General features: G+C 40.8%; 3 protein-coding genes across 4 annotated transcripts; all 3 read left to right on the top strand.

The window, feature by feature from the left end:
* Nucleotides 1-83: 83 nt before the first annotated feature.
* Nucleotides 84-7,859, top strand: LOC127571738 (receptor-transporting protein 3-like). The gene is made up of 3 exons (XM_052018398.1): nt 84-219; nt 5,441-5,626; nt 7,405-7,859. Exons 2-3 carry the CDS (start codon nt 5,454-5,456, stop codon nt 7,730-7,732), a joined length of 501 nt encoding a protein of 166 aa, XP_051874358.1. The 5' UTR covers nt 84-219; nt 5,441-5,453; the 3' UTR covers nt 7,733-7,859.
* Nucleotides 7,860-12,887: 5,028 nt separating this feature from the next.
* Nucleotides 12,888-26,708, top strand: mul1a (mitochondrial E3 ubiquitin protein ligase 1a). Of its 2 annotated transcripts, none has more exons than XM_052018875.1 (5): nt 12,888-13,237; nt 16,711-16,858; nt 18,221-18,308; nt 20,007-20,127; nt 20,949-26,708. In XM_052018875.1, the coding sequence occupies exons 2-5, from the start codon at nt 16,742-16,744 to the stop codon at nt 21,670-21,672; spliced, it is 1,050 nt and encodes a 349-aa protein (XP_051874835.1). In that variant the 5' UTR covers nt 12,888-13,237; nt 16,711-16,741; the 3' UTR covers nt 21,673-26,708. The 2 variants fall into 2 exon arrangements, with proteins under 2 accessions (XP_051874835.1, XP_051874834.1); XM_052018874.1 differs by having other exon boundaries at nt 12,889-13,237; nt 16,707-16,858.
* A 19,798-nt stretch (nt 26,709-46,506) lies between these two features.
* Nucleotides 46,507-49,448, top strand: camk2n1a (calcium/calmodulin-dependent protein kinase II inhibitor 1a). Its single transcript, XM_052018323.1, has 2 exons — nt 46,507-46,978; nt 48,244-49,448. The coding sequence occupies exons 1-2, from the start codon at nt 46,810-46,812 to the stop codon at nt 48,312-48,314; spliced, it is 240 nt and encodes a 79-aa protein (XP_051874283.1). The 5' UTR covers nt 46,507-46,809; the 3' UTR covers nt 48,315-49,448.
* Nucleotides 49,449-72,089: the final 22,641 nt, after the last annotated feature.

Below are 72,089 nucleotides of genomic sequence, written 5' to 3'. Positions count from 1 at the left end.
ATCGAATTAAACTATGGCTCAGACTTTATTGTCATGTGATTTCTTGGAAATTACGCAAGCAAAGTGAAACTTACTCCAGCACTCTGGCTTTCCGAATGTGTTTCAACAAGTGAATAACTCTTCTCCAGAACAAAACAGTTCAATCCATCATTTAGCAAAGGCAATTTCTTTACAGATTTATTTGACTCACTCTGCCGGAAGAAACATTGGCAGTGAAGGGTAAGGACATTTGTTCTCTTATAATTTTCCAGATGTGATCTTTTTACTTTCATTTCTCTATCTAATGAGAAATATTTCTAGAGAAACAAAGGACAGCAGATACTGGAATATCTAGATGAAAAATATTATGATGCTGGAGGAACTCAGCAGGCCAGGCAGCATCCGTGGAGAAAAGCAGACGGTCAATGTTTTAGGTCAGGACCCTTCTTCAGGACTGAAGATAAGAAAAGGGGAAGCCCAATATACAGTATAGGAGGGAAAAGCAGAGTAGTGATAGGTGGACAGAAGAGGGGAGGCAGGCTGGACACAATGTGGTGATAGGTAGATGCAGGTAAGAGATAGTGATAGGCAGGTAGGCAGGTGTGGGGGAGGAGGAGAGAGCAGATCCACTGGGGGATGGGTCAAAGGTAAGGAGGGAAAAAAGGGGTAGAAAAAAGAGAGGCTAGGAAAGGGAAGAAAAGAAGAGGCATGGTTGGGGGGGGGGGTTGTGGGGATTACTTAAAGTGGGAGAATTCCATGTTCAGTGTAATATTTCTGTCATTTTGTTACATAGAAAATGAATGCCTAGAAATCGAAACAATTTGCATTCTTTGCCAATCACATATAAAAGCTATTTTATACCTATTCCAACATAATAGCGCACATTTTCAATGGGAAATTGGATTAATGATGTCCAAGTGATATTCATTTTAGTGGGCTGATATTTTTCTGGCATTATTCATGCACAAGATGATATCATCAATGTGCATGATGCTCATCTCTGCCTTACTGACAGAAATGGGAGCAATAATGTGCGAAGTATAATCTTCATTTGTTGCTCCTTGTAAGGCGAGGAGCAAAGTCTTCAACAAGTCGGTGAGCAAATGTAAATTAAAGGGTCTCAACTAGGACATCGATATTTTGCTGTATGCACATCTCAAACTCAGGTTCAATGGCTCAACATTTTTGATATAACATTGCTGAGTCTCCTTTTCCTCATTAATGCTGCAATCCTTCCCGACATAATGACCCCATTCCTTGAATGAGCAAGAGGCCACTGTAACATGGGAATTAGATCAGTATGCATGATGGCTGGGACGGGGGTGGTGTTGGTGGCCAGACAAAGAGATGATTCACAGTCTCCTCTCCCTCCAGTTTCCCACCACCTTCCCTCCCTCCAGCCTCTTCTACTGCTGTTCCATGTCTGCCAACGTTCCGATCAGCTTCACAATGTTCTTGGAGACAATGATGTAGCTGCTGGGATCTCTGCAGGCAGCTGCTATCATAAACAGCACATTCTGCATTCATCAGCCTGGCAATATGTTACATGTGCTTTACAACTATTTAGTGACTTTTTTCTTCAGGTCACCCAATAAACCATGCACACTACATGCAGCAGCCATTTGGTGCACAGAATAAGGGTGAAATCCATATTCCAGATAGTGGACTCTTGGCCATGGATGCCATCAGGTTTGCCAACTTGGAGAGAGGTGGCACAGGCACTAGAAACTAACTCTCTCAAACTCCAGGGCTTGTTAGCGGACATTGCGAATGCCAGCAAAGGGTACCCCTTTCTGAACTGTCATGAAGCAATACCACCACAAAATGACATGCCACTTACATAGAACACTACAGCACAGTACAAGCCCTTCGGTCCACAATGTTATGCCGACACCTTATCCTGCTCTAAGATCTATCTAACCCTTCCCTCCCACATAGCCCCCTATTTTTCTAACATTCATGTGTCTATCTAAGAGTCTCTTAAATGTCCCTAATGTATCTGCCCCCACAACCTCTGCTGGCAGTGCATTCCACGCATCCACCACTCTGTGTAAAAAAACTTACCCCTGATATCCCCCTTATACCTTCCTCCAATCACCTTAAAATTACGTCCCCTCGTGTTAGCCATTGTCACCCTGGGAAAAAGTCTCTGACCGTCCACTCAGTCTATGCCTCTTATCATCTTGTACACCTCTATCAAGTCACCTCTCATCCTCCTTCTCTCCAAAGAGAAAAGCCCTAGCTCGCTCAACCTATCAACAGTCTTGTTAAAGTGGCAATGATTCAGCATACTGAACTATGGTTGTGTCGGCTGAAATATTCAAAGCAGAAACTGGCAGATGTGGATAAATGTATTGAAAGATAGGCAAATTAATAAAGTTGAAGTACAGTTAAGCCATGGGACATACTTGAGTGTCTGAATGCCGACACATGATCCTGTTTCAAGCCCATATCCACAAGATCTACCTTTAAATAAAGATGAAGTATCTCTTTAGAACTAGACAACCCATTCATGGCTGTTGCAGTCTCAGTTCTGCACTTCCACAGGTGCAGTTGTGAAAAAGATGTACAGTGAACATATTTAATTAATCTAAATGGGCCAACTCAATTGAAAGCAGCAGGTGTGACCTTACACACACCAACACAGTGCACAATTCATTTCTTATCGGGACATTTTAACTGCCTAACCATTTGGTCTCAGTGCAACCAGCAATTTTAAAATTGACGCTGTTGACTTAACTGAAGAAACACCCTCAAAAGTGTACCTGGTAAATCTTATTTCTTTTGTTCATAAATCCCCAATAAATATCAACATATGTAATTTAGATTTTGCATTCATATTGCTCAAGGATGTTACTTGTGGCTTCCAAAATGTTCATGAAGACTATGGACTGATCTTATTGTGAAATTTTCTGGTTGGTGCTGAGATAGTGGTGAAAAATGCCAGAAAAGTAAAAGCATGGACAGGAATGGGCAAAAAACAAAAGATGTTTGTGATTACATGAAGAAAAAATTTAATCAAAGAAATAATTAAGGTAAAGCCTGAGATAGTCTGTAATTGTTATTATTATGGCTTTCATCTTGATTGTAGAGACCCAAAAAATTGCATCTCTCAAATTAAGTTTCTCTTAATAACAGAAAATGTCTGAATTTACTAAACCAAAGAACACAGCCTGAACTTAACTAAATGTGAAACTGAAAAATTCAATCGCTATTTATATTCCACAATACCAGATTACAAAATTGATAAATCTGGTTATTCATGCTATGTTGGCGCCAGAAGAGTGGCGACACTTGCGGGCTGCCCCCAGCACATTCTCAGTAATGCAAAAAGATGCATTTCACTGTGTGTTTTGATGTACATATGACTAATAAATAAATATCTTATGTAACTTGAGGCAATTACACTTTTACATTTAAGGTCAAATTTGTTTTGTAGAGTTATGTAGTCTAATGTTGGATGAAGATTGCCAATACCATTTCAAGTAGGAAATTTACAACCAGGTGAAGATGGAGCCTTTATCCCATTGACCTGGTTTGGCTTGGAGCTGAGGTTCCTAGGTATAAACAAATATTACGCTCACCAACTTGAGCAGTCAAGACTTTAAAAGAGATCAGATAAAACTTTAGGCAGGATGTCTTAGATCTATTATCTCTTAGAAAAGAGATGAGGACGAGTTTCTTTAGCCAGAGGGTGGTGAATCTGTGGAATTCATTGCCACAGGCGGCTGTGGAAGCCAAGTCATTGGGTATGTTTAAAGCAGAGTTCTTGATTAGTAAGGGTGTCAAAGGTTACGGGGAGAAGGCAGGAGAATGGGGGTGAGAGGGAAAAATAAATCAGACATGATCAAATGGGGGAGCAGACTCAATGGGCTGAATGGCCTAATTCTTCTCCTGTGTCTTGTGGTCTAATATAACTTTGGGTCCCACTATACAAATACAATATTGAATAAGATCTTATGACATAAAATTCATATGTCATCATGCTGAAATAAAAGCCTACAGTAGAGAAGAAATTGCCTGTGCTATGTAATTAATTTGAATGAGTGTTTCAATTTTAATTTGCCCATTGGGTTTTGGGACTAATTTATTTTTTGCTTCTTCCATTGAATCCAGCAGTAACTTTTGGGGAAGCCCACCAAAACAGTCATTCATTCTTCTGCCCCTGTAGGATCATTGACATAAGGTGGGAAGTTGATCCTCCAAGAGAAACAATACCATGAGACAGAACTTTCTTCACTCCTCAGTTGAGCCTGTCGTAATTTCAAAGGCAGTTACACCATATAATGATGTGTACTTACCTCATGAATGCAGGGGGAGATCTTTTTGAGTTGATTCAAGTCTTAGGAACAACCTAGACGCATGAAGATCCAAAGGAAAAATATTCTTTGGGTTACTATCACCTTCTTATAAAGTTCAGAGAAGGCAGGGTAGGGGGAGGGATAATGGTAGTCTCAAATATTTTGAGGTCGGGTAGGGAAGAAGGGAGCATTGAGGATATCCCTTCCCTCAGTTCTAGCAATGTTAGGCCAGATTCCATGACTACCTACACCAGGTTGCTGTCTGCTACATGCACTTGGAAGTGAAGATAGAAGCAGCAAACAAGGAGTCCACCTGTTGACTCTACACACTTGGGCAGGTTCAGTAGTTAAATTCACTGCAGATGTGGTCTCCAACTGCTTAGCTAACATCCCAAAGATCTTCAGTACCCCGTTTCTTTTCTCATTCATTTTTTAATGACTTATTTCACACCCCTGGGGTAAATTTATTGGCCCTTTGTTCCAAGCAGGGAATTGAACTTGCACTTGCATGGATGTAGATTCATAGAGTTATACAGCATAGAAACAGGTCCTTCAGTTCAACTCATCTATGCCAACTAAGATGCCTACCTACGCTAGTCCCATTTGCCTGCAATGTGGCCTACATCCTAAACATTTCCTGTCCAAATGATCTTAAGAATTGTAGTTGTACCTGCCTCTACCACCTCCTCTGACAGCTCGTTCTTTTACCCATCACCCTCCATGTGAAAAACTTCCTCTCAGAGCCCCTTTAAATCTTTCCCCTCTCACCTTAAACCGAGACCTTCTAGTTTTAGACTCCTCTATCCTGGGAAATAGACTGTGACTACCTACCCTATCCATGCCTCTCATAATTTTAATCACCCTCTATAAGGTCACCCCTCAGCCTCCTTTGCTTCAGGGAGAAAAGTCCAGCTTATTCAATTTCTCCTTACAACTCAAGACTTCCAGTCCCAGCAACATCCTTGTGAGTCCCTTCTGCCCCCTCTCCAGCTTAATCGCAGCTGGAGAGGGATGTGACAACAGCAAAAGCACTGCAGCTCCTATTTTATGACAAAACAGCTCTCCACTGGAAGTGCAGGATTGGTTCATTTAAGAGCCCACCTTTCGCTTATGCATCTCATGTGTACACATGATTTTTTTCCCCTCTTTTTAAATATTAGCATACAGTAGAGAATGTCACAAGTTCCTGGAACAAACCCTTGGATCACCCACTTCACCACCTGTATAGAAGAAGAGAGATTTCATGAAAGGTGGACATTGAATTTCAATTATAATCTCCAAGCGGAACTGACTGTTCAGAAAAGAGCAGAAGGTTGGAAGATATATAAAACATCATCATTTGGCAAGTAAGGCAATACATATTTGGGAGCTAAATGTACAACTGAAATGGGGTATTTTATGGAAAAAATGTTCGGCATAAAATTGTTGCCCTAGGTATAAAGCAAATGGGAATGAGACAAAATATTCTCCCTGATGGCTGAGGTTCACAATAGGAGTCCTTGGAATGTGTTATGGATACTTTTTTGAATGCATACAAATGGTTCCCTATCATCCACATAATAAAATATCAGATGTGAAATGTCCTACAAAAATAATGAAACATTGACGTAACATGTAAGATATATAAGCTCATTCCTTTGGATGGGTCCTTTAATATTTTTACAGTGTGGATAGTGTAACATAGGAATATAGGAACAGGAGTAGGCCGTCCAGTTACTTGAGGCTTGTCCCATCATTCATGAAGATTATGGCTGATCTGTGACCTAATTCCATATATCCATCTACACATTATTTCCCCCAGTAGCTTTGATTAACAAAAATCTACCAATCTCAAATTTTAAAATAACAATTGACGTTGCATCAATTGCCATTTGCAGAGGGGAGTTCCAAGTTCCTACTAACTTTAATATTTATGTGTTCCCTAACTTCATTCTTAAAAGACCTGGCTTTAAGTGTTATGTTTAGACTCTGATTCTCCAGCCAGCAAAAACAGCTCCTCTCATTTCCCCTTAAAACGTGGAAATCTTTGATCAAATCACCACTTAACAATCCAGTTCATATGGAATCTAACCCAAGTCTGTGCGATATCTCCCCCCAACTTAACTCTTTTGAGCTCAATAGTTCATCACTCACGAAATTAGCAAAATTGTCACAAATCTTATCTGTGGCGATATACAAGTCCTAACTCTCAAACACGGAGTCATTTGCACTGAGGGCAAGAGAAATTTGTAATTGTGATGTTGAATGATGCAGCTTCTCAGTGATTTTCACGTGCAACCTAGAGATACATAAAACCTTTGTACATTGATCTCGTCGAGGACAGTCAATGAATCTTGCTCTGAGCCATTTTCACCTCAAGACTGGTGCCAGCTCAGATTGTATTTGAGGTATTTACATGGACGACACTTCTTTCTGCTGCCCTCCTTCAGCATCCTGCATAAGCTGTTTTGGGAGGTGGCGGTCTATTATTTCTATGACATGTCTAGTTCACCCAAGTTGTGTTTTGATTTCCTTGCAGCTGCATGTGCTTGCATACTTGAGGATCTGAGTGGTGATCATTCTATCCTGCCAGCAAATACTCATTATTGAGCAGAGGAAGCTGCTTAATGTGCACTTCCTCCAATCCCACATATCCTCCCTGAGCTGTGGTGTCCACACTAAGCAGGGTCTTCTAAATGCAGCATAGACAAGTCCTTGTATAGTAAAAGCAGGACTTGCATTTGTTTGACTATAATTAATATCATTGTCTAGTGTATCTACGTTTTCACATGTTTATGGGTTAATCTAATGTTAATATGTGGTGAATATATATGGAAGACAGCATGCTTAAATTCATATATAAACAGAAAATCCTGGAAATACCCATTACTGATGAAAGCTTATCAATCTGAAACGCTAACTCTGTTTTTTTCTCTTCACAGATGCTGCCTGACCTACTGAGTGTTTCTAGCATTTTCTGGTCTCATTTTAAATTTCCAGCATCATTTTTTTCTTGATGCTTAAGTGCATGTCACACAGATGTGAGCTTGTATTATGAAATTGTTCTAATTACAGTAGATGAATTTCAAATGTGAAATTTCACATTTTTCAACAACATTAACTACCCTCCTCTTATCTTCAACAGATTTACCTGTAATGTTTGTTCAAATTCATGGTCTTCAGCTCGTGCGATTATTTTGTTTCATTACCGACTGACAAAGAAGAGTGGATTAGTTTTGCTTCGCCCCTTCCGACAGCAATGCCGAGAATGCATGAACCCCCGTCTGCATAAACCACAGGTTGATTCCACCCAAATGAACCAAGTGTTTGACAGGCTTATTTCAAAAATCCTCAAAAATTGCTACAAGTTCCCTGATGTAGACGACAAAGTTAGAGACCTGATACCACGGAAAACTAAACCTCATGAAACAGCATACTGTGAAGCCTGCCGCCTGGGCATCTGCAGTTTCTAAATTAATGAAGCTAGTAAAATCATAACTGCAAGTAAGCTTGGGGTAAAAATTCTGCTTTTTATAATTAGCCAAAATATAATCAGGTATACTGTTCAATTTGATAATAAAAGGAACATTTGTATAAGTACCAACACAAGATCTTCCAAATGCACCACAACCATTAGCATAGTAAAAAAATAACCACTTTTTCCCTACAGTCTTTGCTGCATTTAGGATGGTAATATTAAACAATCTAAAAAAAAATTTCAGTAAAAAATACTGTTAGTAAGAATGGTCCAGGCAACAAACTGAATCTTATTTACATCAGAGAGTGGGCAGGCAATGGATTCTCACTGAACTGCAGCACACATTGGATCTTGGTCCAGTCCAATGTATCAGTACTTATACTTAATTTTAATTTCATTACTTGTTCATCCTTCACCACCTCCGAAACTGAGAGGATTACTAAGCCATTTTGAGGTCAATTAAGAGTCGACCACATGGTGGGACCTGTCAGAGGCCAATTTTGTACAGTCTGGCAGAGGCCCTTTGCTTGGCAGATGTTGACTGCAAGGCACGTCCTCTCGTATGCTTCAGTAAGTTAATGATGACTTGAAGCTCAGCCTCTGAGCTTGCACAAATCACCTAAGCACTGCAGCTCACTGCTGAGTTTGGAGCAATCTTGGTTCTGGAGTGGAGACAAAATAGGTTGATCAGTTTCCCATTACTCCCCGGAAAACGTGTACTATTTTCAATATCTCAGGAGCTGACTTGGGAAATGGACATTTGAAGATCAAGGTCTCAAACCTGGCACAAAACTCAAGGCCTATGAGGCAGCAGTGATCCCTATTCTCCTTTATGTTTCTGAGATTTGGACTGCCTACAGTGCACACCTCAAGGTTGCCCCCACTTCAGTAGTCAAGCTGCATTATGCAGGTGACTTTTGCATTTGTGCACAGAGGCTGAGCCCAAGTGACTGCCAATTTGTTCACAGAAGTAATACTACCAATATAGTCTCAGCAAAATCCTCCAAATCCTCTGGCAAGATAAGCAAACTAACCAGCATCATCTCCCAAGCCAACACTGGCATAGTGAAGCCCAAATTATACTCAATCAGCTCCACTAGGCAGGCCAAGTCATTCACACAACCAACACTAGACTCCTGATACAGACACCCTAATTTGAGCTTCAGGTTACCAGGTGGACACAGTAAAGTCTCCTTGAAAAAAATGCAAATTACCCACTAGCTCCTGGGAATCCTTGGCCCAAGGCGACTCAAAGTGAGGTTCACTTTGGAAGGGAGAATGAAAAAGAACTTATTATTTAAAAGGAGGGGGAAACCAATTGCTGTAATACAAAAGGATCTGGTGGTCCTTGTCATGACACACAATGGTTCTGCATGCGAGTACAGCAAGTAATTAGAAAGGCTATTGGAATATTGCCCTTTATTGTATTGGAGTATAAAAGTAGGTAAATTTTAATGCAACTTTACAGGGTACAGGTGAAAGACTAGACTTGGTGTACTAGATACAGTTCCTGTCTCCATATTTAAACAAGGATATACTTCCACAGGAAGAAGTTCAGAGAAGGCTCACCAGGTTGCTTCCTGGGATAAAGAAGTGGTTGAATGAAGAAAGGTTGGTTAAATCGGTCTATATACTGTGGTATATAGAACAATGAGCAGTAATCTATTGAAGCATACAAGTTCTGAGAGGATGTTTCCCCCAGTGGGGTTATCTAGAACCAGGGGGCACAGCTTCAGAATAAGAAATCATCCATTTAAAATGGAGATGAGAAATTTCTTCTCTCAGATGGCTGAGACTCTTTGCAATTTTCTACCTCAGGGAGCTGTGGAGGTAGTCATTGAATATATTCAACGCAGAGAGTGACAGCATTTAGATTACAGGGTAGTCAAGGGGCATGGGGAGAGCATCGGAAAGTAGAGTTGAGACAAGTTTGGATCAGTCATGATCTTACTGGATGGCAAAGCAGCTTGAGGAAACAATTGGCCTACTCTTGCTCCCATTTCTTATGTTTTTATATAGGTCAATAATAATTGAGCTGGAGAAAAGCATTCACACCCTAATTGAACATAAAAACATACAGCACAGGAACAGGCCTTTCAGCCCACCATGTCTGTGCCAACCACGTCAATCTAAACTAATCCCATCTGCCTGCACATGATCCATTTCCTTCTATTCTCTGCCTGTTCATGTGTATGACTAAATGTCTCTTTAATGTTGCTATTGTATTTGCTTCTCCCAGCTCCCCTGGCAGCGCAATCCAGGCACCTACCACTCTGAGGAAAAGACTTAACTATATAGTCTTTTTAGTGGACAGTGAATAGCAAATGGAATTTAACTCAGACAAGTGTGAAGGTTACTTTTCAGCCTAATCATAATCCCAGAACTGAAGTGGAAGCAATCCCAATCCCGAGGGACCACCTCAGATAAAGGGGGGACCAGAGTCACATGTAAAAAAAATCAGTGAAGGATGGCAGATTGCCTTCAGTGAAGGAAATAGTGAAGCAGATGATTTTAACATCAATCCAGGAGTCTTGGTATTTTTAATCTTTTTCTTAAAACTACTTTAATAACCCCAAAATCCACAGTAAATACTGCCACCTGATCCTCAACTTATACAGCACAGAACATAGAACAGTACAGCACAGGAACAGACCCTTCAGCCCACAATGTTGTACTGAACTAATTAAACGACTAATTGTTGCCCTTTGACAAAATTCCTTTGAAACAGCCTCTGAACGCCCTTCTACCTACACGATGTCAATATCCCTCCATTCTCTGCACATTCATGTGCCTATCTAAGAGCCTCTTAAATGCCTCTATCATATCGGCCTCCACCACCACCCCTGGCAGCGCATTCCAGGCACCCACCACTCTCTGTGTAAAAAACTTGCCCCATATATCTCCTTTCAACTTAAATGCATACATGCCCTCTAGTATTAGATATTTTGACCCTGGGAAAACATTACTGGCTCTCTATTCTATCTATGCCTTTCATAATTTTATAAACTTCTATCAGGTCTCCCCTTAGCCTCCACTGCTCCAGAGAAGAAAACCCAAGTTTGCCCAACCTCTCCTTATAACACATGCCTTCTAATCCAGGCAGCATCTTGGTAAACCTCTTCTGCACCCTCTCCAATTCCTGTATATCTTTCCTATAGTGGGACGACTAAAGTTGAATGCAATACTACAGATGTGACCTAACCAGTTTTGTAAAGCTGTAATGTAACTTCCTGACTCTTGAATTCAGTTCCTCAACTAAGAATTATCTTGAGGTCTTTAAGGAGAGTTGTAAACTTATAAGCAGATTTGAAGCTAACATTGGCATCTTTTCAAGTAAAACCAGAAAATTCTGAAAATACTCTGGTCTAGCAGCATCTGCTCAAACAGAAACAGAGTTACCATTTCAGGATTGATGATTATTGCCGAACCTGCTGAGCATTTTTGTTTTTTATTCAGATTGATAGCATCTACTGTTTTTGCCTTTTTGAAGTGATGGTCCATTAATATCACCTCTCACTGAAGTTGAGTCAGAACAATATCATTACGTGATTGAAACAATACTTTGCTCAAAACAGAATTGAAACAATACAATCACAAATGTGATTCAGCTGTTAAAGTTCAATGCCTGCTTCATCACTGATCAAAAAGTAGACAACATTCCCAAATAAAAAGGCTTCAAAATAAATGGATGAAAGAAGAAGAATCTTTTTATTACTCAATCTGTATTTCAAAAAGTGGGCTTATCCCATCCAAAACTAATTTGATATCATTCTAAACAGTGTTATTCAAACAAAATACTTAAGATACTCAGCAGCTCACGTTCCAAGTGTTTTAGATACAAAGCTGGAGGATATAGTTAATAGTACACATTCTCATTTCATATTTCTGGCATCTTCAACATTTTGTTTTAGATGAAGCTATTTGATCTTACTAAAATGTAGAATAAATTGAGGCTTAATTAAGATCATGCCCAGCAGAATCTAAACTGAAGAACAGTGCTTCCCTTGAGACCCCTACAACCCCAAAGGAAATACAGTACTTTATTACAGAAAATAGGAAATGCAGAATCTTTATCATTTCAATACAACTTCCTGTTGCTTTGTGCTGTCATCCCTTTGTCAACTCATTCCTCACATTTGCTTCTAAGAATCCTGCCCTTTGTTGCTTGCTCCTTTCCCTTTTTCTTTCTGTTTCACAATATTTGCTTATAAAGTTAGCTTTCTAACACTGCTTGGAAAGGAAGTCAAATATTTGAATAAAGACAGCTGAATCTAGAGACCTGAAATAAATCTGAAAGTAAATGTTCATTAGCGTGAAACATTAACACTTACTTTCTCCACCGATGCTGCCTGACCCGCTAAGTATTTTCAGCAACAAACAATCTGCTGGAGGAACTCACATGATTGAGCAGCATCTGTAAGGGGAAAGGAACTGTCTATATTTTGGGTCAAAACCTTGCTTCAGGACCCTTGATGTACGGTCTTCTTTATCTCCATTTTACTAGTCCACTGCAAAGTCTCTTCAAGCTATGCCAACTTTGAAGTTTTTCTCCTCTTCCTCCAGCAGATTGTTTGTGGCTCCAGATTCCACTATCTGCAGCAACCCGCACAAAATGCTGGAGGAACTCAGTAGGTCGGGCAGCATCTACTGAAGGAAATAAACAGTCCTAACAGTTAAATAGACTGATTAGTTCCCTCCAACAGATGCTGCCTGACCCGCTGAGTTCCTCCAATATTTTGTGCGGGTTTCTCCAGATTCCAGCATCTGCAGAGTCTCTCGTGTCTCCACTATCTGCACTCTAGTATTTCCAGCACTTCTGTTTTTAACAAACTCTCCTTAATTTTGGCTTCTAAATCAATCCAAACAAAAAAATATAAAAGAACCACAAGGAAAAAGAACAAACCCAAAAGCAATACGTTGTTGCCTGTAGCTACGTTAATAACTCCAACGCACGACGCCAAGTCGTCACTCGCCGGAGCCGCATGCGCAGAGAGGAGTGGGGGGCGGTATGCTGTGGTGTGCTATGGGAAGCGCTGCCTCAGACCGTGGACTTCAAATCCCAGAATCCCACACGCCAAAGAGCAGGCGCAGTGTCACCCCGAGATGCATTGTGGGTTGTGAGTGGACTACAAGCCCCAGAATTCCGCAGCGCGGTCGCCGTTGTGGCGGCGGATTTGTTGTGTTTGTGTCGGGCAGACTCTCTGGCGACAGGATCGGGATCGGGATCGGGATCGGGACCGTGCCCTGGCGCTGGGGGTTCGCCGTTTGCTCACCACACAGGAGGAGGAGGAGGAGGAAGGATCAGTTCGTCCCACGGCCGAAGAATAGGATTGAGATGCGCGGCGTTACCCGGGCAACCTGACCTTTGGGGACAGGAAGAGCTCGAGGCCGGCCTGGGGTCAGGAGGGGGATGTTTGCGTGAAGGGCCGCGGGGTTAGCCCTTGTTGAAGGGCCACGGTTCGTGGTGCAAGGCGGCACTAAGGCTGGAAGGGCTCAAAGGGTAAACTGTGTTACTCCAGTTTGGGATCTGCAAAGTGGTGGTGGGGTGGTTGCAGCAGGTGGTGGTGTGGTGGTGGTGGTGGTGGTGGTGGTGGGGGGAGGGGGGGTGCGAACAGCTAAGATCCAGGGAGGGATGGTTTTGCTTTGGGAGAAGCTGTGCTAATATAAAGCAGATTTACTCTTCGATGTTTCGATCCATAACTCAACCTGGAAGGAGGCCGCTCAGATCATCGTGATCACGCTGGCCTTCTGGTAGAATTGTTCCATGTATCCGATTCTGCTCTTACCTTCATATCTCCTTCTTAGTTAACCAACTCTCCTTTGGAACCTATGTTCTTTGTTAAACCTATTCTTTACTATACTATACTAACCTATACCTCATCCTTTGTTAAACCTGTACCCACCACATTTTTGGGACGTGTATTCCAGATTGTAATAACTCTGTGTATAAACAGAAATGTTTCCTTGGCTTTTGCTGATCACATCAGATTTAATGATCATTGTTGCTATTTAAGCCTCTGTCATATCTCCACTTTACCGTCCCTGCTCCAAGGAGCAGAACCCCAGCTTCTCCTCTCCAGTCTCCACACATCATTGAAATAAATACCTCTTCCTTAATTCTGGTATTTTTAAAAAATTTTCATTTTGAGAGGGTGAGCTGTGTAATAAAGGAATTGTTACAGGCTCATCATCAACCTGGCTCTGCAGCACATGACAGCAAACCTCTGGTGAGGCCTGTGCTATGCATGGATTTTACTACCTTGTTTTCATAGCCCACGATATTCGGTGAGAATTTATCATAGAACAATACAGCACAATACAGGCCCTTTGGCCCACTATGTTGTGCCGACCATTAAGCCTCGCTTAAGACTATCTAAGCCCTTCCTCCCACATATCCTCCTATTTTAAATTCCTCCATATGCTTATCTAACCATCTCTTGAACTTGACGAGTGTACCTGCCTCCACCACTACCCCAGGCAGCGCATTCCATGCACCAACCACTCTCTGGGTGAAAAACCTCCCTCTGATATCTCCCTTGAACCTCCCACCTGTTACTTTAAAGCCATGCCCTCTTGTATTGAGCAATGGTGCCCTGGGAAAGAGGTGCTGGCTGTCTACTCTATCTATTCCTCTTAATATTTTATACACCTCTATCATGTTTCCCCTCATCCTCCTTCTCTCCAAAGAGTAAAGCCCTAGCTCCCTTAGTCTCTCCTCATAATCCAACTCTCCAAACCAGGCAGCGTCCTGGTAAATCTCCTCTGCACCCTTTCCAACACTTCCACATCCTTCCTATAATGAGGCAACCAGAACTGGACATGGTACTGTAAGTGTGGTCTAACCAGAGTTTTGTAGAGATGCATCATTACCTCATGGCTCTTAAACTCGATCCCCCGACTTACGATAGCTAACATCCCATAAGCTTTTTTGAATTTACATTCAAAGTAATAGCAAGGTAAATGGCACTTGCTATTATAGGTAGTTGATACAGCAATTTCAGATGAGCAACAGGTCCACTGTGAAAAATCTAAAGGTGTAGAGCTGCAAAGACATCATTGTGCACTTGGCCTTTACATTTTTGTAAGTTACTTGCAATCCCTACCTATTAATTGTTTATTAAACTTGCTGCAGAAATCTGAGTATAATTATAAAACACAGGAAATATTAAGAAACTGAGGCTGCATCTGTAGAGAAAGAGTTATCATTTCAGGTCAATGACCTTTCATCAGAACTAGGAAAAGTTGGATGTTGCTGACCTGACTGGTAGTAACTTCTTTGATTCCACTCCTTCCAACCTGTCGTAGGGAATTGATGGCAATAGCTTCTCTACCCATTCCTGCATGATCACCATGGAGTTCCAAGGATTTATCTTTGACCTTCTCATTGTCAACCGCCTGCTGATCCATGGGAAAAACATCCAAATGCGTAGAGTTCCAAATGTACATTGACTTACCTCCATACACTCTCCTTCCCCTTCCTCCACAGTCCCCAACTTTTTATGCTATACGTTTGAGATCCAGTACAGGATGGGCAGAAATTTCCTTAAGCTGAGTGTGGAAAGACAAATAGCCATTGTCTTCAGATACTACAAACTCCATTACCAGCCACATCTTCCTTCTCTTTTCCAGCTAATGTTTAAGGTTAACCAAGATGGTTTGCATCCTTCTCATCTATGTGACCCTGAGGAAAACTTCCCATACCATATAATTTTTGTAATTTGCATTAGTCCAACTTGTATTTCCAACTTCCACTTTCATACCTTTTTGGTAGTTTGCATCCTTCCATATTCACAGTGTGTTTTACTTCTATACCATTGTCCATTTCCACACTGCCCCAGTTCTTCTGTGAAACTTTAATCAATGCCTTTACTATCTCTAGATTTCACTATTCAAATGTCCTGTCTCTTTCTGTAAACTTGAACTCTTCCAAAACTCTGTATACTAATTTCCATCATCCTTTCATCAATCCTGTGCTAAAAGCAAAATATTGGAATTCTGAAATAAAACAAAATGCTGGACATACTCAGTTGTTTTGGTAACATCTGTGCAGAGGAAAATAGTTAAGGTTTCAGGATTAAATTCTTTCATCAAAATTGGAAAAGTTAGAGGTAAAACAAGTTTTATGATGCAAAGAGGGGAAAATAGAGCAAAAGAAGCAAAGTTTATGATTGAGTGGCAGGTAGGAAATAGAACAGGGGTGGTGGAACTGATCCTTTCTGTGTGTACTGGAAGGGTGATCAATCCTGTGCCCACTGACCTAAGTTGTCTCCAATTCTGCTACTGCCTTGATTTAAAAATTCTCCTTGTTTTCAAATCCCATCATGGCCTCTTAACCCTCTTATCTTGTTAACCTCTGCCGTATCTGAGTAACCTTCCAAGATCTCTGCTTTGTCCAATTCTGGTCTTTACACCTGATTTTGAATACTTTCACCTAGACCCTAAGCAAGTCACTTTTTAAACCCCTCTCTCCATCTTTAATACAATGTTTAAACTTTGCTTCAGCATCAAATTTCTTTGAAATTTAATCCTTTTACTACTTTGGAATTGTAAAGTTGCACCACTTCCCTGCATGGGAACAGCATCATTGAAATTCCTTTTTTTTCAACCTTTGCGGCTAAATTAGATATCCACCACCGGCTGCAGTATGTACGAGCTATGTGACATATAGCGACTCCCCCAGTGTTATTCTTTGCTGCACCTTCTGACCCCAGAAGGATGTGCAGCAACTTTGTGAGCACATCCTGATTAGGCCATATCACTTTTGCATTGTTTTCTTTTGTTTCATTATTGTAGAATTTGCTTTCCCTCCCCATTGTGCCAGCGCCACGATGACAATAGCAATTGAATGTAGCTCGTTGCCATATGTTCTGGGTAACCAGAGCCGAACAACAAGTGCAGCCCTGCCTCAGAAGAATAAAACAAAAGCTGCTTTTCAATTTGCTTAAAACATTTTTTTTGTCTTTTTGAAGTTAGACATTGCCTCACTATAGCTCAAAGCTGCAACATGGACAGGATTCCAGTGTCATCCATTGAGCTGATCTGCTTGGGGTCAAGCTTTGCATTTTCTGGGTTGTTTTACTACTTGTACAGAAGGAAAAGAACAACAGTGGAAGTGCTGAAGGTAAGAGGCATTTTATTCCAATTGTTTCCTCACACCTCCATTCCCATTCCAACACGTTCTTGGTGACTGGTAATCCTTTTGCTTTAAAGGAGAGGACATAACTCATTGCAGTACAATTGCGACTAAAAATGTTTCCCTGAATAAGTACTTTCTAAGCATGCCACTTGAGCCACAGTCTGTTTTTGGACTTTGAGAGAATTAGCTGTGGCCTGTTGGGAATAATCGAAGCTTAGAAGCAGAGTTGGTGACCAATGAACTGTCAGTGGTGCATTGTGATTGTGGCAGGCAGTGCTAATCAGAAAATGCAGGGGATATCTAATGCCTGCACCTTAATTTTCTTGGGGGTTCTCTTGCAAGTTAATTTTTATTTACTCTAAAGTAACTGAATATTGCATCTCAGATTCCTGACCAGGATTGAAATTGGAATTCAAGTTTTTTTTGAACGTATTAAACTTTTTTTTATCTTGGGTGAATGTAAAAGACACCATGCTGGGCTTAGAAGCACTAAAACAGATCAAGTAATTATGCATAAATAAAAATAGAAAATACAGACAAAACTCAGTAGGTCAGGCAGTATCTATAGAAAGGGAAACAGTTAATGTTTCAGGTCTGAGACCCCTCATCAGAAGAGAATCCTTCGTCTTTGCTCTCTGGTGGGATTCCCACCTGTCCCTTATTCCAGTATATGCAGTTTTTTTTTATCTTCAGTTATATAATAGTGCATTTCATATTGGTGTAAATTGCTGCCATTTTACTCGAAAATATAATGCATTTAGGAATATCCAGAGCCTTTTGTATTTCCTTCTTTCTTGACTGAAACATTTGACCGCCATTGGCCCAAAGTTTCTGGTGAAAGGTCAGTGGTTTTGCATGAAATTACTAGCTTTTACCTCGGTAACTATTTAGGAAGTGCAAGACTTAGACCACACCTGGTCTATGGTGTACAGATCTGGTATCATTACTAAACAAGAATACACTAGCAAAGGGGAAGGTGCAGCAAAAGGTAACTGAACAGTTTACTGGCAATGGCGGGTTATTGTTCTCTCTCGCTGAAATGTTCTGCACCAATGTTGCAATACAGCAGTTGGTTATCTGGTAAAATTTTTAAAGTAGTAATCTATCAGTCTTGCATGTGTCACACTTCCCTGGAAAAACAAAGCTGGATGATAGTATAATAGAAACTGAATAACTTTTCTATGTTTTGTTTCTCTTGAGTAAGAATGTAGAGGAATGTGGGACAGAGACAGGTGAAGGGACTTTACACAATCCATTTGAAAGGATGGACAAACTCAATGGGCTGAATGGCAGGCTCTGGTTCCTGTGGTTTCCCATTACTTTACTTATTTCTTTGTTTAAAATTAGGAAGCCCCACAATTTCAAATCAACAAGCATTTGGTGGAATTTCTTAATGCCACTCCAGGAAAATGTGTGCAATATGCTGTTGTAGAAGGTGAGTCCAGTTTGATTTTGTATATGATGTTGAGGTTTCCAGCTTGCTGTGAGTTGTGAGACTTGAAGTGTTAATCTAAGGAATGGTAAGCTGTTTCCTTAATGTTACTTGTACACCCTGGCAGCAACAAGTTGAAAATCCATCCAGCTGTTTTTTTTTATTTGGTACCTGTTTAATTACCAAAGACTCCACTTCTTTAATATAAAGGAGAAAAGAGCCATGAATCACCTTGGCAAGGTCATGCCTCTGATTGATTCTGGTCAAAAAAAAATCATCACTAGGACAGTAGAAATTGAGATTTGAGGTTAAAATTATTATTTCTAAGTAGATTTATTTTGTTGAAAATGTAGAACATGTATGAAGATGCTGCTTAATATTCGCATACTTTTCCCTCAATTGGCCCCACAATAGTTCTTAGGTATTTGGGATAAAAGAATTCTGTGTGTCTCTAAAAACCCATTGGGTTTTATTGTTTAACTTTCTTTCTCAAGATGGAAGATGCCTGACTTGGAAATAAGGTCTTAATAATTTTGTCAGATTTAGCTTTAAGAATTCCCAGGGAAGTTATGGTATGCCATGAGGGATGGTAAAGTTAACTCTGTTTTGTCTCAGCATTGCCTTAACATCAGACAGAGAAAAAAAATTATATTATAATGTACCAATATAATTGTATATTTTACATTCACAATATGGAAATGTTTATGACTGATGTTGGCAAGTTCTATGCTATGGGATTGCAACAAACCTATGATGTATGGGAGGATAACAGCTAGTAGAGATGGACAGCTTTCAGGCCATTAGCCTTAGCCTGATTCAAAGGCAGTCCCAGAAGTACAGGGACCACTTGATTTGTCTCGTGTTAGGCTTTAAGGAAAAGTAAATAAAATGAGTTAAGAGTGCCCTTTTTGAGATTAAATATCTTAAGATTCAGAAGATTGGATGGGAAAACCTAATGGTTTTTCCAGTGGGCTTGTTCCTCTGCTGAAAGCATAGGAAATTTGTGAATTGGTTAACTTGAGTATAAATAACAATTGCAGCATTTACTGGATTTTTGGCCAGTTGTAATACTAGTTTTCTGCCACTAGAAAGCATATGTGTACTACTTAGTATAGTTTTGAGATACCATGTGAAGAACCCTATTTGTAGTGACATTTGTTTTTATTGTATACTTTTTTCCCATTTAAAATCAGTTTGGCTATAATGGATATAGGAATACCTGAGAAAATGTGTGCACTGAATTTTACAAGTTGCCATCACCTCTGTTTACAAATGTCATGCAGTGCAGAAACATAGGATTTTACGAAATAGGATAAATGATGCTCTTATTTACCTCTCTTTGCCCACATCACTGCAAAAGCTTTTCCTTCAACTATTTGCTGAAGGAATAAATACTTCATTAGGAGGCCCTGATTAAACAGATTTGTCCATTACTTTTATTAACAACTGTGTGCACTTAAGACTGTGTAGAAAGAATGAAATTGTTATCATTGAACTTGAAATTGCAGCCATATCCAGATCATTCCAGCTGCATGTTTTTATGCGGAAAATGTGAATCACTTAATCTATTCTCTTTAGTGCTGTGATGATCTGGGATTAACTTGAATTTTATGTTAACTATCATTCCTTGTGTGGACCATAACGTACTTGATTTTAAAGTTTATATTTACATCTTCTATTTCAAACCCCACTCCCAAACAGGAATTACTCGACCAGTTGGAGAGAGATTGCGTAGCCATTATCAAGATGACTGCACTGGTGTAATGCAACGGCTTATTTTGAAAGAGCACAAACTGATCTGGAATAACTTGGCTAGGAGTTGGTATGTGTCCATAATAACCTTGTGTTTATTAAATTTTCCTCGATTTCTCTCATTGCTAATGTTTTGACAATTTTATTTTGTTTGAAGGTTTATTTCCAGTACCAGTTTAAATGTTATTGCTTTCTGAGCAAGTTGAAAATTCTCTCCCTGTGATAGCTGTAAAATAAACTGAGAATAGAAAGTCTTTTGACACTCCAACACAGCTGAAGTATTAGTATTGTGGTACTGCTATCCAATCAATAACCTGTGCCTGGTTCGAAAATTAGGAATGCAGCTACTTATTACAATATAAAGTCATACTCTGAATTTCTAGTTATGTGAGAGTTGGAACAATCAGTACTGTCAGTTTTAGGAAACTTATTTTTAGTCTAGAGTGCTTAAGTTTCTAAACTTCTGAAGTAATTGTTACTAGCTGCAATAAGACATGGTGGTCACTGTCAATTATAACTTTGAGACTGACATTCATAACATTTTGTGCTTGAATGTTATTGTGACCATCTGATTTTATATAAAATGTGAAAATATGATTTGAGAAAAGAATAGTGTGCAGGAAACTGTAGTCATTTTTGTTACTTCAAGGAGAAAGTATTTGGACAATTTAGCCAATATTTATTATGCCTTTGAGATGGGTGCAATGTTATTTTTTTAGAGACTCTGTTCCAGATCTTGGCAGTGCATGGCGAGTCGTAGAATGAACACCAGGCACCCTTCCATAGAGATACAGATTTGGCAGAATATATCCAATCTTTTATTCTATGAACCATATGTACACTAAAAATATTTTGGCATCTATTTAACGTGAACATTTGTTTTCCAAACAGGAGTGACAGTGAACGAATTATACATGAAAGAGTGAATATCGTACCCTTTGACCTGATTTCTCCCGGAGGAGGAAAATATGCAGTTCGTGTAATCAACCCACTGGAAGCATCAGGACCGCAGTTTGAAACAGTATATGAACGATTTCACCAGGCTACACAAGGCTTCACTGATGTCATTGGGCACTACCTGAGTGGTGAGAAGCCCAAAGGCTTCCTGGAAACTGAAGAGATAGTCCGTGTTGGGGCCACTTTGACAGGGATTGGAGAGCTTGTTTTGGATTCTGACAAGGTTATCAAACTGCAACCCCCTAAAGATGGTCTGGAATACTTCCTCAGCAGCATGGACTTCCCTAGTATACTGAAACAGCAGGAGTCGAGTGTTAAACTTTGGAAGGTGTTTACAACCATCTGCACGCTGACTGGCATTGCTTTAATCATGGTCGTCCTGCGTAGGATGTACCGAGAGTTTAATGAGAAACAGGAACAGGAAGAAATGAGGAAGAGTTATAAACGGTTCAATGAAAGTAGACGTGCTGCTGTTGGTGATGAAGATGAAATTCCAGCAAATGCTTGTGTGATTTGTCTATCTAAACCACGGGAATGTGTCTTCTTAACCTGCGGACATGTTTGTTGCTGCTATGATTGTCATCGGGCACTCCCCACACCAACTTGCCCAATTTGTAGAAGTACCATAGTCAGAATAGTTCCCCTTTACCAAGCATGAGAGTATTTCACACAATCCAAGCAAATTGATCAAGTGCCTTTTAATTGCAATCCTGCAATCAGAATGTAAGGCTGCTGTATTTGTTCAGTGGTTAAAATAGTATGTTAATGTGTGAGGTTCCTCTGCATTAGTTACTGTGACCAGCCTGGCACAAGGGTTTCTGAATTTGTGATCCTACCTGTTTGTCATTTGCTATTCTCTGGCAATGGACCTTTGCTGATTATTCTTGGTTGGAACATACTTTGGTACTCTTCATAAAACACTGCAAGAAAGATCTAATCAAGTCAGTTGATCTGGAATGGTAATGACAGCAGTTGGAATTTTTGATAAGGCAACCTTTCTCATTTGACATAAAGCCATCGTGGAATAAATTGGAAACTATGAACATAACCAGCTAGTACTTAACCAAATTTCATGGTGTTGCCATACTTAGTGCTTGTTCGTTTTTAAAAGCAAAAATACATATTACAGAATTCTGGAATTACTTTGACTCAGGGTGCAGATTGGGTTTATTTCCCCACAAGCTACTTTGTAGTTAATGTTCTGACTTCTTAAAATATTTAATGAACTTGTTCTTCCACTAAAAGATTTTCATTAATAATAAGCACTGTGTAGAAGCAGGCAAGTGAGACTGGAAATATGTGAATGATTAAACTCAGTTTTTAGTTTCTCAGTTCATCCTAATTTTTTTCACTTATTCACAAGCTAGGAATAGGAGTGTATGGATATGTGGAAAACCCACTGGCTTGATAATTCGTACCATCAGATCTGGGTACTTGCAAATTATGACCTGTGGTACATGAAATAAAAATTATCACTCAAGTATATATTTTGCAACAAACTTGATGATCTATTTTTGTGATTGTTTTTTACCACTACACAAGAGCTTACAACGTTTCAGTCATGGTGGGACTGCTGAGTTAGTACTGTGACAAAGCACTCTCAGCTGCCAAGGGAGGAGCATAATTGAGAGGAAAGAAGAGGATTTGAAGGGCATGGAGTACAAAGGAATAAAAAAAAATGTGGTGAAGCTTAGTCAGAAAAGTGATTATTTTTAAAAGTAAAGCTCCCTTCAAATAATTTTATGTTTGCACCTTTAAATGTGTTCTTAAACTGCTTGGTCACTTGAGCATCTTGTACATTCAATTTTGTTTTCTCACCTAAAAACACTGCTCTAATTGCAGTGGCTTCCTTGCATTAGTTTGTGACACCTCAATGGTTTGTTTATAAATGAAAATTAACAGAAGTTAACAAATGCTTCTAAATGAAATAATCTTCCAGAGCTGGGATTTGGTGATTGATGATTGAACCTGATTTTAAAAGGTTAGTGTGTAACTCATTCTTTGTTTTATGCAGCAAGCATCTTGGTATGTAATATTTGGCAAGATTATATCGATTAGTATATGAAGCTTAAAAACTTCTACACTGGTTATTTCTAGAGTTCCAGCATCTTATGATGGGCCACTTTTTCACAAAAATGCTGTCTTGTTTGTGGAGAATATGCAATAAAGAGGTTGAGATTTCTCTACCTACATTTGCATCCACAAATCATCCCAATGAGATTTATTGTCACTGAATTTTAAGACCTAATCAGTATCTTGCAAACATATATAGAGGACAGTATGGACAGCCATAAGTCAAACAGCTGGTCTGCTAGTGTTGGTTCAGGGGTGGATGATAGGACACAAGGGAAATTAATCTTTACATCCAGTAAATTCAGAAATCCTGCTCTAACTGAGCTTGTGTCAATAGAAGCCATGATAGCTTTTAAGACTTTCCAAAGATCTCTTGAATTTCTCTATAAGATGCTAGGTTAGAACATAGAACAATACAGCACAATACAGGTCCTTCAGCCCACCATGTTGTGCTGACCTTCAAACCACCCCTAAGACTATCTAACCCCTTCCTCCCACATATCCTTCTATTTTAAATTCCTCCATATGCTTATCTAACAATCTCTTGAACTTAACCAACGTATCAGCCTCCACCACCACCCCAGGCAGCGCATTCCATGCACCAACCACTCTCTGGGTGAAAAACCTCCCTCTGACGTCTCCCTTGAACTTCCCACCCATTACCTTAAAGCCATGTCCTCTTGTATTGAGCACTGGGGAAGAGGCGCTGGCTGTCCACTCTATCTATTCCTCTTAATATTTTGTATACCTCTATCATGTCTCCCCTCATCCTCCTTCTCTCCAATAAGAACAGCCCTAGCTCCTTTAGTCTCTCCTCATAATCCATACTCTCTAATCCAGGCAGCATCCTGGTGAATCTCCTCTGCATCCTTTCCATAGCTTCCACATCTTTCCTATAATGAGGCAACCAAAACTGGACTCAGTACTCTAAATGTGCTCTAACCAGAGTTTTGTAAAACTGCAGCATTACTTTGCGGTTCTTAAACTCGATCCCACGACTTATGAAAGCTAACATCCCATAAACTTTCTTAACTACCCTATCCACCTGTGAGGCAACTTTCAGTGATCCGTGGATTTGAACCCCCAGATCCCTCTGCTCCTTCACACTGCCCAGAATCCTGCCATTTATCTTGTATTCCGCCTTGGAGTTTGTCCTTCCAAAGTGTACCACCTCACACTTCTCCGGATTGAACTCCATCTGCCACTTCTCAGCCCAGCTCTGCATCCTATCACTATCCCTCTGTAAGCTTCGACAGCCCTCCACACTATCTACTACACTAGTTGTGTCTAGTTTTGGAGTAAGTACTTAATTGTAGCAATGTTACATTTTATGATTAGTCCTTAAAAGTTGACATTGTATTTCTATGAATTTTAAATGCAGATCTTTCATGCCATAAACTTGTTTAAAAAAAAATTAGTGGCATTGACATTTTCCCCATTGTTTCATAGGACCATCTTCGTCTCAATGTTCTCTGTCCGATTCCCTCGTCTCTTCCCCATCTCCCAACCTTCTGTCCTATTGTGTACTCCACTGGAAAGGCACTCTCCCAGTCCATCTTGAAATCCCTGACCATTTTGTATTCAATTCCTGGATCTACTGATGTCTTTAATGTAACCTTTACCTCCACCTTTGATATCCTAGTTCTCATCAAAACTAATACTTTCTCGATCTGCCCCTCTACCCAGACCCCTGGTCCAATATATTTCATCTCTGCTCCCAGATGAAATCCTTGCAGAGCTGGCTTATGACAAATGAACCAGATTTTTTTTCCCCCTTGTAGGAAGTAAGCAAGTTTGTAACAGTTGTCAAAGTAATGCACTTGCATGTGTGACAGATTTAAATACCTAGTTATTTCCAAATAACTAAGCAGAATGAGGGACCTAGATTGGTTAAAACATAATCTAATTGCTATAACTCTGGAAATAACCAGGGTTTTATTTTAATCTGTCATACTTGCGTGTACTGATCTGTGAAACAGCTGATTCCAAGTTTGCAAAGATAACTCCTGTGGCTTTTGTTCAGTGCAAAACCATGATCTCAAAGCCCTGTTTCCTCTATCCTCACTTCCAACAATAAGTGGAAATCTCATGAACTACTTTGTCACTAAGATCGGACTGTCAAGTTTGCTGCACCTGCCATCTCCCTTTCCTTAGCTGCCCAACTTCCAATATTCCTTTTCAGCCACCACCAAATTTGCACCTCTGATTTCTCTCATTCCACTTGCAAACACATCTTGTCCATGGAACCTTTCTTGCCATTTCAGTCAGATTTCTGGTCAATTTTCCTTCCTGACCCTTCTGTTTGCTAATATTGTCAACTGTTCTCCTTCAAATCTGCTGCCATTACTTCTCCTCTTTACTCCAATTCTCATTCTTTCTATCCTCCAGTTTCAGTGCTCCTTTCTCAAGCCCTTGAATATCTTGGTAGCCTGACATATCGTTCCCGGAACGCCTTATTTGAATCCCTCCAAGCTGGTTTCCACCTCTTCCACCAATCATTTTCTGTTCATTGTGATAAAAGTGATCTCTTCCTCAGCGTTATTTGATTAAATTTTAAAGATCAAGGAAGTTATTTGTGATCCTTGAAACACACTCCAGTTCCGATCCTCTGGCTCTTTCTTTCCATAGGAGCTCTTTTAAAAAAAAATAAATAAATAAGAGGTAGGGTTAAAGATGGAAGAGGGACTTGCCAAAAATGTTTTGAGCATGCAAATAACAACAACGATGAGTAATTCGCTAGATGTGATTAAATAGATGAGATCTAAACCAGACATATTTGGCCTCGTTGAGCTAGACTGTGATTGTGGAGAATGTGTGTTGTCAATGTCAAAACTGCCCTAGTATTAACACAACAACCATATTTGACCCAAAGTTGAGTTTGGACTTTGTATCTATTTTGTCACTAAATCCAGTTGTTTCCACCTGTTGAACATTATATATTTTCACATGGATATACGATATGAATTTAAGCTTCAGAATCTCCTGTATCTTTTTGCTAATAATTTTTCACATTGGACGTGCTCATTTTTAAAGATTTTCTTGTCATTTCATCATTATTGCTGCTTCAAGAAACAAGTCATAGTTATAGATAGTTTGAAAGATCCAACCTTGGCAAGATATTTTCTCGTTCCTTCTAGCTAGTTCACTATGTCCTCTTTATGAAGCATAACTGCACTGCACTTAAAATGACAGGTTTTTTTTCCTCAAGTGACCTGGCCTCAAATAAATAGGTTCTATATGGCCCTTGACTGAATAGTTGGTTCTTTTTACCATCCAAAAAAATTCTCTAGTACGGTATTGCAAATGATTCAATTCTCTTCCTTCTGCTCTTTCATAAAAGCTAGCTTTAACATCCATACAATGGTACAGGGGTAAAACAATGTTCATTGTTATTACTTTAATTGATTCAGTAACATTCACGTTTTTCATTATCTTGATCAAGCCTAACATTGCAGTTCTTCCTACTTACAGTAGATTGACTTCCTATATTTGGTGATAAAGTTAATTTGAGTGAGATGGGCCATTGAGTCACCATGACTCCAAATTAATTGCACTTGACTAACTGTCTGATTATTTATTACCCAGTTAGTGCAGTTGTGTTTGATCAATTATTTTCTTGTCTTAAACACTTAGAAGAATAAAGCTTTCTTTTATCTGCATTTGATCATTACCTATTTTGAATTCTTTTATCAATCTAGATGACATAATTTTTGTCATTTTTGAGACAGTGTTTCAATTTAAAGATGAAATGTGTTTAATTAGTACAACCTAAATGTTCTGGGTATTCTGGTTCCAATTACCTGATAACAAAGCAACACATCTGTTATCAATTCCGGTCTCCCTCATCCTTTAGTAAATTTCTATTAACAATGAATCCCTTTTGCTGATGAGAAACTGCTTAGTTCTTTCTTGAAACTCGATATCTTCTAGTTTGCAAATTACTTCACATTCATATCATCCTTTTAGACTATACTGTTTTTTTTATCTTAAATTTGTAGATACGGCCCCCTTCTGCTCATTAATAGACAGATGGAGGTAACTGTTCAAAACATTAGTGCACCATTTCTGGTAGCCAGGAGCAGAAGAATATGATTAAATAGATAGTGTGGAAGCAGATGGAGATAGGTGGGAAGCAGGAAGTACATACAGGGAAAGAAATTAAGAAGCCGGGAGCAGCAACACAGAAGATCAAACAGAAGTGATTTCCACCTTGTCCCAAAAGTGAAAGAATGTTAAAATACCCTGTGGCAGTGAGACTTTATTTTAAGTTAGCAGTTTTCTTTTACAAAGTAATTTGAAATCGAATGACATTTAACTCTTTAAGTGCATTGTTTCAGTGTTTTCCCTCCTCATCAAAACCTTAGTCAACATTTTGGGGATTTAAAGGAGGAGAAGGAAGTGACAAGGAAAGGGGTGCAGGTAGATGCTTCAGAATGCTGGGACTTTGCAACCAAAAACACAGAAGAGGCAGTGAAGAAAATGAACACAAGACAACAATCAAAGGAACAAAGGGATATATGTTCAAACTACATTCCACTTTATCACCAGATTTTAGTTCCCTATTGTAGAAAATGCCAGGTTTTTTAAGATTTAAATCAACCATAAAGCAAAAAAAAAATCATGCTTTGTATGTTAAATTGGAATTCAAAGTGGTCTAAACATACCCACTGTTCCAAAATTGAATTCCATTGAGAATATACAGTATATAGTTCCTTCCATATCTGCAGATTAGCAATACGTAAGGGAGGATGAATTTCCATTCTCTCTGATAACTTGATACTGACTGTTTGCCAAAATCTACTTGTAATGGCTTCAAACTGACCAATGAATGTGAACAATAAGCTTCATAAAATTGACCAACCAGCAAAATTAAAATACATAGTTACAAAAAAGACACCATTACAAATTAAACATAAGAATTTGCATCTGAATTAAATTGCTTCCCCATTTAAAATAAAATTAGTGAAATTTCTTAAATGTATTCTTAAAATATCCACAACACCAGTAAAGTAGTTTTTCCTATTTGTCCTTAATTGATCTATTGGCAGGAAGAGACATCCATATAGACATCCACATAATGAAGATGAAAGGATTTTATAACTGGCTATAAATTAACGAGAAACTCTGGTACTATGCTTACTAAGCATGTCTTATCTATTGTAACAAAGGAAACTGCTCTATTTTATGTGGGCATAACTTTTTTTTTACATATACCAACAAAGTGATGTTGCCAGGGAATAGAACTCTTCTGTTCCTTTCCAATTTCAATGTCTGTTTCAGGTGATTCTATCCCACAGGCCAATGACTGGTATAGTTCCTCTTGCACCCAGTAGCATGGCTTAGCCCTAGAGGATCACACATTACCATCCTCAAATGACACTCCTGTTTTTCCTCACTGACTGTGCTGTGTACTTGAGCATGATTTTAAATTTGTGCCTGCCATATGTTGAAACTCCTTGCCCATTTGCAGTTTGGTTGGCACTATCCAAACTCAGTTCATGTGGGATTCTGAATAACAAACAAAAAGGTCATCTTTATTCATCTAAACTGGTCTGAACTAAGATTTAGGAAATCTTGCACGAAAATCTGTTGGACCACTCAACTCTCCTCAATAAGACTATATGCACTATAACATGAACAGTGTTATAACATGGGTGAAAATGTATCTAATTGTAACTTCTCTGTTCATGCAATAACATGTATTCATCATTGCAATTTGCCAGTGATAACCTTTATAAAGCCATGCATTCTTTCCAATTCCTTTCTTCAGTCATCTGTAACCTTAAGGGATTATTCAGCTCAACAAGCTGTACAATAAACAGCTATAACTTTAGGTCAAACTCAAATTTTGAAAGGTTGATCAAGAAGATTATATGTATTCTCAAAGAAGAAAAAGAAAAGACAACAAATGTTATTTATATGATTTCTCATTGAACAGAAATACTTCAAAGTGATTAATGTATAATGAATTACTTTGAAGATTAGTCACTTTTATGTATTGGAATGCAGCACTTTGCACAGAACAAGGCCAAATAAACAGCATCTGGCATGAATAATTGAAGAACCTGCCTTAGTCTAAGGGAAAAAGTGCTAACCAGGACAGCAGGGATAACTCCATACTCTTCTTCAACTGATGTAATTTAATATTTAAAATTCATGCAGATATAATAGATTGTTTACTAGTTCTCCAGGGCATCGAAATAATTTGTGTAGGAAGAAAATTGCTTCATTTTAAGGACTGAGTTGCACATAAAACTTCAGCTTCTTAAGGGAAATTAGGGATAAACATTTATATGGGCATGGAAATGCAGTCATTTTTCCAATAAGTGCTGCCAAATTTAGGATTCCTGCACAGATATGGAAGTGCTGAACCCAATGGTTTCTTTGTGCTCTGATGTGGTATTCTTCATGGAGTCCAGCAGCGGAACAACCTTGTGACAATTCCACAGCACTTACACCGGGGAAGCAAACAATCTGCTGGAAGAACTTAGCAGGTCAAGCTGCGCAACCTGCTGAGTTCTTCCAGCAGATTGTTCGTTGCTCCAGATTCCAATGTCTGCAGCATCTTGTGTCTCCACTTACGCGGGGGAATTTGTCCACTGAACACACACCAAGCTAATTAAGGACATTAAGTATAAATTCACAAGTGCTTTATTCTTGGCAAAGAGCTGAACTCAAAGACTAATGTGAGAACAGACAATAGTTAACGCCAGCAAAAGAATCTCCCCTTGCCATTCATGATCCTTCCAAATTCCTTACTCCCAATGTCTCAGTGTAGTGACAGGGGCGTCACAATTGACTGAAAACTTAATCAGAGCTGGTAATATTAATATTGTGGCTACATGAAAGATTACTGAATCATAGAGGTCATAGCAAAACAGAAAGAGGTAATTCATTACATCCAGTCTATGCCAGATCTCTGTAGAGCAATCCAGTCACTACTATTTCTCCCCTCTAACCGATAGTCCTCCTATCAAGTTGCTTCCTTTTAAGGTCATAGATTGTCACCTCATTTGCCACTTATGTAGGCAGCAAATTCCAGTTCATTACCACATTGCTGCATTAAAAAGTTTTGCATTTCCCTCAAAATCTTGCTCAAAATCATCAGTCTCTGCCCCTAGAACATATACCATTAGCTAATGGAAATAGCTTTTCTTTTTCTAAAGCTGTCATAATCTTGCACATCTCTACTAAATCTCTCTTTGACCTTCTATGCTTGCAAGAAAAACAACCACAGCTTCTTCTGACTAACCCTAGAACTGAAATCCCTCACTCCTAGAACAATTTTGGTAAATGCCTCAGCACCCTCTCAAGGACCTTCTAAAATATGAATGACCAGAACAGAATGTAATTGTTTTCAATAGCAGAGAAGGTGGGGAGGGACAGGTAGATTAAAGGAAATATCTCTGATAGGGTGAGACTGAATGAGTTAGAGGCAGAATTCTTGTGCTACGATTGTTCAACCCAAGGTCTCAGCTACAAACACAGAATCACAATTCCGGAATACAATATATATATTTAATGTACTGTAGCCGAATGCAGTGCGCGGCAAAAAAGAAAAAGATAAAGAAACGCAGAGACGTGGAGACTGGAGCACACTTTACTGACTGAAACAAAGCGCGCATGCTCACAAAAGTACCTGAGAGCCTCTCCGGCGGATGTGACTTGAGGTCCCTGCCAGAAGGCTCGCCCCGCGGTTAGTCTACGTCGTGCTCCCGCGCATGCGCCCGCAGCCGCCGATGGCGGTTCGAGTTCTGCGGGTCCGGGCCGCTACAGTACAATAACTGACATTTAATTAGCAGAAATGGGATGTACATTGTTATTGTTAAAACAAATGTTCATTAGATTGGTGCTTTTCAGACCCCGATGCATTTGCCTGCAGCTGTTCACACTCAGATTTTTTTAGGAAATTCAAGGAAAGGAAAATCCACAAAAAAGATATGCATCATTTTAGAGGCGACACAACAAAAATAACCAGTTGTAGCCGTCGCTACCACGGAATGAACACAAGACACTAGTTGTAGAGTTTCAGAACTGAACTGGTTTATTTTCCCGCCTTGCACGGGCCTTCTAAGAGAGCCTGTTCCTGCTCACTCGAAACGGCAATGACGTATATGCCACATCATCAAACCTTTCCCGCGCGCGGGTTCTCCCTGTCACTTGGGGAAGACGAAGGCCCACCGCCATCTTGGGCCTCACCGCTTCAATGACATGCAACCCGACCGCCGAGCCGGTTCACTTGCTCAGACGGTGAGTCATTACACAACCCCCCCCCCCAGAACCGGCGATACGGTCCCCAAGGTCCGTGGGCTGTGTTGGCCGCTGCTTAGGAGGTCGGCCTCTGCGTCGCGGTGCTGGAACCTTGACTGGTTGTTGTAGATCTAAAGGGGCCGGTTTGATGCGGTCTGTCGTGAAGACCTGCTCCTTGGCCCCCAGTGTCCAAAATAAAGGTGGACCCATTATTCCTGATGACTCGGAACGGCCCCTCATAAGGTCGTTGCAACGGTGCCCGAGGTGTGCCCCTGCGAAGGAAAACAAACCTACAGTCTTGTAGTTCTTTGGGCTTACAGGATGGTGCTTGAACATGCCGCTAAGTGGGAATCGGGGCCAAGTTGCCGAGCCTCTGGCGCAGTCTTTGCAGGACTGCCGTGGGTTGTTCCCCTTGGTCCCGAAGGGAAGGTATGAAATCCCCTGGGACGACCAGGGGCGCTCCGTACACGAGTTCAGCTGACGAAGCGTGGAGATCTTCTTTGGAGGCAGTGCATATGCCGAGCAGGACCCAAGGCTGTTTGTCGACCCAGTTAGGATCCTTCAGATGGCGGTGGAAACGTTCCACTAACCCGTTTGATTGAGGGTGGTAGGCCATGGTGGTGTGCAGCTGCATCCCCAGCATGTTCGCTAATGCAGACCAGAGGCTGGAGGTAAATTGGGTGCCTCTGTCTGAAGTGATGTGGGCTGGAACACAAAAACGTGAGATCCAAGTTGTGAGCAGCGCCCGGGCACAGGAATCAGTCGTGATGTCAGATAGAGGGGTTGCCTCTGGCCACCTCATGAACCAGTCTACGATGGTAAGGAGGTACCGGGCCCCTCTTGAAACCGGAAGAGGGCCTACAAGGTCGATGTGGATGTGGTTGAACCTTCTATGGGTAGGCTCGAACTGCCGTGGTGGGATCTTGGTGTGTCGTTGGATTTTCGATGTCTGGCAGTGCTGACAAGTCCTGGCCCACTCCCTGACCTGTTTGCGCAGGCCATGCCAGACGAACTTGCTGGCGACCAGCCGGACAGTTGATCTGATGGACGGGTGCGCCAACCCATGTATCGAATCGAAAACGCGTTTCCGCCAGGCTGCAGGGACTATAGGGCGGGGTTGACCTGTTGCGATGTCGCAAAGGAGGGTCTGCTGACCAGGACCAACTAAGAAATCTTGGAGCTGCAGGCCCGAGATTGCGGTTTTGTAGCTGGGCAGTTTGTCGTCGCCTTGCTGTGCATCAGCCAGGGCCGTGTAGTCAATACCCAGGGACAGACTGTGGATGGTCGGTCTGGAAAGTGCGTCAGCAACGACATTGTCCTTCCCGGAGACATGTTGGACATCCGTTGTGAATTTGGAAATATAGGACAAATGTCTCTGCTGACAAGCTGACCAGGGATCAGAGACTTTGGAGAAGGCGAAGGACAAAGGCTTATGGTCAGTGAAGGCGGTGAAAGGCCTGCCTTCCAAAAAGTACCGGAAATGCCGGACCACCAGGTACAGCGCTAGAAGTTCCTGATCAAAAGCACTGTATTTCAGTTTGGGTGGTCTAAGGTGCCTGCTGAAAAATGCCAAGGGTTGCCAACTGCCTTCGATTAGCTGTTCCAGTACCCCACCAACCGCGGTGTTGGATGCGTCCACCATGAGGGTGGTTGGGACGTCTGTCCTAGGGTGTACAAGCATCATGGCGTTTGCCAGGGCGTCCTTGGCCTTAACAAAGGCAGCCGCAGCCTCGTCGTTCCAGGCGATGTCCTTGCCCTTGCCAGACATCAGCGAGATCAAAGGGCGCATGATACGGGCTGCTGCAGGGATGAACCGATGGTAAAAGTTGACCATCCCCAGGAATTCCTGTAGGCCTTTGACCGTGTTGGGGCGGGCAAAATGGCAGATAGCGTCCACCTTGGCAGGTAGGGGTCTTGCTCTGTGGCTGGTGATTCTGTGGCCGAGGAAATCGATAGAGTCAAGCCCGAATTGGCACTTGGCTGGGTTGATCGTGAGGCCGAAATCACGGAGACGGGAATACAGTTGGCAGAGGTGGGAATGGTGTTCTTGGTGGTCACAGCTGGCAATTAGTATGTCATCTAAGTAAATGAACATGAAGTCCAGGTCTCGGCCTACCACGTCCGTCAGCCGCTCGAACGTCTGCGCGGCGTTCTTAAGGCCGAACAGCATTCGAAGGAACTCGAAGAGGCCAAATGGGGTGATAATCGCAGTTTTGGGGACGTCATCCGGGTGGACCGGCATTTGGTGGTATCCCCAAACAAGGTCCACCTTGGAGAAGATGCGGGCCCCATGTAAGTTGGCTGCGAAGTCTTGGATGTGAGGGATGGGGTAGTGGTCTGGGGTGGTGGCATCATTCAGCCTGCGATAGTCACCGCAGGGCCTCCACCCGCCGGTGGCTTTGGGGACCATGTGCAGGGGGGAGGCCCAGGGGCTGCCTGACCTGCGAACAATCCCCAGCTCCTCCATGCGACGGAACTCTTCCTTTGCCAGGCGGAGCTTGTCTGGAGATAGTTGTCGTGCTCGGGTATGAAGGGGTGGCCCTGTGGTAATGATGTGGTGTTGCACCCCATGTTTGGGCATAGAATTTGTAAACTGAGGTGCCAAAACTGATGGGAATTCGACTAGGAGCTTGGTGAACTCGTTGCTGGACAGGAAAATGGAGTCCAAGTGCGGGTCTGGTAGGCTGGTTTCTCCCAGGGGGTAGGTCTGGAAGGTTCTGGAGTGGACTATCCGTTTCCCCCGCAGGTCGACTAACAGGTTGTGGGCCCGAAGGAAATCAGCTCCTAGGAGTGGTCGGGTGACAGTGGCAAGGGTGAAGGTCCAGGTGAAACGGCTGCCGCTGAATTGTAACTGAAGTGTACGGGTACCGAAAGTCCGTATCGTTGTGCTGTTTGCGGCATTGAGTACAGGACCTTGTTGCCTGTTACGAGTGTCACAGCCGGTCGGGGGCAGAATACTGACCTCTGCTCCAGTATCAACGAGGAAACACCGCCCGGACTGTTTGTCCCGAACAAATAGGAGGCTTTGTCGGCGGCCAGCCGCCGTAGCCTTTAGCGGCGGCTGGCGCTGGTGTTTCCCTGACTTGCAGGGTGGGTGGCATCGACGGGCCTCCGCGCCCCATCTCTGATGGTAGAAACACAGCTGGTTGACCTTGTCATCGTCTGTGTTTCTGGGGTGTGGTCACCCGGTTGCTGGGACTGGTTTAGGCAGGCGTTGGGCTCACGGCCTGGCGATTTGGCCGATGGACAAACCGCGCTCGCGTTTGGCCTTCCACAGGATATCTGCCTGGGCAGCCACCTCACGCGGGTTGCTGAAATCGGCGTCAGCCAACAGCAGGTGAATGTCATCAGGTAGTTGTTCAAGGAAGGCCTGTTCGAACATTAGGCAGGGCTTGTGTCCCTCAGCCAATGCCAGCATCTCATTCATTAGGGCAGATGGGGATCTGTCCCCCAGGCTGTCGAGATGAAGCAGGCGGGCGGCGCGCTCACGACGGGAGAGGCCAAAGGTCCGAATCAGAAGGTCTTTGAAAGCCGGGTACTTATCCTCCTCCGGAGGAGACTGGATGAAGTCACTGACCTGGGCGGCTGTCTCTTGGTCCAGAGAGCTGACCACATGGTAGTACTTTGTGGAGTCGGAGGTGATCTGCCGAAGTTGGAATTGTGCTTCGGCCTGGTGAAACCAGACGCTGGGACGAAGCGTCCAAAAGGTGGGCAGCTTGAGTGCCACTGCATTGGCTGCTGTGTTGTCGTCCATTGTCCAGATCCAAAATCCGTTTGGACCATCGGGGTCACCAATGTAGCGGTCGCTACCGCGGAATGATCACAAGACACTAGTTGTAGAGTTTCAGAACAGAACTGGTTTATTTTCCCGCCTTGCATGGGCCTTCTAAGAGAGCCTGTTCCCACCCACTCAAAACGGCAATGACATATACGCCACGTCATCAAACCTTTCCCGCGCGCGGGTTCTCCCTGTCACTCAGGGAAGACAAAGGCCCACCACCATCTTGGGTCTCGCCGCTTAAACGACGCGCGACCCGACCGCCGAGCCGGTTCACTTGCTCGGACGGTGAGTTGCTACACAGTGATATAATTATATGAATATACTGACTGCCATTCATATTCATATTGTACTTTAAATTGATTTTATATTACAAGCACCATTCAAGAAGCCCAGGCACAGAAAATAAACTGCATGTTGATCTGTATTGGTATAGGATTTGTTCAGCCAATCAACATGCTGACAGTCATGGTATTTGGCTTTATGTGCCTCCACCAGGAGCAACTGATGCCTGACGCAGTAATCCAACCAATGTGCTGTTGAAAACTACATATCTAGTTACTGCACACTTCCAGTACCAAGAACATTGCTTTGTTTACTTTGTAAATGTGGCAGTGACTCTATTAGTGGCATCAGTGCCAAACCAGGAAAAAACAGTAAGACTAAAAAGCCTTAAGAAGCTGTTTGTGTTTGTTCTCACTGTTGGATCACATATGATATCAGATATTAGTCACACTGTCTAAAGGAGACTGCTGAACTAAACATTTTTTTGTAATACTTTCTCTGCCCCATTCCTCTTTTCCTTTTATTTAGGTCATTTATTATTGGAAAGACTTCAGTAGAACATAAAACATAGAACAGGCCCTTCAGCCCACGATGTTGGTGTCGACCATGATGCCAATCCGAACTAATACCATCTGCCTGCACATGGTCTATATCCCTCCATTCCTTAACTGTTTATGTGCCTGTCTAAATGCCTCTTTAATGTTGCTATTATATCTACTTCCCAATAGATAATTGTTCAGAAAACTATTCTTTCTCTGGTTTGCAAAATGCTGAAAAGTGTGGATCAAAGGTTCAGTGAAAATAAGAGAGCACACAATGAGCTCATGCACGTAATCAAAAATCCTGATGCTCTGTGAGATTGTATTTATCTGAATACAATCACGAGAGATTTTCAAGGTGTGCTTAATTGACTTGTGTTTACGAGTGATTTAGGATTCATTAATTATTTCATTCAGAATCTAGTCACATTCAGTTTTAGTGGTAAAACTGAGTAGGCAACACATGGTCACCTAGCAGTAAAAATTCCTCTAAAAAAGTCACCATTTTACTTAAAATACAAAGTTGAAATCCCAGCACTGATTAACATTTCACTCACTCAGTCTTCCCTTGAACACAGGCTTCCCACTCTTAGTTTGATTGTCTGCGGCCAAGAGAGCAGATGAGTTGGGAATTCTTTTCTGCATTACTCATGATCCTCTGATGAATCAAATAACAAAAATCCTCACTGACTTATCTAGGGAGATCCAGTGGCATGATAGCCTTGTCGAAAGATAATGCTGCATTACATTAGTAATAATGGAATGTATTTACCGTGGATTGACTTTTTATTTTTTTATATGCATCCATCTTTGAGCAAAAAAGGGTTTTTATAGTTTAATCTTCTTAACAACAGCAGCAGCTAGTATAGAAAAACATCTCAAGGCACTCACACAAAGATTGGGGTAAAACTAAAGAAGCTTGGCAAATGAGTTGGTTTTAAGGGAAATATCCTAAAGGAGAGTATGGAGAAGATGGTGAGTCTGAGGAGACAGTGCAATAGCAAAGGATCAAGGCCAATGAAACTTTGGCTGCCAATAATGGAGTGAAGAAATGGAAACAGAAATAGTGGAAATACTCAGCAGGTCAAGAAACGATCATGAAAAGTCATTGACCTAAGATGTTAATTCTGTTTTTTCTCTCCTCAGTAGCTGCCTGACTTGCTGAGTGTTTCCAGTACTTTCTGTTTTAATTTCAGATTTCCAGCATCTGCAGGTTTTTTTGCTTTTTTGAATATGATGAAAGAAGGAATAATAAGAGGACAATGGAATGAACAGCTCAGAAGAGACTTCTTTTCAACCATTGCTCTGCCTGGGATGGCAAGAAAATGTAGAGTTGTGGACACAGCTCAGCACATCACGGAAAACAGCCTCCTTTCCATGGACATTGTCTACACTTCTCGCTGCCTCAGTAAAGCAGACAACGTAATCAAAGACCCCACCCACCATGGACATTGTCTCATCTCCGCCCTCCCATTGGGCAGAAGATACAAAAGCCACCAGGCTCAAGGACGACTTCTACCCCACTGTTATAAGACTATTGAATGATCCTCTAGTACAATAAGGATGGGCTCTTGACCTTACAATCTAGCTCATTATGACCTTGCACCTTATTGTACTGATGTGATGAAATTATCTTTATGAATGGCATGCAAAACAAAGTTTTTCACTGTTTCTCAGTAGGTGTGACAATAGTAAACCAATTTACCATTTGCTGTGAATCTGTAGTCACATAAAGGCCATACCTGGGGGTGACACACTTCCATTCCTAAAGGACATTGGTGAATCAGATGAGATTTCATGAAAATTTGATAGTTTCATGGTCACCATTACAGAAGGAGATTTTAGAGATAAAGTAGAACAAAACAATGGAAGAACTTGGAGATAGATGGGAATTTTGTCTGCAGCTGTGAAGGAGTGGCAGTCAATGAACATCAATATAAATAGGCACAATGGATGAGTGGAACTTAATTTTGGATAGGATAAAGGTAATAGATTACGGAGGCTGGAGGAAGAGAAATTGCCTAGGAAAACATTGCAATAGTTGAGTCTAATGTCAAACAGGAAGGGATGATGATTTCAGCAGAAGATGGTTGAAATCAGAATTGGGCAACATGACAGAGGTGGAAATAAGCAGTTATTACTATGGAAGGATAGGGTTGAAAACTCAGTTTGTGACTGAAGAGCTGAGGCTGTAAATAGTTTGAGGGAGTGTTTGAGGAGGAGGAGGAGTGGCTCAGGGTCAATGGTAAACAGGCAGAGTCTTGTGGCAGCTAAGGGCTGGGAAGTTTCAATTTTCTCAGTTTTTAACTGCAGGAAATTGTGGCTTGTCTTTGAGCAACTGTTAGTGATGCAATCTGATGCCAGAGAAGCAAATATCTAAACCTTTCCCTCAACCAACCCTCTTGATTTAGGTGCCATTAATATAAAATTGTATGTATGGAAGTAGACCCCACAGGTATAAATTTTGTCAAAAGAGGATTAAGAATATGGGTGTTAATGATGATCTTGGAGTAAATTACAAATTTACAGTAAGGTTGTAAGAAATAAAGCCATTCAGAGAGTTGCTCAACCCATGACTGGTTAGGTAGAAATGAAACCAATCAAAGGCTACCCAGCCAAGCTGAACAATGGAGAGAATCTGCACCTGTGGGAGATAAAGGGATGGTTGACATTTCAGATTGAGACCCTTATGCTCCATCTTCCAGCATCTGTAGCCTCTTATGTCTCCAATAGAGAAAAGCTGACGGAGAAGCTTCTAATGTACAAACATATAAATACTAATTAGAGCAAGAGTGTGAATCCATTTCATCACTCAACAAGATTATGGCTGATCTGATTATATACTCAAACTTTACATTCATACCTACTCTGGGGAATCTTTCAACCTGCACTTATCAAAGACTGAAGGGATAATGGACATAGTCAAAGTTACAAAAGTAAGGTCATGGTCAGATATATTCCAATGCTCTGGTTGAGTTGGAAACCCTTTCTTCAAAGTTCAAGCAGATATCGACAGAACATTTGCTCTGGAGGGCAGTACCTAATGAGAGGGAAAAGCCGGTGTATGGGTCTTGTAAGGCAAGGTAGTCAGTAGTTTAGTGAGAATGATGTTGAGGGAGCAGGAAATAGCCCTCAAGGATAAGATGAAATCAGAGAGAGCAAGGGTGAAATGAGAGGAAAGCCACAGGGAGATGGTTGAAATTCCATATTTATGCCCTTTCTTCAGAGATTTCATTGATATCCACTAGTGGTTGACCAGGAAAATCCACAAGAAAATAGCTAACTGTAGCATCAATACTCAGGCAGGAGATTCTGGGAGGTGGTTTGGTTTGGTGGCAAAGGAAGGAAACAACAAAGAGAAATGGATGATATCTCCCTTGGTGACAAAACACTGAATATACTTTGCAGCCTTCGAGCTAACACACAACAGTTTGTGTGCCAACATTAAGCAATGCTTGGTGCTGCAATTTAAGAACATAATGATTGCATAAAAGACTATTGAATGGGTTTTCAATTAATAGAGTAGCACAAATGGGCATAATTTATGTTCATTTATCACCTGCTTGGCATCCCCTCAATCAGGAGAGAATTATTGTTGTGGTAACCTGAAATGAGAGAGAACCATTAAATATGTTTACATTTATTTGAAGTGTTCTCTCTTATTGTATTAAAAATGCACTGGGTTGCCAGTCCAGAAAATGGTGAAAAATCAACTAGTCTATCAACATAATGTGCTGTCCCCTTTTGAGGTGTTTGTCAACAATAAATGTTTTTGCTAAAATTGTTGAAAGACATTTCTAAAATTTCTGAAGTTTATTAGTCCTTTTATGCAACATAATTTTGATTAAAACAATGTAAGCTCGCTTTGATGATGGCCAGCTGATGAATTGTCGCTTCCCATCCATCCATCTCGGAAGAGCAGAGCAGGTGGGCAGTGGTGCTAAGATGCTTCTCCTGGAGGGGGCAAAAGGCAAAATCTATAGGGAATAAAACCTATGCCATTGTCTTGAATTAGTAGTTGACTGGTTACTGTCTCAATGAAAGAGCTTCAGGGTAAGTGACTTGATAAAGAAGAGATAATTTATCTGTTTTAATTAATTAATGGCATGTGGTTAGGCCAGTATTCATGGTTCAATTCCAATTGGCCATGTGAAGGTAATGGTTAACTACTGCATTGAACTGCCATGGGGGAGATATTCCCACAATGTTGTTGGGTACAATGATCAATAGCCCAATGAAAATGAAGGAATGATATTATGGTGTTGCAACAACAACCTCACACCCAGTGTCAGCAAGACCAAGGAATTGATTGTAGACTTCAGGAAGGGGAAGTCGGGAGAACACACATCAGTCCTCATAGAGGGATCAGCAGTGGAAAGGCTGAGCAGCTTCAAGTTCCTGGACATCGACAGAGAATCTATCACATTGATGCAATCATGAAGAATGCATGCCAGCAGCTCTACTTCATTAGGAGTTTGAGGAAATTTGGTATGTCACAAATCTCTGTGGTGTACAGTGGAGAGCTTTATGACTAGTTGCATCACCGCCTGGTATGGAGCCTCCAATACACAAGATCGCAAGAGGCTGCAGTGGGTTATAGACTCAGCCAGCTCCATCACGGGCACAACCCTCTCTACCATCAAAGACATCTTCAAGAGGCGGTGCCTCAGGAAGGTGACATCCATCATTAAGGACCCTCACCATCTGGGACACACCCTCTTCTCATTACTACCATCAGGGAGGAGGCACAGGAGCCTGAAGACCCACACTCAACATTTCAGGAACAGTTTCTTCCCCTCTGCCATCAGATTTCTGAGGGAACTGTGAACTCATGAACACTACCTCATTGTTTCTTTTTTTTTGCACAATTTATTTATTTTTGTAATTTATAAATTTGTATGTCTTGCACTGTACTGCTGCCGCAAAAGAACAAATTTCATGTCATATATCAGTGATAATAAATCTGATTCTGATTCTATTATGCTAGGTTAATAGCTTGTGTGACATGGAAGTGAATTTGCAGACATGGGATTGCTGCCTTTCTACCTCCAGATGATAGAGATTACAAATTTGTGAGATGTTGTCAAAGCAACATTAGCAAGTAAGCATAGTGCACTTTGTAGCACACACACACTGAGACCATGGTGCACTGGCGATAAAAGAAGGAAATGTCTGTGGTTGTAGATTGGTGCCACTCAGAGGGGTTGCTTTGTCCTAGAAGGTGTTGAGCTTCTGAGAACCGTTGGAGCTACACTCATCCATGCAAGTGTAAAGTATTCCATCACACTCCAGACTTGTGCCTTGTAAATTGTGAAAAGGATTGGAGAGTCAGAAGGTGAGTCACAGCCTGCTCTTCCTCAGCACTTATGTAGTTGACATGGAGTTTTTTGCCAATAGTGATAGAATGATAACAGTGGGAATTAGATAATGACAATGCTTTTGGATATCAAGCAGAGATGGTTAGATTCAATCTTGTTGGAAATGATCATTGCATGGAACTTGTGCAGGGCATTTATATTCTTTACTTACCAGCCCAAATCCAAATGTTGTTCAAATGTTGTTGCATGTACCTGAGGAATTATAAATGCAACAGAACACAATGAAATCTTAAGCAAGCTTCCCCTCTTCTGAACTTGTGATGGAGCAAAGCTCATTGGTGAAGCCCCTGATGATGGCTGGGCTTAGAACACTGTCCTGAGGAACTCCTGTTGTAATGTCCTGGGGTTGAGCAACCACAGCCAGCTTCCTTTATGCTAGATATGACTCCATCTGGTGGAAAGTTTTCTCCTGGGTTCTCATTAAACTTGATTTTTCTTTGATGCCATACTCAGGCAAATCGTGCCTTGATGTCAATTTTAACCACTTTCACCTCATCTCTAGAATTTAGCTTTTAAATCAGTTTTTGGACCAAAACTATGATGAGGTTTGGAGCTGAGTGATCTCGGCAGATCCTGAACCGAACAGGTAATTTGTGAGTTAGTGCTGCTTGATAGTTCTACTTCCATCACATTGTTACTGATTGAGGATAGGCTGATGGGGTGGTAAATGGCAAGATTTGATTTGTCCTGCTTTCTGTGAACAGGACATACTTGAGCAATTTTGTGTCATGTGAAGTAAGTCAAAGAAACTATATACCATAAAGTTGGAGAGGGGGTGAGGGTGGGGAAAATGTTCCTGAAGCATTACTATTCGATCTATTAGCACATGAGAGAAGATTAGTTCTGGTGACTGTATTTTGCTTTAATCACATTTAGAACTAGCAAGGATGCAAATTAAGTAATAGAAATTATCACCACATTTAACATTCACCTCAATCTTCATATACAGTGAATTAATGATTCTATTGCATGTGTTGACCAAAGTTTAGTAATGATAAATGCACTTTCTTCTTCTTGCATTAAAGTAGAGCTCATCTCCCTATATTTATTCATTCTTTCCTACTATGTCAAGTTGGTTGACTTCCTAAACATTTTGCCAGTACTTTTCCAACCTTTAAAGCCAAAATGACCACTGCATCTTGCTTAACTTCTTCTTTATCCTACTTCTTTCTACTCATGTGATGATGTGCACTGTATTTTCTGGGCCTTCATCCAGTCCTTTCAATTTATTAAAAGAACAAATAGTAAATAAAATAGCAATGGAAAGTAAAACTGAGCTATTTTGATAGCAAGAAAATATATTACGTTGAATATTGAAGTGAAACATTCCTGGACAATTTCTAGAAAAATACCTTGAAGTATCTTGAAAACTCTCCATCTATTCAGAATGAAGAAAGTGTAGTGTCATCTGGAGTTCCAAAACCCATACTAATTGAAAATTAACTATTGCAGACTTGAGCCAATGGAAATGGAAAAAAAAATTTAATCAATCAATCAATTAATTAATTAATTCTTTTTGGATATTTTGTTTAAGACCAAACGGGACACTGCAGATTCTGACAGTCAATCTTTGAGCACATTTAGCTATTTAGGAAATGTTTCTAAATCTGACCAGATAGATAGAGAAAAATTACCACAGGTAAATCAATTTTGTTATAAACATAAATCACACACTTCAGTCAATTACGGCAACTGATGCCTAAAACAGAGGAGGTGCTTTGAATTTGTTATTTTTTTCTTGTTCAATTGTTCCTTTTTTTTGAATCAAGGTACCTCAACTGACAGAAACTTTTTGACAGTTTTCCTGGAGTGATTACAAATATAATGGTGCAATACGGCAAACACGTTAGAAAGCTCTGTGAGTGCAGTGTGGCAGATGGTGCATTAATGCATTAACAGCAGCTTCTTGTGTTGAATATTAATGCTTCCATTTTGTGCAGAGGAGGACAGTGTTAGATGATTCTGTGCACAAATCCTGATGTGAAAAATAATCAGTGTTTAGTTTAGGGAAAGCCACAGGGAGGCCCAGGCAGGTGCACACCAGCCATTTCTTTGATGCCAGAAAATCAATATTCTCATTTTCTGCTTATTTGTATTTATTAGTAGTATTTTGGAATCACTTTACAGCAAACAGCTTATAAGACCCTTGTTAAGCAATCTTTTACAGTCTAATTTCTGCTGGACATATCTTAAGTCACAGTTCTCAAATATTGATCAGATCATCTACCTTACAGAAGAAAAGCTTGAAGACTGAAGTCTGTAGTGGTCAAGATAACTGAATTTAGTTCAACAAGACAAGCTATTCTTTGACTATGAAAAGACCTATTCAGCATGATCTCCACATATATCATGTGTGTATATTTTATAAATGTATACATATTACGTGTTTTGTTTACCGCATCTGCCACTGTCTCCTGGATTTAAACAAAATAACTAAAGATAAAAATGTGAGCCAGCACATTTTAATATATAATATTTTAGAAACTTAAAGGCTAAATTCCAAAAGAAAGCTGGTCTTTAAATCATGATTATTACCACCATGGTATAAAGGAAAACAACATATGTTCTTGCAGGTGTTTAAAAAGAACTCACATATCATAATAGATTTGTGGCTCTCAAAGTTCAAACAATGTGGTGCAGTAATTAAAAATGCTAACAAAATGTTGGAGTATATAATCAGAACAGTAGAGAACATGTCTTGGTGGTATTGCTAAGGTTTTACAATGTCGACAGAATGTTACAATGTCAGACAACATTTGAAACACATTGTTCAAACTGGTCACTGAAATGACTAAATTCTGGGTAGCAGACAAAAAAATCAGTGGGTTTCAATCTGTAGTTGGGTGATGGAATAACCTTTCATGTGGAAGATGAAATGTTTTTGTCCTTGTTTCTTTGTACTTCTGAACATATGAGTAACAAATTATTACTGCCTCTCAGCAACACAAAATGTTCTATAACAATTGTCAGCTTTTCAACAATAATATTATGACATCATATTGGTTTATACTGCATTTAATGGCAAAGCAAATCACCTACCCCTTAAAGCAACCTTCCTAATATTCACTCCATTAACCTGTAATGTTGCAGATTTTCTATCACCATTGCCTGGCTGATGAGCATGACAATGCTACCTGATGTTTTGGGTTTACTATTGTTCTTTATCATTTCCCTGAAACTCATCACCCCTTGGTTACCAAAGTAGACAAGTCTAGGACCAGATCACCAATTTCCTCTGCATTAATTACCTCCTAATGGTTAGTCACTAAGAAGCATGATTCAAATTGTGCAACAGGACTAATACGTGATGAAAACACAAAGCAACATGCAATTAAGCAGAGTTAAGTGATTCCACAAACAACGAAGTCCTGCCACATCAAGCATTGACAATTAAGGAAGTAATGAGAGGAGGAAAATATACAACATGATGGTGGAACGCAACATGTGAATGCAAGTATAAAATATTTGTAACCATCTTCTGTCATACATGTTATGTTAGAATTCATCTCAGTCTTCTCATGAGATTACTACCATTTTATGTGAAGGAAATGATATAGGTTTTGAATTGGGCACAGATTCAAGAAGGATATTGAGGTTAAAACTTTAAAAACTTTATTTACAGCGCAGCAACAAGCCCTTCCAGCCCAATGAGTCTGCACCGCCCATTTAAACCCATGTTTACGCACAATCTGATTCCACTTGATGCAGGCTGAGACATGAAAGCAGTGACAAGAGTACAAAGCTTATGGTGGGGACCAAAGAAGATTGGTTGACCCTTTCCAATCTGTGCCAAGGGAACATTATGTCATATCCAAGACTTTCCCCTCTTGCCTCCTCCAGCTGCCTATCACCCCGCCTGGATCTACCTATTCTTTGCCAGCTCTTGCTCTACCCCTTCCCTTCACCTCTTTATACTGGGTATCTCCCCCCCTACCTTTCAGTCCAAATGAAGGGTCTGGACCCAAAACGTTGACTGTCCATTTCCTTTCACAGATGTTGTCTCATCTGCTGAGTTCATTTGTTGCTTAGGGTTAAACAAAACAGTTTAACTACACCAAGACAATGCGAGAGTTAAAAGGGATGGTATCGAGATATAGTGGACATTATTAGTGTCACAGTGACCTCATATTTTCAAAAGATGTCATCAAAGTCCAGTCTGTTGCTGAAGAAATTGAGAGATCAATTCCTTGGCAGCCCACTGTGAATTATATGGGACGTTATATGGATAAAATATACCCCTAGTAAAATATCCTGAAATAACAATTTAAAATATTGGCGTTTGAAAAAAAAAGCAGCTTTCAAGTAGGTTTGAGGCCTCGAACAACCAAAACAACTGAACAATGGGTAACTGAAGTACTTCACAACTTAAAGCAGTTGTTCTGAATGATCCTCTTGTCAAATTTGAACGATTAGCGCTGCGAAATTCTGTCGGGTTAGCCTGAGTGGCGTTGTGATCAACTTTCCTGGAGGCGTGAATCCAATAAACTGAAATGTCTAATGCCAGGTGTTCTTGGCCCGGAGTCTGGATATTTTGCACCGCACTGGCATCGAGATGGATTGCAAACTATTGCTCGAGACAGAGTGGAAAAGAAAGACATCCCTCAGTTCTCAACCTTCCGGTTGTCCCTTTGCGCCTGGAGCTTACTGGCTACTGGGAAGCGAAGTGGACGTCTTTGAAGGCACACAATGGTGCAATTAAGTGAATGGTATAATTTCTAAAATGAAGCACAATTGTCTGAATGGCACAGCGAGACACTTCAAGAGGGACACAGCAAACGCAATTATGAAGCTATTTTAAGCGCCCACAGAAATCCGCATTGAGAACAGTAGAATTGTTTTGGAGGCTTGAAATATGTAATTTTTTTTCCTCTGGACGTACTCAGAATGACTTAAAATGGTGGGTGATCTAATGATCTGCAAAGCTGTTCCTTCATTATATCTGCTGCACACTGATGCACAGTCTAGTTGGGCTAAAGGTTGTATGAGATTTTTTTCCCCCCGTGGGCATGTTTTACACAATAAAAAAAAGCCTTCATCAGTGCCTGCTTTCCATAAAAAGGCTTGGGATAGTGCAGCTTGTAATTGGTATTCAGGCACTGCCGGTTGATGTCACTCTCTCCTCTCCAAGCCCCGAGTAGGAGGAGAGTGATGATAATTAGGATGGGCTACATCACCTCTTCCCCGGATGGATGACTTCATTCTTCCGCCTGGGTTTCCTTTATGTTGGTGCTGGGGTCCCCGGCTCTCTCCAGAGCTCTGCAAACACGCTCACAAGGCAGCACTTCCAGCACCGCCGGCAGCGCAGTGACAAGCGCCCAGCCACCGACAGCCACACCAGGATTACCCGGAAAAGTGCCGCCGTAGCCCCATTGGTGTGAGCCCTGTTCAATCGGTGTTTTATTTTTTTTACCGGGAGGTATTTTTCTCTCTCTCTCTGTCTCTGTCTCTCTCGTTGCCGCTTGGTTTCAGCCCTTTGTATTCTTGGAGGCGCTATGTCGGAGATACTGCCCTACAGCGAAGAGAAGATGGCTCATTTTGGCAGCGAGAATGAAGTCAGTCAGCTCTCCTTCAGCTGTCGCCTCCAGGACACCAACACCTTCTTCGGGGGCTCCCAGGCCAAGAGACCTCCCAAACTGGGGCAGATTGGAAGAGCCAAGCGAGGTAAAAAGTGGAGGCATTCACTTCCCTCTCAATGCGATTACCATCTTCTGCCATTTCAACCGTAATTGTGTTTTACGTTTGGTTTAAAACGCGTCAGTAAATTGGGGGTAAATTGCTTTGCATCTTTTGCCCGACTGGTACATAAGTTTTACCCATCGTTATTGGTTAAAATGCAGCGATCCTCCGCCGCTCCGGTGTACGGCAGATTTTTACAAGTAAGAAACCCCATAATTCTTGCCAGTATCCCACTTCTCCCTTCTTTATATAATTCTTCGGGGCTAGGGGGCTGCGTTTGGCGATGTTTGTCTGAATTCTAATTAGCATTAAATCAAAATGCGACGTGATTTCCGAACTGCGGTTTCCCTAGAAAAATAATAGCCTTTCACCTTCATCCATCCGTCCATTCATTCACTTGTGAGTTCAGTTTTCATGCGGTCCAATTCATGTTGCTGGCTGGGATGATTTAGACGCGAATTAGTATAATTTCCAACTGTCTCCCGCGGGTCTTGATCTCTGGTTTGTCCAGGAGCCCACTCTGATGGTCTGATGCCGTCCCAATATTTGGTCACATTTTATGCAATTAGTTTTACTTTACAATGTAAATCTAACCATTAAAATGCACCGTCTCTTTAACATTTTTATAATCATGTGAAATCAAAGATCTAAACAAATATAGCGTCAGAAAAAAAATCCTCAGGTATACTAGAATTTCGCATGATTCGATCAACCCACATTTCAGTAACAGAAGTGTGCATGGTTCAATCTTCAACATTCAATTTAGTCATTTACTTGCAAAAATAATAGTTTTTTAAAAATTCCCCTCCCTCTATTACTTCAATCCAACGCAAAGCACTTGGCGCTATAACTAAGAAGCTTTATTTGGTAATTAAGACATACAATTTAATGTCGCAACGCAAGATCTCTCGCCACATTTTTCGGTCATTTGTTAACAATTTTACAGACGGCGCCGTCCAACAACAAATCTACCAAAGTGAATTTCTTTGCGGTCTTAATAAGTGCGACGCTTTTATTAATGTTTAGGACCAGTCTTTGACAATGCCACACGATTATTTTGTTATTTCTGATTGGGATGGCAAGCTCGTGAAATGTGGGATAACGACGCCTGCGCGCGATCATTGCCTCTTCGTTCAGTGTATTGAGCGAGTTGGTGCCTCTTCCTATGTTCTCGATCTGACGGTGTTACCTAGCAATGCTGAGGGTGCAAGCTGTGTACAGACTCTAAATTGCTTGTAATTGATTTGCAGTTGTTATCGAAGACGACAGAATAGATGATGTTCTGAAGGGGAGGGGAGACAAGACCTCGTCTGGAGTGTAAGCTGAAAGGGCGCTACCCTGACTCCCAAACTTTTGAAAGCACTTTGGGGCTGTGCATGCGTTTATGGATTGTCCAGAGAGATTTTGGGTCTTGCTGACGAATCTCCAATCCAAACAAATGCACACAAATTGAGGAGCTGTCAATATCAGCACCATTATCCAAGGCACACACAGATCAAGTAGCTGTCCATTTCAGAATTTCAGACCAAGCGAACGCACAGAAATGGAGCACCAGGTCAACCCAACACCGTCTTCTCTAAGCCAATGCACCGAGATTGGGGAGCTGTGCATTTCAGAATTTACCACAAACTTTACCACAAACACTCCCGTTTATCGGAGACAATGGCAGTCAGCAAAACCGACTCGATGGCTGAAAGAATGAAAGCAAAAGGCAACGGGCGTAAAGGAAGGATTTTTTTGCATCAAAATAAAATAAAAAATTAATTCATCTTGTTGCATGAGCTTCCGGTCACAGTGCCAATATTGATGCCAACAGTCATTAACAGTTTGGCACGCTTCTTTCTAATGGAATTCTTCGTACTTGTATTTTTATATCTAAATCTTTGTAAAACAAATGCTAGTCTATGTATTGTATTGCATTAAAAATGTTTGTATTTTTGGTAAGGATGTATAGACCGGATCCATTGACTTGAAAGACTGATTGACTTTGGTCTATCCTGTATCAGTATTGGAAAGAGACTTATTGAATGTTATTTATGAACCTCTTAGTCTTTTATTTGTTTCTTTAATTTATTTTTATTTGCACACATCAATGCTAAAATCTGTATTTAAAATATATATATAGTGAATAAGCATTGCTGATGGATTTGTGAAATGTAAAGGTTTATGGGGAATACTAATGCACTGTTTAAGAAGTTTAAAATAATGCGCTGTTAACATTAACTATTCTCTTTTTTGGACTCTTTTAAAGCTGTGTTTTTTTAATTTAATTTTGTAACCTTTTATGAAGCTTATTCTCGTTATCTGTGCATGTTTACATGATGCGTAATTTTAAATGAAGAAATCATTCCGAGATATATAAGAGCAAAAAAAATTGTAATGACATTCTAAGAATGAATCATTGTACATTTTATGACCATTTTCACTGTACTTGGTGAATAAATAAATGGTTGAAGGCTGTAAGGACAAGTATTGACTCTTTTTCTCACTCCTTCTGCGTTGTCTTTGAATGAATTGGTTGAACAATGCAGAAAGGTAATGTTCTGCGCTGCAGTATACACCAGTCGTGTTCGTACAACTACAGATGTTATAATCACACATGTTCCATAAATCCGAATTTCTCTGTAGAAGAACGATCATTTCTTTATAATCAGTATCGCTTCTGCAGCTGGCTTTGAAGTGACGTTTCCTGAATCGCTTATGGCTGTGCAAATTCGTAATAGATTTTTGTATCTCTTTTATATCGGTACCTATTGCTCGACTTCTTCCTTCAAAGGAAGTCTGAACTAACGGCCTTAAGTAGTGTTCCATCAGTAACTAACTAGAAATCCCTGAGAAACCACACGATTCACTGAGTTTGAATCTCATTCACAACCGGCATTAAAACAACGGCTGAGGTGGGAGCCCGACCAGTCCTTATGTAAAGGGATCGCGTCGCCTGCAGGGTCCCAATACATAGTAGATGAATGCTACTGCCGACATTTCCACCGTCCTTAAGGATCTCTAACCGTTTTCTGATAAATTGGATTTTTTTTTTACAAAAATCCTTATCTAAATTAATCCCAGCAACATTGAAAGCACTGGCCGGCAGCAATAAAATGGTTGGATTAAATTTAACTCAAAAAAGCTCGAGGATACGAAGGAATCGAAACACAATTTGAGGGAGAACAAAATATCACCTGAGATGAAATCTGAGATTGTTATGCCCTCGCTCTGAAGAGCGTCCCACATAAACGTGGTGTGATTTTCATTTTCTACCCCCAAACAATACAGCAATCAGTGAGGAGTTTGACAGTGATGCAGTGGCACAATGACATTGGTTTTAAGCGTGTGATTAATATTGAAAGATAATTGAATTTTAAATCCCGTTAACTGAATTCTAATTATATGGTGTGCAATAAAATCAAAGCGATGCGGACTGTGCCTGGTCTTCCTCAGTCATGCCTTCATTTGCATTCAAATAAAATGGGGAAAAAAGACCCGCATGTTAAAATTACCAATGCCCATCAATTGTGCAAATGTGGTGCCTCTCTCACGTTTAACTGTGAGCCCTATTTTGGGCCCATGAAGAATAGAGGCTTAAGTTATTTAAACAATACACCAGCGTTGTAATCACCCATCGGGAATCGACTGGCAGCCCAACTAAAACCTGCACTGCACGGTTATTTTTAAAAAATCGTCCCTAAATTGCGGAAATTTCTTATTTTATTGTAATTCTTTTGTAGTGGACCAAAATGTGTGTGGATCTATGGCGATTCAATCCTACTCACTTGAATTTTACCATGAAGCATTAATGACGATCAGGATCTAATCACAGCACTGCCGCCAGAAGATGAAAACTGAAAAAGGGAGGAAGAAAGAGAGGAGAGGAGAGGAGAGGGACTGGGACAGCGGTGGCTGGGAAATTCTACAACAGCAAGTCCAGCTACTGGAATCTGTTTTGGGTGTTTTTGTATTTATGCGTTAGATAAATCCACGGTAAGGTACTTTATCAAGACTCTTTACCTTTTTGAAGTGGAAGAGCTATAAAACCACGTTGACGCGAGGGTGTTGCGGTAAAGCAGAATTTAATGCCCCAAAGCTTTGGACATTTACAGGTTTCTGTTTCCGAAGAAACCGATAAGTGATCTGAGAATCATTTTCCTTAAGTTTATTAGAAACCAATAATATTACAGGAACGTAAAAAAAAAGTCCTGTCTACCCCTAAGAACTTAGGACCATAATCATCATTTATTTCCCTTCTGTACATTTGTATTGCGTTCATCCATGTGAATTAACTTGTGCGTTCGGGATAGCGTTCAGCAAACAATTGCAGAAAAAGCATCACTAGTTTTCAGTTCAGATTGTAGGAAACACTTTTAAAGATGCTACCATCAAGTCTCTACGGTTTAAACATCGATAATGGGGAAATAGCAATATATCTATTTCCTAGGTTGGCTTTTACATAAACAATCCATGGGATTATAATAAAACACAAATAAAGGTTCACAGGTAGGTTTTCATAATCTTTTTACATATCTTCTTTCAGTTGTAGTCCAAAATAAGTTTAGAATTATCAGAAATGGGACTGGAATAGGAATTTTTGCTACTGTATAATTTATTCTAAGCTTTTAAAGTTGGGAGACTAGAACAAGAACAAACCACTCAATTTATCATGTCCACTCGATTGTTTTGTTACTCTTTAATCAAATTTCTCCAGACTTTCTCTGTTTACCGTAACACCTTTAATTTAAAATGTATCTGACTTCTACTTAAAGATTTAATTCAATCTGTAATTTGGGGCATGATGTCAACCCACAACTTGCTCTTTTTTCCTGAACTAATTCTGATTGTAACCCTGGATTCAAAATCCAGAGCAAAAACCCTTTCCCATCCACCATGTCAATTCCATCCTAATTTGAACCACTTTAATTGGATTACTCCTTAACCTCAAAATCTCTAGGCAATGTAACTCAAATTTGCATAATCTCTCATCATAGTCACAGATTTACAAACCAGTTAATACATAGTGAATCACTGTGTGAATTTCTTCCAACTCAGCACTTCTGTACTAAATTGGACTGCCCAAAACCCCCTTCTGATCTGAGAAATTGCTTCATTTTTAACCAAATGGTGTGAGCTTGGTTTTATATTTCGGACAAGAAACCAACAAGCCCAGCAGTCTTTTGATTGCTTTTCTCACCTGCATGTCAATTTGTCTTACTGCTTCTCAAGGTTTGGTTATTATGACAGGGAATGCATTACGCATTTCCAGTGGCGAGTACTTCATTTCAAGATAAATATAAAAACTCCCTTCAAATCTTGCTAGACTATTTGCCTTGGAGTCAATCACAGAATAGTATTCATCACCTTGATATTTTAACACCTGGGTTGATGAGGTCAGGTTGCCAAAATGCAGGGTAGTTTTGTGCTGTAAGGGTGTGTTCACCAGGAATTTGATGTAGCACACTTGGTATGATTTGTATAGAAATACTGCAGCCAACAGAAAAGAGATGTTTTCATCCAGTAGGTCTGGTTTAGAGTAGTCCGTGGGATTTCTAACTAGTACAGTATATCAGCCATTGAAGTAAATAAATTTAATTTCAGCTAACGTTGCACGTGGAGGACATTTAGATCACTTGCCAATAAAAAATATAGAAGAAAAATGAAAGCATGAAAGTGGGATAATGGGGCAGTGTATTTCAAAGATAGTTTGGCAAATTTATCAGTGGCAGGCAGTGTGATACTTACTGTACATCAGCACAACATTTTCCCCACCTTTCTGTGAGAGTGTTTCAATCTCCCGTTAGTTTTGACAGTATAACAAGTTACTGTATTCATGCCATCTGGGTATGAAAGAGGGCAGTTCTGGCATTTAATTGGTTTGCTAAGAAATAAAAATGTGTCAGAAAGCTCCAGTGGCACATTTAATGAATATTAATGACACTGTCAAGAAAAGCATCAAAAGAGGTTACTTGTTGGGAATAAAGGGAGTTAGTAGTTGGGGGTGAAATGAAATAATAAACCTGTAAAGGTCTAAAAGAAGAAGGAGAGCTAGCTGATGAATGATGGGGGAAGGTGAGAAATTCAGTTTGCAGTATTTTACACTGCACTGATTTAATTTTATTATGATTTTTCTTTATTGCTGGATTCCCACCTTTTAGATTTCCTGCTTCTGTTGCTTCTTTGCTGAATATGATCTGAAACAAGTTACTATATTTAATTCAAAGTTCAGTTATAAGGAAGCTGGTGATCTATCATATGCAACATTAAGCTGGATGGTGTAACTACAGAATGAATTAGAATGAGCAGGTTAGTAGCTCAGTCACAATCACTACTGATGACTAAGTGTCCTTCAATAGAAGCTACGCATGTGGCTAACATCTGTGTGTGGGCTATCATTGCAGTTGAAAGCCTCATAAGGTCACATGTTGGAAGCTAACATCAGGCTGGATGCTTGTAGTGAAAAGTAACATGAAGATTGAAACCTTGTGTTAAGAACATAATCTCCTTTCTTTAAAAAGGCTCAGTCCTTGAATTGTTTCACTAAATGAGGTCTAGGTTCTTGAAAATGAGTTGTTATATCATCCGCCTGGTCAGACATTTGGGTCATTTTTTTCTTTGTTGGTCTCTACCTCAGTGCCTTCATTTTATTGTACTGTGTATTAGACTGAGGCACATAATTATAATTTACAAGATCAATTTCCATGGCATTTTACTCTTTTTAAAGATGTGTTCATTTATATCCGTTTAATCATGCAGTATTAAAGGTCAAATCAACATGGGCCTTTTGATGCATTTTAACCACATAGATTCATTATCAATAAATTTGCCCTCTTACTTATTTTCCAACAAATTTCTTCTTCGTATTAGAAAGTGACTTACATAGAATTACATGAAATCAAAACAGATTCTTCAGGTCAAAGAGTTAATACTGATAAATGGTCCATTCAGGGCTCTTTCCATTCTTCTTGATCTTACATTGTCACCACAACTCCCTTATTCCTTTCTTCCTCCTTTACTTATCTAGCTTCTCCTTAGATAGATCTATGCACTCGGTGTGTGGCAATGAGCTCCACAATAGCCACACTCTTCAGATAATGAGTTCTCTACCGAAGTGCCCATTTGATTTCCTGTGACTCTCTAATATTGATAGCCTTGTTGGTCTCTGGACATGGAAACATTCTCTCAGTATCTGCGCTTTGAAACCTTTCATAAGTTGAAGACCTCTGTTAGGTCACCTCTCAACTTTATCTGGCATTCCTTTATCATTCTTGTAAATCGTTTATTGCACCTTCTCCAGGCCATCTTTTTTCTTTTCATAAAATAGTGACTGGGGCTGTGCAAAGCATTGCAAGTGCAGTATGATCAAGGTTGAAATTTTAGCTTTATTTCCTATTTATCAATGCCATCCATTTTGCTTTCTTAAGATGGCATTAATCTGTATCATTACCTTTAGAGCATTGTGTATATGTCAAGATCTCTTTGCTCCTCCACTCCATTTATATTAATTCCCAAGTAATATATGCTTATCCTTACGCTTCTTACTAAAATGGGATACCTCACCCTTATGATGAAAATAAAAAAAATTGCAGATGCTGGAAATCCAAAGTAAAATCAGAAAATGATGGAAACATTCAACAGGCCAGGCAGCATCGGCAGAAAGAGAAACACTTTGTCAAAACAGATGATGGGCATTGGACCTGGGGTTTTGCCTTTGTTTCTCTTTCTGCAGATCCTGTGTGACCTGCTGAGTGTTTCCAGCATTTTCTGTTTTTACCTCACACTTTCCTTTGAAATTCATTTGGCATTCTGCAAGTTTATTGTTTTTCTTTTGTAGTTTGTTGCAGGCTTCCATAATATTATATGCCCATATTCCCCTAATTTGGCATCATTTTTCAATTGGGTTTTTGATTATAGTCTAAATAATCAATATAAAACATGAACAACGATGGTTCCAGAAGTGAACCTAGTAGGACTACACTTTCTACCACCTGCCACGCAGAGTGGCTACCCTTTACCTGTAATCTGTGGACTCTACCTAGCAGCCAGCTAGCTATAAATTCTGTTACTTGTCCACATGGACAAACTATTGCTGGTCCACCTGATTTTCATTGGTTAATCCCCTGTGGTTCTCTTGAATACTGGTGTCACTAAGCGTTTGATTTTGCTAGGCTTCAGCTGAGCTCTCTGGACTTAGTGGGCTGCCTGCCTACAGAGAAAGAAGATGCTTTTCACATCCTACAAACAGAATCACTGAAATGTTTACCTGCTTCCTGCCTACATGCTATTTCTTTTATTTGTAGTGGTTCAATAATCCCCAACAGCTGGAATTCAGAGCTGCATAGATTCTTGCTGCAAATTCATAGGGATTACTGAGTCAGTAGGCACAAATGTTATAAACAAATATTATACTGACAGGTGCTTAATTGTGCTTCTGACCCAGATTTCTTTTCTATTTTCTGAATTTCTTTCATATATGAAATGGCTATGAGCATTGAATTTAACATTTTAGTTTAAGAAACACTCTAATGCATTATGTTTCTCTTGCAGCATTAATGATGCTGTGGAAGAACATGGATAAACTACAGTGTGATTGTCAAGTATGAGGATCAAGTGGTAGAATACTGATTCTTCACTGAAAGAGGGCCAGAGAGTCATTAACTAAGGCACAGAAATATTCTTTATGCAGTTCAAAGCTCCTAATTCTAATAATTCCTTCATTAGAACTAATGATAGAATGATACAGCATAACAGAGGGCCAGTTGGTCAACAGTTACTGAACAATCTCCAACACATCTCTCAGATCTTTAACTTACAATTTCTTTTCTTTTCAGGCATATATTTGATTCCCTTTTCAAAGTTATTGTTGAACCTATTACCATCCCTCTTCCAGGCTTTGCCCACGCCATCCTGTAGCTGTCTGCAGCACTTAGGATTCAGATGACAAATGATAACTAAGCCTTGTGCAACTTGAGGCAGTGAGAGATCATTTCCAGCATAAAAAGTCCAACCATTTGTCCTGATCGTCCATCACCACTGAATTCCTACCCGACACATCATGGAGATTACCACTGATCAGAAATTTAACTGGATCAGTCATGTCAACAGAAGATAACAAGAGAAGGGATTATGTAATCTGTCATGAGTGGCTCTTCTGACCCTGAGCTAAATATTAGGGATAGATATTGAGTCAAGGTAGAGATATAATGATCTAGAGTAGTTTAATAACTTAAGCTAGATTAATTGATTCATAATGAATTCACACATTGAAATAAGTAAAGCTTTGGAGACTTGGTAAGTGTTTCATTAGTGGTCAATAAAACACAGGTAAGGCTTCAGACCTTAAGCAGCTGGAGTCACCACAGTCCATCTGCAAGGTTTAACAGCTACATGAATAGTATTTTCGGTCTCCCCATGGCTAAGGATGTTCTCATAGTGAGGGAATGGGTGACCAGACAGACAAAGAGGATGAAACAGGTAGTGCAAGTCTTTCCTGAATATTTAACTCTGTATACTGCTGAGAGTGATTTGCTCTGGGGAGTGCAGTCAGAGCCAAGGCATGGTGCTACGAATGGCTCAGGTTTATAGAAGCATGTAGGTTGAGGGTAGATTAGAGGTAGGAGGAGTATAAGCAAGTCAGGAAATCCATAGTGATAGAGGATTTAATAGTTGGAGATAGGTAAAGGTAGATGTTTCTATGGCTGCCAAGGTGATTCCATTATGATACCTTCCATAATATCACTTGAGTAGCTAAAAGACAGCATGAGAGAAGAAGACTGAACAGCCAGAGCCATTGTTTATGTTGCGACCAATGATATAGATGCAAAGGAGGATGAGGTCCTGCATCCAGATGTTAGGGAGCTGGGAAAGTAAGATCTCAGAATGAGTAATCTCTATGTGCTTGCAGTACCCAAATAGGAGGATGGCATAGGTGGTACATTGGGAGAGATGGTTCAGGTGAAAGAACTGGAGATTTCCGGCATTAGGATTGATTCTGAGGGGAGTGTGATCTGTAGAAGCCAGGCAAATCGCATCTCAGCAGAGCTGGGATCCATGTCCTCACTGGTGATGCTGGGGGTGGGTGGGTCTTGTTAATTATTGAAAGGAGATCTTAAATTAATACGTCAAGAGAGCAGAGACCATGACACAGCATTAGAAAGAAAAAACAAGGCATTTAAGGGATTGGGATAAAAAAATGCAGTATTCAATGGGATCAAACTCAAAGAGAATGCAAGGTCCAAGTCAGTTTTACACTGGACATGCTTAAATGTACAAAGCCTGGTATGAAGTTGATAAACTACATGTGCAAATAGTCACAAGGGATTACAATGACTCTGGTCTGCCAATTAGTGAGAATTATAAAAAGGAACACATTCACAGATAGAGAATAGTGATAATTATTCTATTCAATAGTGGATTGGACAGGGTGAAACGTGTTTACTTTAACACGAGAAGTAGTAAGAATAAGACTTCGAGCATGGATAAGTGTGTGGAATTACAATGTTGTGGCCATTACAGAGACTTGGCTGTCACAAGGGCAGGATTGGCTGCTTGATGTTAAGAGGTTTATATGTTTCAAAAGCGATAAGGAGGGAGGTAAGAGGGGAGAGGAGTGGCATTGCTGATCAGGGATAGTATCACAGCTGCAGAAAGGGAGGATTTCGTGGAGAGGTCGTCTAGTCAGTCAGTGTGAGTGGAAGTCAGAAACAGGAAGGGAGCAATCTTTCTATTGGGAATATTCTATAGGCCCCTCAATAGCAACCAGGACACTGAAGAGCAGATAAGTAAGCAGATTTTGGAAAGGTGCAAAAATAACAGGGTTGTTGTCATGGGAGACTTCAACTTCCCTAATCTTGATTGGCACCTCCTTAGTGCAAAAGGTTGAGATGGGGCAGAATTTGTTAGGTGTGTCCAGGAAGGATTCCTGACACAGTATGTGGACAGGCCAACTAGAGGAGAGGCCATACTGGATCTAGTACTAAGCAATGAACCTGGTCAGGTGACAGACCTCTCGGTGGGCGAGCATTTTGGAGACAGTGACCACAGCTTCCTGATCTTTAGCATAGCCATGGACAAGGATAGGAGCAGAAGATATGGGAAAGTTTTTAATTGGGTGAGAGCTAATCATGACAGTATTAGCGGAACTTTGGAGCGTAAATTGGGAACAGATGCTCTCAGGGAAATGCACAGCAGAAGTGTGGAGGCTGATTAGGGAACACTTGCATGGGGTTCTGGATGGGTTTGTCCCACTGAGACAGGGAAAGGACGGCAGGGTAAAGGAACCATGGTTGACAAGAGAGGTGAAACATTTAGTCAAAAGGAAAAAGGAAGCAGACTTAAGGTTTAGGAAGCAAAAAATCAGATGGGGCTCTTGAGACTTATAAGGTAGTCAGGAAGGAGCTTAAGAAGGGACTTAGGAAAGCGAGAAAGTGACATGAGAAGGCCTTGGTGAGTAGAATTAAGGAAAACCCCAAGGCATTCTACGCATATGTGAGGAACAGGACGATGACTAGATTGATGGTAGGACTGCTCAGAGATAAAGGGGGAAACGTGCCTGGAGGCAGAGGAGGAAGGTGAGGTCCTTAATGAATACTTTGCTTCAGTGTTCACTCGGGAGAGGGACTTTGATGTATGTGAGGTAAGCACTGAACAGGCTAATGTGCTGGAGCATGTTGAGGTTAAGAAAGAGGTAGTGTTAGAGCGTCTGATAAACATTAGGATAGATAAGTCCCTGGGGTCAGACAGGATATACCCCAGGTGCCTATGGGAAGTGAGGGAAGAGGTTGCTGGGGCATTGACAATGATATTTGCTTCCTCCCTGGCCACAGGAGTGGTACCAGAGGATTGGAGGATGGCAAATGTTGTCCCATTGTTCAAGAAATGTAATAGGGATAATCCTGGGATCTATGGACCAGTGAGTCTTACGTCAGTGGTGGGCAAGCTATTGGAGGTGATTCTTAGGGACAGGATTTACGAGAATTTGGAGAAGCATAGTCATATTAGGGATAGTTAGCTTGGCTTTGCGAGGGGCAGGTCATGACTCACAAACCTAATTGAGTTTTTCGAGGAGATGGCAAAACAAATTGATGAAAGTAGAGCGGTGGATGTGGTGTTTATGGACTTTAGTAAGGCATTTGACAAGGGTCCCCATGGTAGGCTCATCCAGAAAGTCATGAGGCATGGGACCCATGGAGACTTGACTGCGTGGGTTCGGAATTGGCTTGCCCACAGAAGGCAGAGGGTGGTAATAGATGGAGAGTATTCTGCCTGGGGGGTCAGTGACTAGTGATGTTCTGCAGTGATCTGTTCTAGGACCCCTGCCCTTTGTGATTTTTATAAATGACTTGGATGAGGAAGTGGAGGGATGGGTTAGTAATTCTGCAGATGACAGGAGGGTTGGAGGTGTTGTGGATAGTGTACAAGGTTGTCGTAGGTTACAGCAGGATATAGACAGGATGCAGAGTTGGGCAAAGAAGTGGCAGATGGAGTTCAATCTGGAAAAGTGTGAAGTGATACACTTTGGAAGATCAAATTTGAAGGCAGAGTACAAGGTTACTGGCAGGATTCTTAGCAGTGTGGAGGAACAGAGGGATCTTGGGGTCCAAGTCCATAGATCCCTCAAAGTTGTTGCGCAAATTGATAGGGTGGTTAAGAAGGCATACAGTATGGTGTGCTGGCCTTCAGTAGTCAGGGGATTGAGTTCAAGAGCCATGGGGTAATGTTGCAGCTTGAGAAAACTCTGTTAGATCACACTTAGAGTATTGTGTTCAGTTCTGGTCACCTCATTATAGGAAGGATGTGGAAACTTTAAAAGGTGCAGAGGAGATTTACCAGGATGCTGCCTGGATTAGAGAACACATCCTATGAGGAAAGGCTGAGTGGGCTAGGGCTTTTCTCTTTGGAGCGACGTAGGATGAGAGGCAACTTGATAGTGGTGTATAAGATTATGAGGGGCATAGATTGAGTGGACAGTCAGAGCCTTTTCCCCAGGATGGCAATGGCCAATACCAGAGGACATCCATTTAAGGTCAGAGGAGGAAAGTTTAGGGGAGATGTCAGAGGTAGGTTTTTTACACAGAGAGTGGTGGGTGCCTGGAATGCACTGCCAGGTGTGGTGGTAGAGACTGATACAATAGGGACATTTAAAAGGCTCTTAGATAGGCACATGGACGTAAGAAAAATGGAGGGTTATGGGCTGTGTAGGAGGGAAGCGTTAGATTGATCATTGAGTAGGTTTATATAGGTCAGCACAACTTTGTGGGCTGAAGGCCCCTTACTGTGTTGCACTGTTCTACGTTCTTTGTTCTATAATGGGGGAACGTCAACCATCCTAATAACGACTGGGTAAGGAGTAAAGTGAAGGAAGAATTGCTGAAATGTTTTCAAGAAAACTTTCTTGATCAGTATGTTTCCAACCCAGTTAGAAAGGTGGCATTCTAATAAATGAGGTGCATGATGTGAAGCAAGTGCCAATGGGGGAATTACTTCAAAAGTATTAATTGTAGTACAATAAGGTTTGTATTAATAATGAAAAAGGACACACAACAACCTGGAGTATGATTATTTAATTGAAGAAGAGCCACTTTATGTATGTTGAATTATATCTGGCCAGGGTAATTTAGAATCAGAAATTATAAGATGAAACTGTGATCAAAAAGTGGGCAGCCTATTGAAGAGGTGATGATCGGAATATAATCTACACAGAATCTTCCAAAGAGTGAAAGGTAGCTCAATCAAAGCCAGAGTTCCCTGGATGATGAAAATGATGGAGTGTGTGAAGTAGCAGAAGAAGTGGGTGTATGACAGATGTCAGGTTGATGATACAAGTTAAAACCAGAATGAATATAGAACAATCAGTGGGGAGTGACAAAGTAAATTAGATGAGTAAATGAGTAAATTGGATGAGATTTAAATGATGGTCAACATAAAAGGGAATCCTTTATTCATCTCTAAACAGATAAATAGTAAATGGGTCGTCTGAGGGAGGGTGGGACCAATTAGGACTAAAAGTAGTCCACATATAGAAGAAGATGACATGCTAGAGGCACTGAGTGAGTTCTCTGTATCTGCCTTTGCCGGGGAAGCAGACTGCCCAACTGTACAAGTCATTGTAGGAGTTTCAAGAGATTGTGTAGGTGTTGGATACCTTCTTCCTTTCCAGTCCTGATGAAGGGTCTTGACCTGAAATGTCGACTGTTCATTCCCCTCCACAGATGCTGCCTGACCTGCTGAGTTCCTCCAGCATTTTATGTGTGTTGTATTGTCGGAGTTTCCTGTGCTAAAAATTGATAAAGCAGGGCTATTAGTAAGGCTACATGAACTAGGATGGATTCCATAAATCACTAAGTTCATATTCATATTCTCACAAGACATAGAGGGAGGCCATTGGCCCATCGAGTCTATGTTGGCTCTCAGGGCAATCTTATTTGCTCACTTTTTTCCTGTAACCTATTCTCTCTCACATGCCCATCGACTCCACCCTGATTCTCTTACCACCCACTCACGCCAAGGGTCAATTATCCTACCAACCAGCACATTTTTGGGATGTGGGAGGAAACCAAAGCAGCCACATGTTCGGAGGGAGAACGTTCAAACTCCACAACGTCATAGGACGGGATTGAACCCAGGCCATTCGACCACCTGTGTCACTGTGCCGTCTCAGATTCAGATAGTATGCATCCTAGGTTGCTTCGGAAAGTATGGACTGAAGTTGTAGAGGAACTAAGCATCTTTGTCTAACCTTCATTAGATTCTGGGGCTGGTGCCAGAGGAGTGGAGAATTCCAAGTGACACATCCTCTTTCAAAGAAGGTGTGAAGATAAACCCAACCACAGGCTGTGAATTTAACCTTGATACGAGGGAAGCAGCTAGAAACAATAAACTTGGAAAAAATTAATGGTTGCCTGGCAACACATGGATTAAAGCAGGAACATCAGCATAGATCTCATACTTTACCAAATTAAGTCAACAAAGTTTTTTGATGAGGTAACAGAGAGGGTTGATGAGGGTAATCAAGTGGATGCTATGCATATGGATTTTCTACATGTACTTGATAATGGTCTGCACAATAGCCTTGTCTGCAATGAATAAAGCACAGTGACAGCACTGAAATTAAACTGAGGAACAGGAAATAAGTATTGGTGAATAGTTGCAGATTTAATTGGGGAGAAAAGAATGCAACTGTGCTGTGTCAGGACAAGGATTGCTCTTTTACTCAATATATATCAGTGACTTGGACTTGGATGTACATGAGTCAATTTCAAAATCTGTAAATAACACAAAACTTTGAACTATGATAAACAGTGAGGATATTAGTGATACATTTCAAGAGAACAGTGGGGTGGGCGGACAAATGGCAGATCGAATTCAATGCAAATAATAAAGACACATTTCTAAAATGGGTATAGGAACAGAGAACTCTGGGAGTTTATATGAATGCATGGTTAAAAGTGACACGACAAATTATGAAAATTATGAAAATGGTTAAAAATGTATATGGGATCCTGAACTTAGAAGCACAGAGCTAAAAAAATAGAGAAATTCAACCTTTATAAAACAACTATTTGGCCACAATTGGAGGAACATCCAATTCTGGGCACCATATTTTAGGAATGTGAATGCCTTAAAGGAGGTGTCATATAAATGTATCACAATGGTTCCAGGGTTGAGGGACTTCATTTGTGTAGACAGATTCAAAATAAGAATTGTTCCCCTTAGAACAGAATCATTTGGGAGGAGTTTTGATAAAAATGTTCAAGATCAGGAAGGGTCTGGATAAAGTAACCAAAGACAATTGTTCTCATTGGATAATAATCAAGACCTGGTAGGCACAAGTTTAAAGTGATTGGCAAAACAACCACAGGAGATATGAGCTGTATTTATTTCACAGAGCAAGTAATTACCAACTGGAAGGCATTGCCTGAAAGGCTGATGCAAGGAGAATCAATTTTCGGTTTCAAATAGGAATTGGATAAATATTTGATAGGAAAAGAAGTGGAGGGCTGAAAGAAAGAACCAGGGAATGAGACTAATTGGATAGCTCTTAGAAAAGTATGGGGATGTGATCAATGGCCAGTTGGTCTCTTGCTGATTTATAATGATCATTGTTTCTAAGGCCCCCTCAGCTTTTTTTCCACCATCTACCAGGCTCAAATCCAACGTGAAGTATTTCACCCATTTGGGAGAGTGCAGCTCCTGCAGCATTCATGGAAATCAAATCATTCAGAACAGGTTGTTCTATTTGAATGACACCATCCCACTGAAACCTACACCACAGCATTGTGACCGCTGTATGTATGATTGATTGCATGTAGTTCAGAAAGCTACTAAACTTACTCAAACAGCATCTTCCAACTTTGATCCTATAATAATTAAGTGCAATTTACTGCTTCCAAGTCACACACCATCCTACTGGGACTGGGACTGGGACTGGGACTGGGACTGGGACTGGGACATATATTTCCCTTCCTTTATCATCTTGGGTCAAGATCCCAAAATTTCCTAACTGGCACCACAACAAAAATGGCAATGCTTCAACAACCCTTCCCAATTATTTAACATCTCTAACTTAAAAATATCCCAATATCCTTCAAAGGAGTGTTATCAAATTAAAAATAAAGAGTGACTTAAGGAGATATTAGGACAGATAACTAATGTAAAGGAGATGACATCGTGAACACTGAATGCAGCACGTTAGATTGGAAGAAGTGCAGGAGAACCACCGCTTCACCTGAAAGGCCAGCTTGGCTCCCTGCATGGTGGGAAGGGACGAGGTGAAAAAGCAGGTGCATGAGGAAGCACCGTGAGAAAAGGAGAAGATAGTGGAGATGGGAGAGTGGGCCAGGAAGTCATGAAAGGAAGAGTTCCTTCAGAATGCTGAAAGGGGAGGTAGAGGTGTGTCTGATGCTGGAATTTTGTTGAAAGTAGTGGAAATTGTGAAGGATGATCCATTGAAGATGGAAGCTGGTGGGGTGAACGGTAAGGAACAGGGGAACTCTACCCTTTCTCTGACTGGGAAGAGAGGTATAGAAAATAGATGATACATCTTCAAGGGCTCTACCATCCATGGTTAAGGAAAAAGGAAGATATCTCAAGGTACAGCATAGAAAGTCTCATAGAACAGAGGTGATGAAATAAGAGCAACTGGGCGAATTCTGGGGATCTTGAAAGTTTTGGGACTCAATATTGAATTCAATGGTTTCAAATAACTTTCCTTTTCTGTGTGCATCAGAACTGGCCAGTGCTGCTGTAACATTATCTATATGTAATATTAACTTGATTTCCCTCTCTCTCCATACTCACTGCTTAATGTGCTGGGAATTTCTGCCATTTTCTGTTTGGTTTCAGGTTTCAGCAACATTTCTGATTTGCCTTTCACAGCTTTGACACTTGTACTTGTGTTTGTTTTCCCACTCTTTATTCTAGCAACCCTCGTTAATCTAACAACCAGACAGCTCAACACACAATGGTAGTCCAATATCTCCTTTGTCCTATCCATCCCTCTCTTGTCCTCTCTACAATTTAGAGCTAACTTGTTTCTTACTCTTTCAGTTCTGGTGAAATGGCTTCAGTCTGAAAAATCTGTTTTCTCTGATCTCCCGAGTATTTCTAGCATCTCCTGTTTTTATTTCAGAGTTCTAGCTTTTGCAGTTTTTTGATTTTCAGCAGCTGGATGAGTTCATAAAAAAAAAGAAACAGCTGTAACTATTGGAAAATAAGGAGGAGAATTTTAAAATCAAGGTGCTCGTTAACTGGAAGTCAGAGTTGGTTAGCAATACAGGGGTCATGGGTGAATGAGAGGTGACATGAGGCAGAGAAAGGAAGCAGAGTTTTGGATGATCTTGTATTGGCAATGAGCAGAATCTGGCAGACAGGCAGGAAGTGCATTGCAATAGTCGAATAGAGAGTTAACAAGGAATTGATGAGGATTTCAGCAGCAGGTGGGGTGAAGAAGGCTACAGTCAGGATCATCCTCAGCACGTTAGTCAATCATCCTCAACATGCTTATGGACTGTGGGGGCATGTCTCTCAAGTGAATGGATGTTTTAGATAGAGATACAGAGAGGGAGGATGGTGGCTGACCCATTGCCAAAGTTCACAGACCCAGCTCTGGGAGGAAGTTGGGGTTGAGGGAGAAGAAAGTTTCACTTTCAAGAAAAATTCAACGTTGCCTTGTGGGTCTCAGCGTGGGTAGATATAACAACCCTGCCAGGGGCACCCACGTTTCAGAACAAAATAAAAAAAATGCAGCAATTTCCAGGCTGCAACTTGACAGCTGAATTAGAAGTGAAAAGCGAAGAATTATCAAAAGGTTTTAAAAATATCAAGTATGGTTTGGAAATGAAGAGTATATAATTAAGTAGAAGTAGCAGGAATTGTTACATATGGATGGAAAGTTGACAAACCTTTGAAATTGTCAGTCACAATTTTCAGCACTAATTGCAAAATCAATACTAATGACATCTATAAGTCATAGGACAACTGAAAATAAATCTGTTCCTGATTTAACAAAGAACAGCAAGATTTAAGTTAACAATAAATGAAAATGAAAATGGAAAGAACAGTTTGTGAAACACAACCAAAAAAATTCAGTAAACTGAAGCTAAATGGCTTTATATTGTACATTTTGTGCACCTACGAATCCAATCATTAGATTACAGTTTGCTTTGATATCTTTTTGATGTTTTTAGAAGCAGGTTAAAAAAATAAACTACCGTAAGCTGTATTATTATAGAAAAATTGCACTGACTGCAATACTCTTAATTTTGATAAAGGTATTTTGAGAATTTTGAGTATTCATACAGAAGACTATCTTCCAAAGTTAATAACATTTATAATGGAGAATTAAGCACACTTGTAACATGGCTTTTGATCTTCTGTGATTCAATCTTGTTTCACATTTTTTTATCTTAATTCCTTTGTTATCACTTTGCATTGTTAGTTCCGCAATTTCTCCTTAGGTGTTATCTACTCGACTGAAGTGGATCACGTTGTGAAAGCTGAACACTTCCAGTATGCATTTCTACAACAATTAATTAATTGTGTCAATGCTTTGTTTAGGATTCTTGTTACTCAAGGATCACTTCATCAGTAGCATAAATAATAAAAAACAGCTTCACATTTCTGTCATACAAATCTGACTATGTCCTTGTTTTCCATTTGTAAGCTGAGGACTAGACATACAGAGCATTTACCTGCAAGTAAGTCTATTGCTTGCCTATCAAAAGCCAAGTTATGGAGGAAAGATTGGGTGGGTGGGGAGGTGGGGGTTGGTAGAGAAGTTAATGAATGGGAAGCTCTAGGGATGTTGAAGGGGGAGCTCTTAGATGGAGAAGGGAAAAGTGGGGACATATCCCAGGGTGGGAAGCTAGGATGGGGAGGAAGTGAGAGAAACAGGTAGAAAAAGTGAAGGAAACAGCTAGCAGGAAGCTGAAACCAGGGAAGTATTGGGAGATGCAGCTGGGAATGAGCTAAAGCTAAAGATAAGATATCTTTATTAGTCACATGTACATAGAAACACACATTGAAATGCATCTTTTGCGTAAAGTGTTCTGGGGGCAGCCCGCAAGTGTCACCATGCTTCTGGCGCCAAAACAGCATGCCCACAACTTCCTAACCTGTATGTCTTTGGAATGTGGGAAGAAACTGGAGCACCCCGAGGAAACCCATGCAGACATGGGGAGAACATACAAACTCCTTACAAGCAGCGGCCAGAATTGAACATGGGTCGCTGGCGCTGTAAAGCGTTACACTAACCGTTACACTACCGAGAGGGTTTAAGTTGTGGAAGCAGGGGCTAGGGATGGTGGAGAGGGGTGTGTTGCAGTATGGTGAAAACTGAGTCAAGACCAGTCATTATGGGATGGTGAAAACTGATTAAACCAAAGAATGAACACCTCTTGTTCACCTCCTTCTTATGGATAAGACAGTTCACAGAAGGGTAATGTTAAGAGAAGTCTTTAGTTTATGATTTTCCATGTCTGCAATGGTCCATTTGAAGTTGTGTAATTCACAGAAACATTGTATTATATGACAGTCTTTCTTGGCCTTGAGACCATACTTAAAGCATAACCCCGAGTTTAACAGGCCGCAGAAACTGAACAGGAAAAACCATTTACGCAATACAGCTGCAAGAGCAGTATATCGGCTGGGAATCCTGCGGTAAGTAACTCACCTCCTAACTCCCCAAGGCCTGTCCACCATTGACAAGGCTCAAGTCAGAAGTGTTATGGAACACTCACCACTTGCCTGGATGAGTGCAGCTTCAACAACACTCAAGAAGCTTGACACCACACAGGAGATAGTGGTCCACTTGATAGGCACCCTATCCAAGTCGATTCACTCACTCCACCACCAATGCACAATAGCATCAGTTTGTACCATCTACAGGATGCACTGCAGCAACTCATCAAGACTCTATAGACAGCACCTTCCAACCTCACATCCTCTACTAGCTAGAAGGACAAAGGCAGCAAAAACATGGGAACGCCACAACCTGGAAGTTGTTCTCCAAGCCGCACTTCATCCTGATGAGAAAATATATCAGCATTTCTTTACCATTGCTGGGTTAAAATCCTGGAACTCTGTCCCTAACAGCATTGTGGGTATACCCACACCTCAAGGACTGCAGCGGTTCAAGAAGGCAGCTCACCACCACCTTCTCAAGGACAATTAAGAGTGAACAATTAAATGCTCACTCAGCCTGTGAAGCCCACATCCCTTGAATGAATTTAAAAAATCCTCTCTATCATAAACATACATATAGCAGAGTATAGCAGACGCTTCATTTGAAAATCATCTGTTACTTCCTGCAGATGTTATCAAAAAAAATACCAAGTTTAGTCATTTTTCATGGTGTGGGGGTGGCAGGGAGTGCTTTCTTGAGTTAACCCAAACTGAAGGCTGCAGGTGGAAATTTGCCGTTCCTTCCCTACTTTGTGGAAAATTAGCTGAAGCCCCTGGGAAGTATTGAGACAGAAATAAAAAAAACATGAAATGCTGGAAACACTCAATAGGTCAGACAGCATCTATGGAAAGAAAGACAGAGTTAACACTTCAGGTCAAAGACTTCTTCAGAACATCGATGATGCTTGTTTTTTTGCCAGATCTACGTAATTACAGTGGGGTTCAGGAGATCTCTTACCAAAATGTCTCCAAGGACTTATTTATAGATTAACATATTTGCCACACCATGTGTGTGAACTTTTAAATGCCAGGAAAGAGATTTGTATGCAGCGATGGATGTCTTGTGACAACTGATGTTCCTGGAACTTTTAGTATCTATTTACTGCAATTCATGAGTGGTATCATGCAGAGAAATGGGTTGGTCCTGTCTGTCATGATGAGTCATTCAGTTACCGCTACAGCTATTACTCACAGCAGTCTGCCGCAGTCCCTCTGCCCGCCCACCCAGTTCCCTCTTCCAGGGGTGACAGCTGATTAATGGATGTCCTTTGGAGCTGACGAGTCTCTGTTATCCCCGGAGTTCCCATCCAGCCCACACTGTCAGCTTCTCTCCCAGAGATCCCTTTGCTTGACCTACATCACACTGAAAGGATTGACTGATACTAGTGTTGTTGGTAAAGAGCTGGAAAAAAGATGATTCCTGTCTGGCAGCACAAGCAGCTCTCAATGACATCCCAGCTGGGCAGTTGCAGAATCCTGTTCCAGTGCTGCCGGAATCAAAGTACCTGCTATTGGGAGTTAAAACAACATCTGAGCTATCTCATCACAATCCATCACAGGAGGGGACTTTGGGGGTTGAAAACAATAACTGAAACATAAAGCTAATCCTGGCTGCAACACCATGTTCTGTCGGATAATCACACCATAACAAATAACAATTGGATTCTTCCTCTTAACCATAAATTAACTTATGCAGACAGACACAGCTTCACAGTGAATATGACATTATTGTTATTACTTTATTCAGCAGTGTATGCTATGTGACAAGGAGAATAGTGTTTTATTAAATCTTTACACCATACAGGAATTGTGATGAAGTCTTTTGACAGGAGGAAGAATTTTATTGTGAAATAATATATCCTGATTTTTAGAGGGTCAACAATCCTATGTAGATACAGTTGATTTGATTTCCCATGGGAATGAGAAAGTACTTCCACAAAATCTTACCACAGAGATTTAATTAGTGAGGCAGAATCCAGCAAAGGGTAAATATTCTGTGGAAATAGTGGGTTTAATTGGATAAATTTTATCTGAAACCCCAAATAAATTTACCTCATAATACTTATTAGAGGAATAAATTTTAGGCTAGGCACTGAAAACATAAAATTGATGAAATAAAAATAGGAAATGATGGAGATACTGAGAAAATCAGGCAGCATCTATGGAGAGAGAAATAGTTACCTGAAATGTAAACGGTTTCTCTCCACAGATACTTTTTATTTCAGACTCCCATTATCTGTATTGTTTTGTTTATCAAATAGTTGAAGATAAGCTCATTAAAAAGAGAATAGCTGGTCCCAGTACATGTTGCAATACTGGATGGACCCATATGAATAACCTTTGGAACACTGTTAAGTGGTTACCAACTGCGAAAAGACTAATTGTGTGCAGCATCTATTTCCCACTTGTTTAATTATCAATCCACTTTCATTGGGTATTTAAATTATTTAAAGTCATGACTCATCTCAACTTATTATACCAATGTTTGCTTGGAAAAGTTTGCTTGGAATGTTTGTATGTGACAGACTTTTGCTTTTCCTGATATACTAGAAGTCTTCCAACTGGAACCTCCCTTCTAGTCCTTTTCTCAATTACCCACTTGTAGCCAGAGAACACATAACATGCTAGAGATATTCAGCAGGTCAGAAAGGTCATTTGCTCTGAAATATCTCTGCTCTCCACAGATGTTGCACGACATGCCAGGTTTTTCCTATACTTTCAGTTTTTATTTCAAATTTCCAACACCAGCATTATTTTACTTCTGGATTATCTGCAACATCTCCTTTTCTTTCCCCATCCTGCATTATTAATTAGAGTCACAGTCATACAGCATGGAAACAGGCCATTCAGCCCACCATGTCCACACTGGCCAATGGGCACCCATCTGTATTAATTCCATCTTCCAGCACTTGACCCATAGCCTTCTACACCGAGGCGATTCAAGTGCACACCTAGACGCTTCTTAAATGCTGTCAGGGACTCTGCTTCCACCACTTTCTCAGGATGTGTATTCCAGGCACTCACCACTCTCTGGGTGAAGCAGGTCCCTCTCAGATTCCTTCTAAATCTCTTACCCCTTACCCTGAATCCATGTCCTCTGCTGATGCTAACCATCGCTCCTTGCACACCTACCCATTTCTCACCTAAATACTAAGCAAATAACAGTGTCAGTCTCCACATGTGAGATGGCACCATGCAGCTCCAACTCCAGTCCTCTGTTGCCTCTAATTCCACAGGCTGCTTGTTCAACAACCAGGACTGAATGAGCAAGAAATCCTTTGACCTGAACATTGAGTGGACTGAGGCCATTGACTTTGGTCTGCAGAGAAACTCAATTCCTCAGCTGCTGACTCTTGCTGTCTTCCTGGCAACTAGAAGAAACTGAATCACCATGCTTTCATATTCCAGTCTCTTTCTATCACTAAGACAGTCTACACCCACCCCCCTCCATAGCATTGCTTGAGTCTACCCCATTCTCAGCCACATGGTCACTGATACTCATCCATACCTTCGGTTTGGCTATTTCACTTGCCTCTTTTGTTCGAGCTTCTGTTGTCTAAAGCTCTGCTGCCTGTGTCCTAACCCATATCAAGTACTTGCTAACCTACTACTAAGCAATAACTTAATTTTAACATTTTCATCCTTGTTTTTATATTTTTCCACGGCCTTGTCCTCCCCATTAGTGTGATTACTTCAGCCCCTCAACTCTCTGAGATATCTGCTTTTCTTCAATTTCTTACCTCTTCATTGTTCCTGATTTTAATTGTGCCACCTTTAGATTCCAAGGCCCCAGGCTTTGGAACTCTCTTCTTAAATCTCTCTGCCTCTCCATTCCTCCTCCCCCTTGTAAGATGGCCCTTAAGACTATGTCTTGGACCAAGCCTTTGGCACACTTCTAATGTGGCTTGCTCCCACGTTTTGTTTGATAACATTCTTTGAGTTGCAGAGTGATACAGCATGGACCCACTGAGCCCACACTAACCATCAAGCACCTATTTACACTAATCCTTCCTTAACCCATTGTATTCTCTTCCTACTCACCCTCAACACCCCTATCCTCTGGATTCTACCACTCACCTACACCAAGGACAATCTACAGTGGTCAATTAACCTACCAACCTGAATGTTTTTGGGATGTTGGAGGAAACCGGAGTATCTGAAGGGTCACAGGGAGAATGTGCAAACTCCACATTGAACCCAGGTCGCTGGAACTAATGAGGCAGCAGCTCTTCTAGCTACACACTGTGCTGCCCTTTTTGTGAAGCACTTGGGGATGTTTTACTTGCTCAAAGGTGCTATATAAACAAGTTGCTGCTGTCTTTTGTATACCATGTGCTGTCTCACTTTACTGTAATGGTTTGATGTGCAGATTTCAGTAAAGCTTGCCTTCAGCACTTGCTAAGCACACTGACCCAAAAGCAGATTTATTCTTATTGGGCAGATATTTTCTGATACACCTGACCATGTCATCCTTCTTTTGTGAGTCTCAAGCCTGGTTAGCAGCCCTGCCTTTTAACAGCTTTAGGGGATAATGAACATTAAAATAAGGAGCCACAGCCATGTGATCTTCTCCCCCGCACCTGCCTATCACTATCTCTTACCTGCATCTACCTATCACCACCTTGTGCCCACCCTGCCTCCCCTCTTTTGTCCACCTATCACTGTTCTGCTTTTCCCTCCTATATATTAGGCTTCCCCTTGTCCTATCTTCAGTCCCGAAGAAGGGTCCTGACCCAAAACATTGACCGCCTGCTTTTCTCCATGGATACTGCCTGGCCTGCTGAGTTCCTCCAGCATCATAATGTTTTTCATCTAGATTCCAGCATCTGCAGTCCTTTGTTTCTTTATTAAAATATGGAACATCTCCAGACTGGGTGTAAATAAAGAAAAGCTGAAAATTGTTAAAAAAACAATTAGGATCAATTTTATT

The sequence above is a fragment of the Pristis pectinata genome, chromosome 6 (assembly GCF_009764475.1).
Source record: "Pristis pectinata isolate sPriPec2 chromosome 6, sPriPec2.1.pri, whole genome shotgun sequence".
NCBI classification, from domain to species: Eukaryota; Metazoa; Chordata; class Chondrichthyes; order Rhinopristiformes; family Pristidae; genus Pristis; species Pristis pectinata.
Note: the sequence above shows the minus strand (reverse complement) of the source record. Positions and strands in the feature narration are given on the sequence as shown.

What these genes read in the sequence shown, in the direction of transcription:
- LOC127571738 (XM_052018398.1), top strand. Translation starts at nt 5,454, where the DNA reads ATGTCACAAGTTCCTGGAACAAACCCTTGGATCACCCACTTCACCACC. An exon ending in AAAACATCATCATTTGGCAA is followed by an intron (nt 5,627 to 7,404) that starts GTAAGGCAATAC and finishes TATCTTCAACAG; the next exon opens with ATTTACCTGTAATGTTTGTT.
- mul1a (XM_052018875.1), top strand. Translation starts at nt 16,742, where the DNA reads ATGGACAGGATTCCAGTGTCATCCATTGAGCTGATCTGCTTGGGGTCA. An exon ending in CAACAGTGGAAGTGCTGAAG is followed by an intron (nt 16,859 to 18,220) that starts GTAAGAGGCATT and finishes GTTTAAAATTAG; the next exon opens with GAAGCCCCACAATTTCAAAT. An exon ending in GCAATATGCTGTTGTAGAAG is followed by an intron (nt 18,309 to 20,006) that starts GTGAGTCCAGTT and finishes ACTCCCAAACAG; the next exon opens with GAATTACTCGACCAGTTGGA.
- camk2n1a (XM_052018323.1), top strand. Translation starts at nt 46,810, where the DNA reads ATGTCGGAGATACTGCCCTACAGCGAAGAGAAGATGGCTCATTTTGGC. An exon ending in GATTGGAAGAGCCAAGCGAG is followed by an intron (nt 46,979 to 48,243) that starts GTAAAAAGTGGA and finishes ATTGATTTGCAG; the next exon opens with TTGTTATCGAAGACGACAGA.